Raw genomic sequence first — 72,089 nt, forward strand, 5'->3', positions numbered from 1 at the left:
AAGCTACAATACACAAATGTTTTATGATACGGTCCTTTTTCATGATACTGCTGACTTGGAATGTGCTTGTGTTGGTTTAGAGTTTCATTTCTGCCCTTAGGTTGGCATACAGACTGTGCTTTTCAGTAAAATGGCAGCATTTGTCAAGGTGTGATTGTGAATTCTGTCCATATGTGTTAAGCACAACTGTCCTTGGAGAGCCTACTCTGCGGGGTCAAGGGGACAAAGCCACCTTGCCCGAGGAGAGAGGAGACTTCTGAGGAAAGTGCTGTGGATAGCTATTCGAGTGGAAAGGCACTCAGGAGAGAGGAAGCAGATAAACAGGGAAGGAAAGACCCCCACACATGCTCGGCTGCTCGGAGATGAGTGCCAGAACCTAGCGTCCATTGGCATGCAGACATGGCAATCCTCAGGCTGGCTCTTGGCCTAGGGTCATGCTGTAGAGCAGGCTGGGAGTATCTCCCTGGCTCTTGATACTCCTCTCTGCCCTATTTTGAGACTCTCCCATTTTAGGCTTTCTGACTTGCTCTCCAAAGTGTTCTATGACCTGGGTCAAGAGGAGCACAAGGGGAACATTTGGAACAAACTCTTTCACACGGAGATGTGACCCAGCATGATTCCTTACCCCCACTCCTGCCCCCACTCTTACCTTTAAATTCTCACTGAAGTGAGCAAAAAGGTGTTGGGGATCTAGGCAAATATGCAATACAGCCCCTTTATTCACCTGATCCCTAAAATGGATATCTGACTGTGATTGTTCTAGCTCAGACTCTCTTTGCCCTACTCTGGTAAGAGAACCCCTTTATCCTGCAGAGAACCCATCATCCTTGCAGTTTGGTTGGAGCTGAAACCATCTGCCCCTCCTGACCACAGGGCTGGGCCTCCTGTGACCTAAACTGGCCAGTCAGCATCCACCTCCCTCTTAAGCATAGTGCTTGAACGAAGGGAGGGCACAACAGAGAGCAAGACTTCAGGTACTAAACTAGCTACGGAAGCCAAAACTTGACCCCATGGGTAATCAGATTGGGAAGAGACGTTAGGATATACTGGAAAGAGACAAACACAGAGTTCTAATCTGAGAGCATCCAGGGGAGAAGACATATCGTCATGGTAGATATCCAGGCTGAAGAAACGAGACAAAAGTCTAGTTCTGTGAAATGGACTAGAAAGATCCAGAACCAATTTAGAAGCAAGCAGAGCCCAACGCTGAGCCCAGAATGTTAAAGCGGGGCTCCAGAAGTTTTCACTGCGAAGAGACAGTGTTTGTTATAGAGAATGAGGCAAGATTTAGCCTTGAGGTGGGAATTGAGGGGTCCTTTTAGGAGAAAATGATAATAGTGACTAGAAAGCCAGCTGGAAATGTCACTGCTACCATCCTGACACCTCCTTCAGTTCTATGTATGACACTATTAGAACTGGATTTTGTTTTTAGCAAAGGGCTATTTCATTCCTTATAAGAAAATTTCCTGTTAGTATATGGGCCATCATTTAAATGGTTATCAGCCATTTATACCTTAGTATGAATTTGCTTACATATTTCCTTCTTGAGAGTGGATTTTGATGGAGGCTGGAAGAAATTATTCATATAGCAGAGTCTTACTGAGAGGCTAAGGGCCAGGCACTGTGCTACACCCTAGGGGTACAAAGATGAAGCAAAGCACATGTGCTTCAACCCTGAAGAATTTTATAGCCCTCTAGATTGAAGGTGGAAAGGAAGCCACTAAAAAGAAAAAGATGTGCAACAGGGAACCTGGATATAGTATAGAGAAATGTTTTATTTTCTAGTGTTTCCAAAGGACTCATTTCTTCATGGAAATCCCACAGATGATCCTCGCCATCTTCCCACAGCCGTTAGCCTCAACTCTTCAAGTAGCATCAGGGCTTCTTTTTCCATACTTACTGTCAGGAGTAGAGATGCTGGGAAGATCATTTTGTCCAATAGCCTTTGACTTATTAACAAGGAAAACCAGGACCAAAGAGATAAAGCAACTGGAAGAAATTATGATGGGAGTTCATGACAAAAGTTCATGGGTTCCTCCAAACTTCTTGTCAACACCCTTTCACTGAACCTGCTGTATAAAAATAAATAAATAAATAAAATTTTTTTAAAAAAAGGGTGGTGATGGTGGGATAAATTGGGAGATTAGGATTGACATATATACACTGATATGTATAGAATAGATAACTGATAAGAACCTGTTGTATAAAATAAATAAATAAATAAAATTTAAGATTGGAACCAAGATGGTGGAGTAGAAGGACGTGCTCTCACTTCCTCTTGCGAGAACACCAGAATCACAACTAGCTGCTGGACAGTCATCGACAGGAAGACACTGGAACTCACCAAAAAAGATACCCACATCAAAAGACAAAGGAGAAGTCAAAATGAGATGGTAGGAGGGGTGCAATCACAGTAAAATCAAATGCCATAACTGCTGGGTAGGTGACTCACAGGCTGGAGAACACTTATACCACAGAAGTCCACCCACTGGAGTTAAGGTTCTGAGCCCCATGTCAGGCTTCCCAACCTGGGGGTCTGGCAATGGGAGGAGGAATTCCTAGAGAATCAGACTTTGAAGGCTACTGGGATTTTATTGCAGGACTTTGACAGAACTGGGGGAAGCAGAGACTCCACTCTTGCATGGCACACACAAAGTAGTGTGCACATCAGGACCCAGGGGAAGGAGCAGTGACCCCAGGGGAGACTGAAACAGACCTACCTGCTAGTGTTGGGGGGGTTCCTGCAGAGGCGGTGTGTGGCTATGGCTCACCATGGGGACAAGGACACTGGCAGCAGAAGTTCTGGGAAGTACTCCTTGGCGTGAGCCCTCCCAGAGTCCGCCATTAGCCCCACTAAAGAGCCCAGGTAGGCTCCAGTGTTGGGTTGCCTCAGGCCCAACAAACAACAGGGAGGGAACCCAGCCCCACCCATCAGCAGTCAATCGAATTAAAGCTTTACTGAGCTCTGCCGACCAGAGCAACAGTCAGCTCTACCCCCCACCAGACCTTCCCATCAGGAAACTTGCATAAGCCTCTTAGATAGCCTCATCCACCAGAGGGCAGACAGCAGAAGGAAGAAGAACTACAAACCTGCAGCCTGTGGAACAAAAACCACATTCACAGAAAGAGAGACAAGATGAAAAGGCAGAGGGCTATGTACCAGATGAAGGAATAAGATAAAACCCCAGAAAGACAACTAAATGAAGTGGAGATAGGCAACCTTCCAGAAAAAGAATTCAGAATAATGATAGTGAAGATGATCCAGGACCTCGGAAAAGGAATGCAGGCAAAGATCGAGAAGATGCAAGAAATGTTTAACAAAGACTGAGAAGGATTGAAGAACAAACAAACAGAGATGACCAATACAATAACTGAAATGAAAACTACACTACAAGGAATCAATAACAGAATAACTGAGGCAGAAGAACGGATAAGTGACCTGGAAGACAGAATGGTGGAATTCACTGCTGCAGAACAGAATAAAGAAAAAAGAATGAAAAGAAATGAAGACAGCCTACGAGACCTCTGGGACAACATTAAACGCAACAACATTCGCATTATAGGGGTCCCAGAAGGAGAAGAGAGAGAGAAAGGACCCGAGAAAATATTTGAAGGGATTATAGTCGAAAACTTCCCTAACACGGGAAAGGAAATAGCCACCCAAGTCCAGGAAGCACAGAGAGTCCCATAAGGATAACCCAAGGAGAAACATGCTGAGACACATAGTAATCAAACTAGCAAAAATTAAAGACAAAGAAAAATTATTAAAAGCAGCAAGGGAAAAACGAGAAATAACATACAAGGGAACTCCCATAAGGTTAACAGCTGATTTCTCAGCAGAAACTCTACAAGCCAGAAGGGAATGGCATGATATACTTAAAGTGATGAAAGGGAAGAACCTACAACCAAGATTACTCTACCTGGCAAGGATCTCATTCAGATTCAATGGAGAAATCAAAAGCTTTACAGACAAGAAAAGCTGAGAGAATTCAGCACCACCAAACCAGCTCTACAACAAATGCTAAAGGAACTTCCCTAAGTGGGAAACACAAGGGAAGAAAAGGACTTACAAAAACAAACCCAAAACAGTAAGAAAATGGTCATAGGAACATACATATCGATAATTACCTTAAACGTGAATGGATTAAATCCTGCAACCAAAAGACAGAGACTGGCTGAATGGATCCAAACACAAGAGCCATATATATGCTGTCTACAAGAGACCCACTTCAGACCTAGGGACACATACAGACTGAAAGTGAGGGGATGGAAAAAGATATTGCATGCAAATGGAAATCAAAAGAAAGCTGGAGTAGCTATACTCATATCAGATAAAATAGACTTTAAAATAAAGAATGATACAAGAGACAAGGAAGGACACTACATAATGATCAAGGGATCAATCCAAGAAGAAGATATAACAATTATAAATATATATGCACCCAACATAGGAGCACCTCAATACATAAGGCAACTGCTAACAGCTATAAAAGAGGAAATCAACAGTAACACAATAATAGTGGGGGACTTTAACACCTCACCTACATCAATGGAGAGATCATCCAAAATGAAAATAAATAAGGAAACAGAATCTTTAAATGACACAATAGACCAGATAGATTTAATTGATATTTATAGGACATTTCATCCAAAAACAGCAGATTACACTTTCTTCTCAAGTGCGCATGGAACATTCTCCAGGATAGATCACATCTTGGGTCACAAATCAAGCCTCAGTAAATTTAAGAAAATTGAAATCATATCAAGCATCTTTTCTGACCACGACGCTATGAGATTACAAATCAATTACAGGGGAAAAAACGGAGAAAACACAAACACATGGAGGCTAAACAATATGTTACTAAATAACCAAGAGATCACTGAAGAAATCAAAGAGGAAATCAAAAAATACCTAGAGACAAATGACAATAAAAACACAATGATCCAAAACCTATGGGATGCAGCAAAAGCAGCTCTAAGAGGGAAGTTTATAGCTATACAAGCCTACCTCAAGAAACAAGAAAAATCTCAAGTAAACAAACTAACCTTACACCTAAAGGAACTAGAGAAAGAAGAACAAAAAAACCCCCAAAGTTAGCAGAAGGAAAGAAATCATAAAGATCAGAGCAGAAATAAATGAAATAGAAACAAAGAAAACAATAGCAAAGATCAATACAACTAAAAGCTGGTTCTTTGAGAAGATAAACAAAATTGATAAACCATTAGCCAGACTCATCAAGAAAAAGAGGGAGAGGAGGCAAATCAATAAAATTAGAAATGAAAAAGGAGAAGTTACAACAGACACCACAGAAATACAAAGCATCCTGAGACTACTACAAGCAACTCTATGCCAATAAAATGACAACCTGGAAGAAATGGATAAATTCTTAGAAAGGCATAACCTTCCAAGACTGAACCAGGAAGAAACAGAAAATATGGACAGACCAATCACAAGTAAAGTGAAGACAGTAAAGATTAAAAATCTTCCAAAAAACAAAAGTCCAGGACCAGATGGCTCAACAGGTGAATTCTATCAAACATTTAGAGAAGAGTTAACAACCATCCTTCTCAAACACTTCCAAAAAATTGCAGAGGAAGGAACACTCTCAAACTCATTCTATGAGGCCACCATCACCCTGATACCAAAACCAGACAAAGATACTACAAAAAAAGAAAATTACAGACCAATATCACTGATGAATATAGATGCAAAAATCCTCAACAAAATACTAGCAAACAGAATCCAACAACACATTAAAAGGATCATACACCATGATCAAGTGGGATTTATCCCAGGGATGCAAGGATTCTTCAATATACGCAAATCAATCAATGTGATACACCATATTAACAAATTGAAGAATGAAAAGCATATGATCATCTCAATAGATGCAGAAAAAGCTTTTGACAAAATTCAACACCCATTTATGATAAAAACTCTCCAGAAAGTGGGCATAGAGGGAACCTACCTCAACATAATAAAGGCCATATATGACAAACCCACAGCAAACATCATTCTCAGTGGTGAAAAACTGAAAGCACTTCCCCTAAGATCAGGAACGAGACAAGGATGTCCACTCTCACCACTATTATTCAACATAGTTTTGGAAGTCCTAGCCACGGCAATCAGAGAAGAAAAAGAAATAAAAGGAATACAAACTGGAAAAGAAGAAGTAAAACTGTCACTTTTGCAGATGACATGATACTATACATAGAGAATCCTAAAGATGCCACCAGAAAACTACTAGGGCTAATCAATGAATTTGGTAAAGTTGCAGGATACAAAATTAATGCACAGAAATCTCTTGCATTCCTATACAGTAATGATGAAAAATCTGAAACAGAAATTATGGAAACACTCCCATTTACCATTGCAACAAAAAGAATAAAATACCTAGGAATAAACCTACCTAGGGAGACAAAAGACCTGTATGCAGAAAACTATAAGACACTGATGAAAGAAATTAAAGATGGTATCAACCGATGGAGAGATATACCATGTTCTTGGATTGGAAGAATCAATATTGTGATAATGACTATACTACCCAAAGCAAACTACAGATTCCATGTAATCGTTATCAAAATACCAATGGCATTTTTTACAGAACTAGAACAAATTATCTTAAAATTTGTATGGAGACACAAAAGACCCGGAATAGCCAAAGCAGTCTTGAGGGAAAAAAATGGAGCTGGAGGAATCAGACTCCCTGACTTCAGACTATACTATAAAGTTACAGTCATCAAGACAAGATGGTACTGGCACAAAAACAGAAACATAGATCAATGGAACAAGATAGAAAGCCCAGAGATTAACCCACGCTCGTATGGTCAACTAATCTACGACAAAGGAGGCAAAGATATACAATGGAGAAAAGACAGCCTCTTCAATAAGTGGTGCTGGGAAAACTGGATAGCTACATGTAAAAGAATGAAATTAGAACACTCCCTAACACCATACACAAAAATAAACCCAAAGCAGATTCGAGACCTAAATGTAAGACCAGACACTATAAAACTCTTAGAGGAAAACATAGGAAGAACACTCTTTGACATAAATCACAGCAAGATCTTTTTTGATCCACCTCCTAGAGTAATGGAAATAAAAACAAAAATAAACAAATGGGACCTAATGAAACTTCAAAGCTTTTGCACAGCAAAGGAAACCATAAACAAGACGAAGAGACAACCCTCAGAATGGGAGAAAATATCTGCAAACGAATCAATGGACAAAGGATTAATCTCCAAAATATATAAACAGCTCATGCAGCTCAATATTAAAAAAACAAACAACCCAATCCAAAAATGGGCAGAAGACCTAAATAGACATTTCTCCAAAGAAGACATACAGATGGCCAAGGAGCACATGAAAAGCTGCTCAACATCACCAATTATTAGAGAAACGCAAATCAAAAGTACACTGAGGTTTCACCTCACACCAGTTAGAATGAGCATCATCAGAAAATCTACAAACAACAAATGCTGGAGAGGGTGTGGAGAAAAGGGAACCCTCTTGCACTGTTGGTGGGAATGTAAATTGATACAGCCACTATGGAGAACAGTATGGAAGTTCCTTAAAAAACTAAAAATAGAATTACCATATGATCCAGCAATCCCACTACTGGGCATATACCCAGAGAAAACCATAATTCAAAAAGACACATGCACCCCAATGTTCATTGCAGCACTATTTACAATAGCCAGGTCATGGAAGCAACCTAAATGCCCATAGACAGATGAATGGATAAAGAAGTTGTGGTACATATATACAATGGAATATTACTCAGCCATAAAAATGAACGAAATTGAGTCATTTGTTGAAACGTGGATGGATCTAGAGACTGTCATACAGACTGAAGTCAGAAAGGGAAAAACAAATATATTAACGCATGTATGTGGAACCTAGAAACATGGTACAGATGAACCGGTTGGCAGGACAGAAGTTGAGACACAGATGTAGAGAACAAACGTATGGACACCAAGGGGGGAAAACTGCGGTGGGTTGGGGATGGTGGAGTGCTGAATTGGGCGATTGGGATTGACATGTATACACTGATGTGTATAAAATTGATGACTAATAAGAACTTGCACTATAAAAAATCAAACAAACAAAAAAACAACTAATACCAAACTTTCTTTGGGTTATTTGTATGGAAATATGGTAATATAAATATTTCAGACATTACATGAAATTTCTAAAAATCTTATATGTTATGGTATAATGTTATAAGTCATAATTCTAGGTATTACTTTAAAATGTATATCTCAGAAATAACTAAATTTCCTTGTCAATTCCATTATTATGAACTTTCATCAAATCTTTAACCATGGTCATTTTTAAGTCTTTTGTCATTTACAGACAGTTCTGGGTGTACTCTGATGCTTTTGCAAAAATGTTCCTATAAAAGGGTTTCATCTTCAAGGAATTCATGGAAAAGACTCTGACAAGTACAGGTTTCTGGTAACTGACTATACTGCTGAAATGAATGAATAAGCATTTTCAGAACTCTAATGGAAAACTGATGAATTCATAAAAGTACTAAGAAAAGATCAAGATGAAAAATAATTAATTACATGGGACTGAGTGAAGTGATGAGGATGATTATAATTTTTGTGACTTTCTGTTTGAATAAAAAAAAATCCCACAAGGACTCAGAGGCAAAAAATATACAAATCAATTTTCACTGCAAAGTAAAGGAGCTGTTACAGTGGAGGATTACTGGACTGAATGTCAATATTATGACATAGTATGAGTGTGTTTCATGGTTGGTAATTGCAATCATTGTTGCTTTTGTTGTGGTCATCCATTTACAATGCTTGGTGTCAGTTTATTTATCTCTTGTAAAAATAAAATACAGTGTGTGTGTGTGTGTGTGTGTGTGTGTGTGTGTGTGTGAAAAAATAAAAAAAATTTAAAAATTTTTAAAAAAAAGGAAAGAAGAAAAGTCTGAAGTCAATAATCTAATCTTCAACCTCAAACTACGAAAAGAAGAGCAAATTAAACCCAAAGCAAGAAAAAGGAAATGATAAAAATTAGAGTAGATATCAATAAAACTGAAAACAGAAAAACAGAGAAAACAAATGAAAGGAAAACCTGGTTCTTTGCAAATATCAATAAAAATGATAAACTCCTAGAAAGACTGATAAACAAAAAGAGAGAAGACACAGATTACCAAATATCAAGAATGAAAGACAGCATAATGAGGAAATGCTATGAATATAAATACAACAACTTAAATGAAAGGACCAATTCTTTGAAAACCACAAACTTCCAAATGTCATCTGACATGAATAGATAACTTGAATAATCTCATAACTATTAAAGAAATTATATTCTTAGATATAATTCTTCAGACAAAAGAAAAAACTTCAGGCCCAGATGGTTTCACTTGCGAATTCTACCAAACATTTAAAGAATAAATAACATCAATTCTACACATCTCTTCCAGAAAAGAGAAGAGAAGGGAATACTTCCCAAATTATATTTTTCACATCTTTATTGGAGTATAACTGCTTTACAATGTTGTGTTACTTTCTGCTGTATAACAAAGTGAATCAGCTATATGTATAGATATATCCCCATATCCCCTCCCTCTTACATCTCCCTCCCACTCTCCCTATCCCACCCATCTAGGTGGTCACAAGGCACCAAGCTGATCTCCCTCTGGAATGCAGCTGCTTCCCACTAGCTATCATTTGGTAGTGTACATATGTCAATGCTATTCTCTCACTGCATCCCAGCTTACCCTTCTTGCTCCCCGTGTCCTCAAGTCCATTCTCTACGTCTGCATCTTTATTCCTGTCCTGCCCCTAGGTTCTTCAGAAGCTTTTTTTTTTTTTTAGGTTCCATATATATGTTTTAGCATATGGTATTTGTTTTTCTCTTTCTGACTTACTTCACTCTGTATGACAGACTCTAGGTCCATCCACCTCACTACAAACAACTCAATTTCATTTCTTTTTATGGCTGAGTAATATTCCACTGTATATAAGTGCCACAACTTCTTTATCCATTCATCTGTCAATGGACATTTAGTTGCTTCCATGTCCTGGCTATTGTAAATAGAGCTGCAATGAACATTGTGGTACATGACTTTTTTTTTTAACATCTTTATTGGAGTATAATTGCTTTACAATGGTGTGTCAGTTTCTGCTTTACAACAAAGTGAATCAGCTATACATATACATATGTTCCCATATCTCTTCCCTCTTGCGTCTCCCTCCCTCCCACCCTCCCTATTCCACCCCTCTAGGTGGTCACAAACCACCGAGCTGATCTCCCTGTGCTACGTGGCTGCCTCCCACTAGCTATCTATTTTACGTTTGGTAGTGTATATATGTCCATGCCACTCTCTCACTTTGTCACAGCTTACCTTCCCCCTCCCCATATCCTCAAGTCCATTCTCTAGTAGGACTGTGTCTTTATTCCCGTCTTACTCCTAGGTTCTTCATGACCTTTTTTTTTTTTCTTAGATTCCATATATACGTTAGCATACGGTATTTGTTTTTCTATTTCTGACTTACTTCACTCTGTATGACAGACTCTAGGTCCATCCACCTCACTACAAATATCTCAATTTCGTTTCTTTTTATGGCTGACTCTTTTTGAATTATGGTTTCCTCGGGGTATATGCCCAGTAGTGGGGTTGCTGGGTCATATGGAGTTCTATTTTTAGTTTTTTAAGGAACCTACATACTGTTCTCCATAGTGGCTGTATCAATTTACATTCCCACCAACAGTGCAAGAGTGTTCCCTTTTCTCCACACCCTCTCCAGCATTTATTGTTTCTAGATTTCTTGATGATGGCCATTCTCACCGGTGTGAGGTGATACCTCATTGTACTTTTGATTTGTATTTCTCTAATGATTAGTGATGTTGAGCATACTTTCATGTGTTTGTTCACAATCTGTATATCTTCTTTGGAGAAATGTCTATTTAGGTCTTCTGCCCATTTTTGGATTGGGTTGTTTGATTTTTTGATATTGAGCTGCATGAGCTGCTTGTATATTTTGGAGATTAATCCTTTGTCAGTTGCTTCATTTGCAAATATTTTCTCCCATTCTGATGGTCGTCTTTTCGTCTTCTTTATGATTTCTTTTGCTGTTCAAAAGCTTTTAAGTTTCATTAGGTCCCATTTGTTTATTTTTGTTTTTATTTCCATTTCTCTAGGGGGTGGGTCAAAAAGGATCTTGCTGTGATTTATGTCATAGAGTGTTCTGTCTATGTTTTCCATTAAGAGTTTTATAGTGTCTGGCCTTACATTTAGGTCTTTAATACCTTTTGAGTTTATTTTTGTATACAGTGTTAGGGAGTGTTCTAATTTCATTCTTTCACATGTAGCTGTCCAGTTTTCCCAGCACCATTTGTTGAAGACACTGTCTTTCCACCATTGTATAGTTTGGATCTATCCTGGAGAATGTTCCATGAGCACCTGAGAAGAAAGAGTATTCTGTTGTTTTTGGATGGAATGTCCTATAAATATCAATTAAGTCCATCTTCTTTAATGTATAATTTAAAGCTTGTGTTTCCTTATTTATTTTCATTTTGGATGATCTGTCCATTGGTGAAAGTGGGGTGTTAAAGTCCCCTACTATCATTGTGTTACTGTCGATTTCCCCTTTTATGGCTGTTAGCACTTGCTTTATGTATTGAGGTGTTCCTCTGGTGGGTGCACAAATATTTACAATTCTTCTTCTTGGATTGATCCCTTGATCATTATGTAGTGTCCTTCTTTGTCTCTTGTAATAGTCTTTGTTTTAAAGTCTATTTTGTCTGATATGAGAATTGCTACTCCAGCTTTCTTTTGATTTCCAGTTGCATGGAATATCTTTTTCCGCCCCCTCACTTTCAGTCTGTATATATCCCTAGGTCTGAAGTGGGTCTCTTGTAGACAGCCTATATTTCGGTCTTGTTTTTGTATCCATTCAGCCAGTCTATGTCTTTTGGTTGGAGCATTTAATCCATTTACCTTTAAGGTAGTTATCAATATGTATGTTCCTATTACCGTTTTCTTAATTGTTTCAGGTTTGTTATTGTAGGTCTTTTCCTTCTCTTGTGTTTCTTGCCTAGAGAAGTTCCTTTAGCATTTGTTGTAAAGCTGGTTTGGTGGTGGTGAATTCTCTCAGCTTTTGCTTGTCTGTAAAGGTTTTAATTTCTCTGTCAAATCTGAATGAGATCCTTGCTGGGTAGAGTAATCTTGGTTGTAGGTTTTTCCCTTTCATCACTTTAAATATGTCCTGCCACTCCTTTCTGGCTTGCAGAGTTTCTGCTGAAAGATCAGCTGTTAACCTTATGGGGATTCCCTTGTATATTATTTTCCCTTGCTGCTTTTAATATTTTTATTTTGTATTTAATTTTTGATAGTTTTATTAATATGTGTCTTGGCATGTCTCTCCTTGGATTTATCCTGTATGGGACTCTCTGCGCTTCCTAGACGTGATTGACTATTTCTTTTCCCATGTTAGGGAAGTTTTCAACTATAATCTCTTCAAATATTTTCTCAGTCCCTTTCTTTTTCTCTTCTTCTTCTGGGACCCCTATAATTCAAATGTTGGTGCGTTTAATGTTGTTCCAGAGGTCTCTGAGACTGTCCTCAATTCTTTTCATTCTTTTTTTTTTATTCTGCTCTGCTGTAGTTATTTCCTCTATTTTATCTTCCAGTTCACTTATCCGTTCTTCTGCCTCAGTTATTCTGCTATTGATTCCTTCTAGAGAATTTTTAATTTCATTTATTTTGTTGTTCATCATTGTTTGCTCTTTAGTTCTTCTAGGTCCTTGTTAAATGTTTCTTGTATTTTCTCCATTCTATTTCCAAGATTTTGGATCATCTTTACTATCATTACTCTGAATTCTTTTTCAGGTAGACTGCCTATTTCCTCTTCATTTCTTTGGTCTGGTGGGTTTTTACCTTGCTCCTTCATCTGCTGCATATTTCTCTGTCTTCTCATTTTGTTTAACTTACTGTGTTTGGGGTCTCCTTTTTGCAGGCTGCAGGTTCGTAGTTCCCGTTGTTTTTGGTGTCTGCCCCCAGTGGCTAAGGTTGTTTCAGTGGGTTGTGTAGGCTTCCTGGCGGAGGGGACTGGTGCCTGTGTTCTGGTGGATGAGGCTGGATCTTGTCTTTCTGGCGGGCTGGGCCACGTCTAGTGGTGTGTTTTGGGGTGTCTGTGAACTTAGTATGATTTTAGGCAGCCTCTCTGCTAATGGGTGGGGTTGTGTTCCTGTCTTGCTAGTTGTTTGGCATGGGGCGTCCAGTATTGGAGCTTGCTGGCCATTGGGTGGTGCAAGCTTTGAGACAGAGATCTCTGGGAGAGCTCTCGCCGACTGATATTATGTGGGGCCAGGAGGTCTCTGGTGGTCCAGTGTCCTGAACTCGGCTCTCCCACCTCAGAGGCTCAGGCCTGACACCAGGCCGGAGTACCAAGACCCTGTCAGCCACACAGCTAGTTCAGAGAATCAGCCAGTGAAATGGAGTGGACAGTCGTACTGGAAGGAGAAGGCGCCCCCCGGTAGGAGGACGGTGCGGCAGGTGCCCTTGTTTCCCCAAATTATTTTAAAAAGCCACTATCATTCTCATACCAAAACCAGAAAAAGACAGTACAAAAATATTTTATAAAAGAACACTACAGACCAACATCCATCATAAACTTAGACGCAAAAATCCTCAACAAAATATTAGCAAATAAGCTTTGCAATATATAAGGATAATATGCCAGAATGAAGTGGAGTTTATCCCAGGAATATGAGCCTGCTTCAGTATTTAAAAATCAATGTAATCCACCACATCAATAGGCTAAAGCCAAAAAAAAAAAAATCTTATCAATAGATGCAGGAAAAAAGCATTTGACAAATTTAACATTGTCATGATAAATATATATCACCAAACTAAGAATGGAAAGTAAATTTCTCAACATGATAAAAGGTAGCGACAAAAACTCTACAGTTAAGATCATACTAATGGTGAAAGATTAACTGCTTTATTCCGAAGATCGGGGACAAGGCAAGGCTGTCCACTCTTACTGATTCTATCAACATCTTAACAAAGTCCTGCACAGTGCAATAAAACACAAAAATGAAGTTAAAAGTATACAGACTGGAAAGGGGTCAAACTGTCTCCATTTGCAAATGACATAATTGTCTACGTAGATAACTTCAAGAAATCTACCAAAAAAAGAACTCCTAAGAATTAATAAGTGAGTTTTAGCAAGATCATAGAATACAAGGTCAACACACAAATATCAATATTTCATATTGGCACTGTACAAATGGAAACCAAAAAAATTTTTAAATACCATTTACAATAGCTACAAAAAAAGAAAATATTTTGGTATAAATCTAACAAAACACGTACAGGATCTGTATGGTTCTTTTAAAAAAATCAAAGAAAATCTAAATACATGAGAGACATACTACATTCATGGTTCATGGGTTGGAAGATTCAACATAGAAAAAAATGTTGATTCTATTCAAATTCACCTATAGATGTGTATTGGGGGTCCCCAAGGCCACCCCCAGGTACAATGATTCCTAGGATGACTCACAGGACTCAGCACATAGTCACACTCATGGCTATGATTTATTATAGCAAAAGATACAAAGCAAAGAGAAAAGGAGCATGGGCAAAAATTGGTGAAAACCAGAAGCCACCTTCCAAGAGTCCTATTCCCGCAGAGTCTCTCAGGATGCAGTTAATTCCTCCAGCAATAAGATGGAACAATACGTGTAAAGTGTTGTGTAACAGGGAAGCTCATTAATGACTCAGTGCCTAACATTTTACTGGGAGCTGGTCACATAAACACTCTGCCTAACTTGGACCAAAATTCCAGACTCGCAGAAGGAAAGCAGGTGTTCAGAATAAACCATATTGTTTGCACAAAGAGTTTAGGCACAGTTATCATTAGGGGGGAATTTTACAGCAGTGTAGGGAACTGCTTACCAATCAAGTTCCCAGATGCCAGCCAAAGGGCAACCTTGCAAACAGGCCTTTCTAAGGCTAGCAGCATCATGCCTGTTATGTTAACTCTTTTCTGCACAAGATGTAATTCAATTCCAATCAAACCCTCAGCAGGATTTTTTAGTAGATATAGACAAACTGATTCTAAAATTTGTCTAGAAAGGCTAAGACACTAGAATAGCTAAAACAATTTTGAAAAAAAAGACAGAATAGAGTTGGAAGAATCATGTCACCTCGTTTTAAGACTTACTATAAAACTATAGAAATAAAGGCTGCGATATTGGCAAAGGGATAGACACAGATCAATGAAACAGAATATAAAAATAAGTATAGAAATAGACCCACACAAATAAGGCAAACAGATTTTTGGCAAAGGTGCAAAAGCAATTTAGTGGAGAAAGTATATTTTTCCACAAATGTTATTAGAACAATTAGACATCCATATGCAAAACAATGAAACTTGACTTCAAAACCTGCATACCTTATACAAAAATTAACTCAAAATGGATTATAGATTTAATGTTAAAGCTATAAAACTTTTAGATAAAATATGGGAGAAAATATTCATGACATAGGTTTAAGCAGAGTTCTTAGACATGACACAAAAATTGCAATCCATAAAGAAAACATTGAAAAACTGGACTATCAAAATTAGAAATTTTTGCTCTGTGAAAGACACAGATAATAGAATCAAAAGACTACAGACTGGTAGGATATATTTGTAAATCACACATCCAACAAAGGATTTGTATCCAGAACATGTAAAGAACTCTCATAACTTGACACAAAGAAAATAAACTACCCAATTTAAAACTGGGCAAAAGACACAGACACTTCATCAAAGAGGATATACAGATGACAAGTATGATGTTCAACATCATTGGCAAATGCAAATTAGAACTATGGTGAGATTCCTCTACACATCTATATGGCTAAAGTTAAAAAAAAAAAATACCCAGTGCTGACCAGGAATGCAGAGCAACTAGAACTCTCATACATTGCAGGTGAGAGTGCAAGATGATACAGTCACTCTGTAGCACTTTCTCATTAAGTTAAACATACATTTATCATATGACACAGCAATCCCACTCCTGGGTATTGATGTTAGGAATGAAAACTTATACTCACATAAAACCCTGTAAATTAATGTTTATAGATGTTCTTTTCACAGTCTCAGAAACTGGAAACAACCCAAATGGCCTTCAATGGGTGAAGGGTTAAACAAACCTTGGTACATCCATACCATGGAATACTACTCAGCAATAAAAAGGAATGAACTATTGATACACACAACTTGGACAGATCTCAAGGGAATTATGGTGAGTGATAAAAGTCAATCCCAAAATGTTACAAAGGTCAAAAAGAGAAAAACAAATACCATATGCTAACACATATATATGGAATCTTAAAAAAAAATGGTTCTGAAGAACCTAGGGGCAGGACAGGAATAAAGATGCAGACGTAGAGGATGGACTTGAGGACATGGGGAGGGGGAAGGGTAAGCTGAGACGAAGTGAGAGAGCGGCACTGACATATATACACTACCAAATGTAAAACAGATAACTAGTGGGAAGCAGCTGCATCGCACAGGGAAATCAGCTCGATGCTTTGTGACCACCTAGAGGGGTGGGATAGGGAGGGTGGGAGGGAGACGCAAGAGGGAGGGGATATGGGGATATATGTATACATATAGCTGTTTCACTTTGTTATACAGCAGCAACTAACACAACAATGTAAAGCAATTATACTCCAATAAAGATGTTAAAAAAAAAGCGGGGGATAATAAACACACACAAATGTTAACACTGTTTGTAGGTTGTGGGATCATAAGTAATTATAATTTCTTACTTTGCTATAATAAATGTGAATTTTGTGCTATAAAAATAATAACAAAAGCTTTTTTAAAAAAAGATTCAGTTCATCATTCCAGCTGCTAGAGATATTTTATCTGTTATCCATTTATTTCCTATCCCTACTCCCAGTTTCATGCCATCTGTGAATTTGATGAGATGATCTTCTCTGTTCTCATCTACATCACTTATAGAAATATTGATCAGAACAAAGTCCACTGGCAGTCTACTAGAAATCTCTTTCTTGCTTGGTAATGATCAGCAATCTTTGTGATCAATTTTACTTATTTAAGATTTACTCAAATTCTACTCTTATCTAATTTACTATTTTGCATCATTTCCATAAGATGACATTTTCATGCTTTGCTGATGTTCAAATATACCATGTCTACCACATTTCCCTGGTCTGTCACTCCAAAGTGAGCCTGAACCATTACTCTGGTACTTAAAGGATATTAAACTATATTACATTTTCTTCCCAATTATATAGTAAGACTCTGCTGGGCATATACTATGCCTTATATTTCCTTGCAAACTCCACAGCAATCCTTTCAATTCCATTCATTCAACAAATATTTATTGACACCTACTACGTCCAGGTACTATTCTGGGCTATCCTTTGTTAGTATAAAATGATAATTAAGTATTCATAACAATATTCCCTCAACATCCAACCCTCAACAAACAGCCATCTGCCCTGTTTGGGGCTACAATGTCCTTCCTATTACCCATCCCATCCAAAGCTTGAAAGACTTTGTCACTAACCCCTATCCAAATCACAAGATATACTTTTACAGGATTTTGAGAATGATTAAACTGCCATATCATCATTGCCTTTTCTAGAAATATCTCTCCTTCCACTGGGTTCTCCGAGTGTCTTATTAATAACATTCTTATAGTACTTAGTATATTCTACTTTGTATTGTTCTTATCTGCCTGCTTGTCTTATCTTGTTCCCTAGGTCATAAGCTCCCTGAGGGCAGGAACCATGGCTTATTCAGCTCTGTAGACCCAGTAAATTTTTACTACATTTGGGACCTGGCAATGCTGAATGAATAATTGATAAAGAGAATAGCAGCCCCTTAAGGCAGCAGTTGTTAGGCTTACCTGCACTTCCACCAACCAGTCCACGAGAATGGCCCTCATGTCACTGTTGATATCAGTCTGCCTGGTCATGTATTTTTTAAGTATGAACTTTTCCTGGCAGCAAGAATAAAGAAGTGTTAACAAATAAACTCTTCTTGTAGTTCAGAAATTGTAACTTGGGAAAAAATATTTGCAACTAATATCTCAGAAAAAAATTGTAACCTAACATAAGTAATTTCCTCAGGGTTCTAAATCATTATTTTCAGCTGGTATCAGATAGGGGCAGAGCAAAGTATCCTTTTCCAGACAAGTTTCAGTTATCCTTAGGAAATGTATACACATGATATTTAAGTGTCAGGGTGGATATTGAGGAGCCCAGGAGAATATGGAATATGGGCAGGAAGACACCTATGACTATAGATGAATACCAAAGAGATTCTGCCCCTTCTTTGCAATTCAGTCTAAAGCACAATACCAGGCTGTGTAGAGGAGTCCTTCTCAAACTTTAACATGCATATGTGAAAGATACTTGGGGATCTTTAAAATTCACATTCTAATTTAGAAGGTCTGGGGTGAGGCTAGGTTTCTGCATTTCTTTCTTTTTTTTTTGAATTTTATTTATTTTTTTATACAGCAGGTTCTTATTAGTTATTGATTTTATACATATTAGTGTATATATGTCAATCCCAATCTCCCATAAGACCCCCAAGTGAAACCAATACTGCTGAGCTAGGCCCGCACTTTTAGTATAGTAAAATTATCTCTTGCTTCCTCCAAGGTATACTAGAAAAGGTACAGGCTCTGGAGTCAGTTAATCTATTGCTGTGTCTCTAGACAGAAGATGAGATATTCATCCTTCCTCTTATGCATGGCCTGCTAAAATTCTAGTTAGTAGATAACCTTGGTTCCATCTGTTCCACTGAGAGACAGAAGAAAATTTGGAATTGATGAATATTAGTGGTAAAAGAGACTGGCAGATTTCAAAGGAGAAAGAAAATTTCACCAGGTTGGAGAGCTGGAATAAAAGGTCTGGTTTTACATATGATGCCAGAAACTTGCATAGAGAAGTGAAAAGATCCCTAAGAGCAGTCACTCAGAAAGAGCCCGCTTGACAATTTTTGTGTCTGAGATTACCCCCTCAGCAATTAGAGGTGTAGGCTTATGGTCTCCAAGGTAATTAGACTTTAGTTCATATCCCAGATCTACCACATACTATTTGTGTTGACTGAGCAGTTTCCCCCGACTATGAAAAGGAGATAATAATACTTACCATCATGAAGTTATTGGGAAAATTAAACAAGATAATGTTTATAAATCCCTTAGCACAATGTTTAACTCATAGTATGCTACCAGTAGATGTCAGTTGCTGCTATTTTTGTTTTCATCATCATTATTACCTCCCCTTTAAACGTGCATTTGAAGGATGCGTGATGAGAAAATGAGAACTGGAAATCATTGCCCCTCACCCTCACCACCTACACACCTCTCTCTCCTTCATGTAACTGAAGATATCCTTAATATATATTGAGTTGAAAAATGGATCATTGTGGTCCTTGTCAATATCCTCCAGTGGTGTCATCTGCTTGGAAATCACCAGAAAGACATATTAAGAGAAAGATTCCAAGAAAAGCTTAGCACACATACATAAAAAATGACTCCTTTCTTCCCACTGTCATCTTCTCCTAAGGTTCCTCAAACCTTATATGTCCTGGGCCATAACAGAGCACCCCTTGGTCCTGTAATCCTCATACTGTTGAGTAACCAAGAAATGCTTAGTCCTCCTGTACACACCTGCTCTGCCCTAAAAACCAGACACTATTTTTACAGGTAAGCTCAAGATTCTCCAAGAAAGACATTCTTGTCTTACTCTTTCAAATTGTGTCACCTGTCTTCTTAGGTCCCTTGTTATGTCTCAGTGCTTTGATCTGGCCCAGTTCATCTTCCTGTTAGCCTTTTCCTCCCTTCTACACCTTTAACCAGGTTGTTCTGCCTACAAGAGAGGTCTTTCTTCTCCTGCTTGCCAAATCTCATCCCTTAGTCCTTCCAATTTACAACTTAAAAACCATCTTCCTTGGAAGATGCCTCTGTGAACTTAACCCATCTTTGGCTAAGGTCCAATGTAATGCAGATTGCAATTACTAAGAAAGGCAATTTCCTGAAAGAAATTGTCTAACCACTACTGAAAAGCGTATATATACATACATACATACATACATACCTACATACGTATATATATATTTACACACACACACACAGTATTCCAGACCCTTGGGGGTATTCCTGGAATAAATACTTTCTAATTGCTCAGGTACATCACTACGCCAATCACGAAGTCAAGAGATTCTACAAGGCAAACTTGATTTAATACTAATTGCTTAGGAAGGCAAAAAAAATCTCTTTGCTAGCAGCCACCTCCAGGACAACAAAGAACACTTCATCTAATTTAAGAAGAAAGAAAGCAGAATACCTCCTTCTCTGATCTCTTGTCCTGAGATGAGAAAGGTTTATTGGAACTGGATTCACAAGTACTGGACTGGCTTGTGGTACTGAACCTGCCCACACTGGACATGGTGACAGTGCTGGACAAGCCTGTTCTAGAGTCAGGGGCAGTGGTGGACACATGGGGGCTGGTTTCAACTTGGAGGATGATGAAATCTTTGAGAAATGTGTCTTCTTTGTGAGTGAGATTCTTTTGCAAGGCCAATGGCTCCTTGGAAGACAAGTCTTTCTCACTGCTGGGCTTCTCCTGCAAGGCCAAGGGCTCCTTCAGGATAGCCTCCTCCTCAATTGTGGGATTCTCCTGCAAGGCCAAGGGCTCCTTGAAGAGGGTCTCTTTCTCACTCGTGGGCTTCTCCTGCAAGGTCAAGGACTCCCTCAAGATGATTTCCTTCTCAATGCTGGGATTCTCCTGCAAGGCCAGGGGCTCCTTCAGGATAGCCTCCTCCTAAATTGTGAGATTCTCCTGCAAGGTCAAGGACTCCCTCAGGATGGTCTCCTTTTCAATGCTGGGCTTCTCCTGCAAGGCCTGTGGCTGCTTAATAAGGGACTCCTCTTCACTGGTGATGTTTTCTTGCAAGGCCAACTGCTTTTTCAAGAGGAACACCTCCCCCTGAGCAGTGGGCTTCTTCTTTAAAGATAATTGCCCCTCTATGCTCACTGTCACCTCAGTGGAGAGCTCTTCCTTCAGAACCAATGGTTTCTTGAAAAGGAATTCCTCTTCAGTGGTGCTTTTCTCCTGCAAAGTCAACAGTGCCTTCAAGGAGTCCTCTTTGTTATCAGTCTTCTTCTGCAAGGCAAAAGACTTCCTGAAGAGGGACTCATCTTTGTTGGTAGGTTTAACATGCAATGAAAATGGCTCCTGAAAGGGGAATTCCTCCTCAGTGGTAGACCTCTCCTCCAGGGTCAATTGCTCCTTAATATATGATTCTTCTTCAGTGGTGATATTCTCCTGCAAGGCCAATGGCTTCTTTGAGAGGGACACCTCTTGCAGAGTGGTGTGTCTCTCTTTCAGTACAGATGGATCCTGGAAGAGGAACTCCTCTTCAATTGTAGACTTCTTTTTAAAGGGCAACAGCTCCTTAAAGAGTGACTCCTCTTCAGAGGTAGTCTTCTCTATGACCAGTGGCTTCTTTAAGAGGAACGTCTTCCCCTGAGTGATTTGCCTCTTTTTTAAAGATACCGGTGTCTTGGTAAGAATTGCCTCATCAGTTGAAGACTTCTTCCTAAATGACATTGGCTCCATAAAGGAGGAGTCCTTACCTTCACCAATCATATTCTGCAAGTCCAACTGTTCTTGGAAGATAGGCATCATCATTTGAGTGGTACACTTTTTCTTCTTTATAGATAATGACTCCTAGGTAGAGACTGCCACATCTGTGGTATGTTTCTTCCTAAATGACACTGGCTCCATAAGAAATTCATCTTTACTGTCTATACTCTCCTGCAATGCCCATAGCTTCTTCAAGAGGGCCAAATCCCCCTGAATGGTGTGCTTCTCTTGCAGTGCAGATGGTTTCTTCAAGAGGGACTCCTCCTCAGTGGCAGGCTTTTTTTTAAAGGATAATGGCTCCTTAATGAGTGACTTCTCTTCAGAAATGGTCTGCAATACTAGTGGCTTGGTCAAACAGGACATCTTACCCTGACTGGTACACTTCTTCTTTAAAGATAACAGCTTACTAGAGGAGGTTGCCTCCTCAATGGTACGCTTCTTGTTAAAAGCCAAAGTCTCCTTTAAAAGGGACTCCTCCTCAGTTGGCGTCTTTTGCAAGACCAACGGCTTCTCCAAGATGGACACCTCCTCCTGAGTGGTGTGCTTCTCCTGCAATGCTGATGGCTCTTGGAAAAGGGCCTCCTTAGTGGTAGGCTTCTTCTTAAGGGATAACGGCTCCTTAATGAGTGACTTCTCTTCAGAGGTGGTCTTCTGTAATACTAGTGGCTTCTTCAAGTGGTACCTCTTCCCCCGAGTGGTACGCTTCTTCTTTAAAGGTAATGGCTTCTTGGAAAGGGTTGCCTCCTTAGTAGTATGCTTCTTCCTCAAGGAAATTGGCTCCATAAGAAATTCATCTTCACCATCCTTTTTCTCCTGCAATGCCCCTGGCTTCTTCAAAAGGGTAACCACCCCATCAGTGGTGTGCTTCTCTTGCGACACAGATAGCTCCTGGAAGAGGGACTCCTCCTTAGTGGTAGGCTTCTTTTTAAAGGACAATGACTCCTTAATGAGTGCCTTCTCTCCAGAGATGGTCTTCTGCAATACTAATGGCTTCTTCAAGTGGGCTATCTTCCCCTGAGTAGTGCACTTCTTTAAAGATAATGGCCTTGTGGTGAGGGTTGTCTCCGTTGTGGTAGGTTGTTTCTTAAAAGCCAATGATTCCTTAAAGATGGAATCCTCTTCAGTGTTGATCTTCTCCTGCAAGGCCAATGATTTCTTCAAGATGGACACCTCTTGTTCAGTGGTGTGCTTCTTTGGCAATGCAGATAGTTCCTGGAAAAGGCACTCCTTCTCAGTGGTAGGCTTTCTCTTAAAAGACAACAGCTCCTTAGCGAGTGACTTCTCTTCAGAGGTGATCTTCTGCAATACTAGTGGCTTCTTCATACAGGACACCTTCCCCTGAGTGGTACACTTTTTCTTTAAAGATAAGAGCTTCTTGGTGGGGGTTGCCTCCTCAGTTTTAGGCTTCTTCCTAAAGTTCATGGGCTCCATAAAGAAAGAATCCTCTTCAACATTGGTGTCCTGCAAGGCCAACTCCTCCCTCATGCAGGACTGCTTCCCCTGATGTGTGCACATATTCTTTAAAGATAATGTACCCTTGTTGATGGCTGCCTTCTCAGTTTTATGTTTCTTCCCAAAAGTCATTGGCTCTACAACATCACTGTCAGTCTCCTCCTGCAAGGATAGTGGCTTCTCCAAGAGGGACACCTTCCCCTGATTTGTGCTCTTCTTTAATGACCTCTTGATGAGGATTGTATCCTCAGTAGTGGGTTCCTCTTTTAAAATGAATGGCTTTTTGAAAAGAGATGCCTCCTCAGTAGTGGGTGTCTTGGAGCTGGTAGGTATCTCCAGAATGAGCGGCTTATCTATAATATTTGGTACCATGGTGGTTGACACTACTACTGGTGAGAGTTCTAGCTTATACCTGTAAAGGAAACAATGTCTGGGTAAGAAGAATGTAGTTCCTAGAATCCTCACCTACCATCTCGTTTTGTCACTATACTTACTAAATGTATGGAAGTGGAAAGGGCTTCAACCCCAAGAGACAGACTAGAGGGTAAAAATCAATGGGTACCATAGTAAATCAACTAAGTAGCACACAGTAGAGTTTCTATGACCTAGGTCCCCATACTTTTCTAAAAAATTTTCCCTGAAATCATGTTATTTATGCTTTCTCATATATGATTTATTAACTTTATTTATATACAAAGGCTTTTATTATAATACTTACCACATTGTATGAGTGATTGGCTTATATATGTCTCCCTCACTAGCTGCATTTATTTGTCTTTGTCTATCAGCACCAGGCATCTGATAAAATTCAGGTTGAAATTAATATTGTTTGAAGGCTTATGAGAGAGGATTATAAGAGAGAGGCTTATAAAAGTCTTATAAGAGAGAGTTGGGCTGGTACTTAACGTTCATGGTATCTAACCATATTCCTCTCACTCTAGGTTATTTACAAGATGTTTTCCTAGTGGAGATAATAAAAAAGACCAAAATAAACATTTGTTCACGTGTCAGATGCAAAGCTTTGTTTTGAATAGGACTGCATATCCAATCAGAGTGACTAACCTGGTGTGACCAAATCTCTGGATAACTAGAAATCAGAATAAGAAAAGGGAGAGAATTAAAGGTAAATACAATCAGTCTGAACAAGAGTAAGTACCTTCAAAAGACTAGATATTATATGATTCCTTTTATATGAAACATCCAGAGGAGATATATCCACAGAGGTATATCCATAACAGAAAATAGGTTGGTGGTTGCCTGAAGCTGGGAAGGGGTAGGGAGGAGCGTAGAAAGGGACTGGGAAAGAGAAGGGACTATGAGTATGAGTTTCTTGGCAGGGGGGTGCTGAAAAAGTTCTAAAATTAGATGGTGGTGATGGCTATACAACTCTATAAATATAATTTTTTTTTAATTACTGAATTGTTAAAAAAAGAAAAGAAAGTGCCTCAAAAGGTTCCATCTGACCAGATAGGTTCCAGGTGCCTCCTGATGAGAACTTTTAGAAGTAGTCTTCAGATAGTCTAGTTATGATAGAGCATGCATTCTGCGTCTAGACTGCCTGGATCCAAACCCTGGCTCATCCATTTACTGGCTGGGTGACCTTGGGCAAGTTAATGCTCTATGCTTCACTTTTTTCACCTGTAAAATGAGGGTCATAATATTACCTCCTCTATAGAATTATTGTAATGATTTGAGCAATTGATATGCATAAAAACACTTAAATCATTGTTAGAACAATTACATGCCAATAAATCAGATAATTTAGACAAAATGGACAAATTCTTAGGGAGATACAAACTACCAAAACAGACTCAAAAACAGAAAATCTGAACAGAGCTATAACAAGTAAAGACACTGAATTAATAATCAAAAACTACCCACAAAGAAAAATCTAAGCCCAGATGCCTTCACTGATGAATTCTACCAAACATTTAAAGAAGAACTAATACCAACATTTCATGAACTCAGGAAGAGGTAAGAATAGTTCCCAAGTCATTCTATGAGGCCAATATTATTCTGATACCAAAAACAAAGACATCAGAAGAAAACTCAAGTCTGATATATCTTATGAACACAGATGCAAAAATCCTCCACAAAATACTTGCAAACCAAATCCAGCAGTATATAAAAGGATTATACACTGTGACCAACTAGGATTTATCCCAGGAATGCAAAATTAGTTTAACATCTGAAAATCAATTCATGTTATCACACCATATTAGTGGAATAAAAACAAAAGCTACATGACCATCTCAATAGATCTAGAAAAATCATTTGACAAAATTCAATACCTTTTCATGATAAAAGCACTCAACAAACTAGGACTAGAAAGGAGATTCCTTAACTATGAAAGAACATCTATGAAAAACTCAAAGCTAATATCATAGCTAATTGTAAAAGACTGATGCTTTCCCCCTAAGATCAAGGAGAACACAAGGATGTCCAACTCTCTTTTTGGGGGGTGGAGGATTTGTCATGTAGTAGTGAATAACTAATATAGCATTGCTGACACTTTAGAACTGAACCCCTCTGTTCTTTGAATAAAATACAAACTCTTTGCCATAGTCCATAAGGCCCTGGTGATCTTGCTCCTGCCTGCTTCTCCAAATCCATCTCTTAAAAAACACTGGTAGGTATTTAGTGTCTATGATATCTAAAGCCTGGGGTGATCAGAGTAGGCTTCCTCAATAGAGTGACCAACTGTTCTTGTTTGTCTAGGACTGAGAGGGTTCCTGGGATGCAAGACTTTCAATGTTAAAACTGGGAAAGTCCTAGGAAAACCAGAATAAGTCGGTCATTCAACTCTTGGATGGTAAGGATGTTCAACTCTGAACATTTCTATTCAACACAGTACTAAAGGTTCTAGCCAGGGCAATTAGGCAAGAAAATAAAATAAAAGGGATCCAGATTGGAAAGGAAGAAGTAAAACTACTTATATCAGCAGATGACATAGCCTTATACATAGAAAATCCTAAGGAACCCACACACAAATACTATTAGAACTAATATACAAGTTCAGCAAAGTTCTATGATTCAAGATCAATATACAGAAATCACATGTATTTCTATATCCTTGCAATGAACAACATGAAAATGAAATTATGAAAACAATTCCATTTACAATAGAATCAAGAAGAATAAAATGCTTAGAAATAAATTTAACAAAAGAGGTGAGAAATTTATACTCTGAAAACTACAAAAAAATGTTAAAAGAAATTAAAGATCTAAATAAATGAAAAGACATCCCATGTTCCTGGATTGGAAGACTTAGTATTAAGATGGTAATACTCCCCAAATTGACTTACAGGTTCAAGGCAAATTCTATAAGAATCCCAGCTGGCTTATTAGTAGAAATTGACAAGCTGATTCTAAAATTTATATGGAATTGCAGGGAACCCAGAAGAGCCAAAACAATCTTGAAAAAGAGGAACAAAGTTGGAGGAATCACACTTCCCAATTTCAAAACACACTACAGAACAACAATAATCAAGATAGCATAGTACTGGCATAATGAAAGACATGTAGGTCAATGGAATAAAATTGAGAGTTCAGAAATAAACACATTTACAGTCAGCTGATTTTCAACAAGGGTGCCAAGACAATTAAGTGGAGAAAGATTAGTCTTTTCAATAAATGGTGCCGAGGCAACTGGATATCTATCAATACATGCAAAACAATGAAGTTAGACCCCTAACATACACCAACAATAAAAATTAACTCAAAATGGATCAACAATCTAAGTTAAGAGCTAAAACTTTAAAACTCTAAAAAGAAAAAAATCTTAAAAGTAAATGTTCATAACCTTGGATTTGGCAATGGTTTCTTAGATTATGATACCAAAAGCATAAGCAACAACAAAAAAAATAAATTGGATTTCATTACAATTAAAAACATTTATGCCTCAAGGAACACCAAGAAGAAAATGAAAAGACCTACAGAATGGAGGAAAAATACTTGCTAATCATATATCTGATCAGGGACTTGTATCTAAACTATATAAAGAATTCTTACAACTCAATAATAAAAAGATCAATAACCAAATATTTTAAATCAGCAAAGGATCTGAATAGACATTCCTCCAAAGAAGATATGCAAGTGGCCAACAAACACATGAAAGATTCCCGAATCATTAGTCATCAGAGAACTGCAAATCTAAACCACAACGAGATACCATCCCACACTCACTAGAATGGCCGTTAAAAAAACAAAAAAACAAACAAACAAACAAACAAAAAACCTCCCAGAAAATGGCAAGGATGTGGAAAATTCAAAACCCTCATCCACTGCTGGTAGGAATGTAAGATAGTGTAACCACTATGGAATACAGTTTGGCAGTTCCTCAATGAGTTCAACATAGAATTACCATATGACCCAGCAATTACATTTCTAGTTACATATGCAAAAGAATTAAAAACAGGTGTTCAAACAAAAACTTGTACACAGGTGTTCATAGCAGCACTATTCACAATAACCAAAGGTGGAAACAATTCAAACATTCATCAACTGATGAATGGATAGACAAAATATGGTACATCCATACAATGGAATATTATTTGGCAATAAAAGAGGATGAAGTACTGATACCTGCTACAACATGGATGAACCCTTAAACATTATGCTGCGTGAAAGAAGCCAGATACAAAAGACGATACATTGTACAATTCCATTTCTGGGAAACGTCCAGTATGGATAAATCTATAGAGACAGAAAGTAGACTAGTGGTTGCCAACAGATAGGGAGGACTGAGAGGTGGCAGCTAAAGGTAGAGTTCCTTTTGGGGTTGATGAAAATATCCTAAAATTCACTGTGGTGATGGCTGCATAACTCTGTGAATATACTAAAAACCACTAAATTGTACATTTTAAGAGGGTGAATTGTGTATGTGAATTATATCTTAATAAAGCTGTTACCAAAAAAAAAAAACCCCACTTAGAATAATGTGTGATTACAGTAAATGTTAGCTCAATAGATGTTAGCTATTAGCTCTAGCACTATTATTAGGGTCCATTTCACTGAACTCTGAATGAGGACAAGAATGTTTATGGAATTTTGTGAGGATTTCCCTGCTAAAGTCAGGATGGTGAAAGAAATTCAAAAGAAAATAACACAGGGAATTAAGGTCAAAATACACATGCAGAGTTATAACCAAGCAAGGTACGTGATAGACGTTGTGGAGAAAAATAAATCGAGAAGGGGACCAGGACACCGGAGATTGCAATTTTAAAGAGGGTGGTCAAGAAAGGCCTTACTGAGAAAGTGACATTTGGAGAAAGACTTAAAGGAGCCGTGTGGATGAAAGGCTCTTAGTGCTCCAGCCAGGCATCAGGGCTGTGCCTCTGAGGTGGGAGAGCCAACTTCAGGACACTGGTCCACAAGAGACCTCCCAGCTCCACGTAATACCAAACGGCAGAAATCTCTCAGAGATCTCCATCTCAACATCAAGACCCAGCTTCACTCAACGACCAGCAAGCTACATTGCTGGACACCCTATGCCAAACAACTAGCAAGACAGGAACACAGCCCCATCCATTAACAGAGAGGCTGCCTAAAATCATAATAAGGCCACAGACACCCCAAAACACACCACCAGACGTGGACGTGCCCACCACAAAGACAAGATCCGGCCTCATCCATCAGAACACAGGCACTAGTTCCCTCCACCAGGAAACCTACACAACCCACTGAACCAACCTTAGCCACTGGGGACAGATACCAAAAACAACAGGAACTACGAATCTGCAGCCTGTGAAAAGGAGACCCCAAACACAGAAAGATAAACAAAATGAGAAGACAGAAAAACACACAGCAGATGAAGGAGCAGGGTCAAAACACACCAGACCTAACAAATGAAGAGGAAATAGGTAGTCTACCTGAAAAAGAATTCAGAATAATGATAGTAAGGATGATCCGAAATCTTGGAAATAGAATAGACAAACTGCAAGAAACATTTAACAAGGACGTAGAAGAACTAAAGAGGAACCAAGCAATGATGAAAAGCACAATAAATGAAATTAAAAATACTCTAGATGGGATCAATAGCAGAATAACTGAGGCAGAAGAACGGATAAGTGACCTGGAAGATAAAATGGTGGAAGTAACTACTGCAGAGCAGAATAAAGAAAAAAGAATGAAAAGAACTGAGGACAGTCTCAGAGACTTCTGGGACAACATTAAACGCACCAACATTCGAATTATAGGGGTCCCAGAAGAAGAAGAGAAAAAGAAAGGGACTGAGAAAATATTTGAAGAGATTATAGTTGAAAACTTCCCTAATATGGGAAAGGAAATAGTTAATCAAGTCCTGGAAGCACAGAGAGTCCCATACAGGATACATCCAAGGAGAAACACACCAAGACACATATTAATCAAACTATCAAAAATTAAATATAAAGAAAACATATTAAAAGCAGCAAGGGAAAAACAACAAATAACACACAAGGGCATCCCCATAAGGTTAACAGCTGATCTTTCAGCAGAAACTCTGCAAGCCAGAAGGGAGTGGCAGGATATACTTAAAGTGATGAAGGAGAAAAACCTACAACCAAGATTACTCTACCCAGCAAGGATCTCATTCAGATTTGATGGAGAAATTAAAACCTTTACAGACAAGCAAAAGCTGAGAGAGTTCAGCACCACCAAACCAGCTTTACAACAAATGCTAAAGGAACTTCTCTAGGCAAGAAACACAAGAGAAGGAAAAGACCTACAATAACAAACCCAAAACATTTAAGAAACTGGGAATAGGAACATACATATCGATAATTACCTTAAATGTAAATGGATTAAATGCTTCCACCAAAAGACACAGACTGGCTGAATGGATACAAAAACAAGACCCATATATATGCTGTCTACAAGAGACCCACTTCAGACCTAGAGACACATACAGACTGAAAGTGAGGGGATGGAAAAAGATATTCCATGCAAATGGAAATCAAAAGAAAGCTGGAGTAGCAATTCTCATATCAGACAAAATAGACTTTAAAATAAAGACTATTACAAGAGACAAAGAAGGACACTATATAATGATCAAGGGATCAATCCAAGAGGAAGGTATAACAATTGTAAATATTTATGCACCCAACATAGGAGCACCACAATACATAAGGCAAATACTAACAGCCATAAAAGGGGAAATCGATAGTAACACAATCATAGTAGGGGACTTTAACACCCCACTTTCACTAAATGGACAGATCATCCAAAATGAAAATAAATAAGGAAACACAAGCTTTAAATGATACATTAAACAATATGGACTTAATTGATATTTATAGGACATTCCACCCAAAAACAACAGAATACACATTTTTCTCAAGTGCTCATGGAACATTCTCCAGGATAGATCATATCTTGGGTCACAAATCAAGCCTTGGTAAATTTTAAAAAATTGAAATCGTATCAAGTATCTTTTCCAACGACAATGTTATGAGACTAGATATCAATTACAGGAAAAGATCTGTTAAAAAATACAAACACATGGAGGCTACACAATACACTACTTAATAACGAAGTGATCACTGAAGAAATCAAAGGGGAAATCAAAAAATACCTAGAAACAAATGATAATGGAGACACAACAACCCAAAACCTATGGGATGCAGCAAAAGCAGTTCTAAGAGGGAAGTTTATAGCAATACAATCCTACCTCAAGAAACAGGAAACATCTCAAATAAACAACCTAACCTTGCACCTAAAGCAATTAGAGAAAGAAGAACAAAAAAACCCCAAAGCTAGCAGAAGGAAAGAAATCATAAAGATCAGATCAGAAATAAATGAAAAAGAAATGAAGGAAACAATAGCAAAGATCAGTAAAACTAAAAGCTGGTTCTTTGAGAAGATAAACAAAATTGATAAACCATTAGCCAGACTCATCAAGAGAAAAAGAGAGAAGACTCAAATCAATAGAATTAGAAATGAAAAAGGAGAAGTAACCACTGACACTGCAGAAATACAAACGATCATGAGAGATTACTACAAGCAACTCTATGCCAATAAAATGGACAACCTGGAAGAAATGGACAGATTCTTAGAAATGCACAACCTGCCGAGACTGAACCAGGAAGAAATAGAAAATATGAACAGACCAATCACAATCACTGAAATTGAAACTGTGATTAAAAATCTTCCAACACACAAAAGCCCAGGACCAGATGGCTTCACAGGCGAATTCTATCAAACATTTAGAGAAGAGCTAACACCTATCCTTCTCAAACTCTTCCAAAATATTGCAGAGGGAGGAACACTCCCCAACTCATTCTACGAGGCCACCATCACCCTGATACCAAAACCAGACAAAGATGTCACAAAGAAAGAAAACTACAGGCCAATATCACTGATGAACATAGATGCAAAAATCCTCAACAAAATACTAGCAAACAGAATCCAACAGCACATTAAAAAGATTATACACCATGATCAAGTGGGGTTTATTCCAGGAATGCAAGGATTCTTCAATATACGCAAATAAATCAACGTGATACATCATATAAACAAATTGAAGGAGAAAAACCATATGATCATCTCAATAGATGCAGAGAAAGCTTTCGACAAAATTCAACACCCATTTTTGATAAAAGCCCTGCAGAAAGTAGGCATAGAGGGAACTTTCCTCAACATAATAAAGGCCATATATGACAAACCCACAGCCAACATTGTCCCCAATGGTGAAAAACTGAAACCATTTCCACTAAGATCAGGAACAAGACAAGGTTGCCCACTCTCACCACTATTATTCAACATAGTTTTGGAAGTGTTAGCCACAGCAATCAGAGAAGAAAAAGAAATAAAAGGAATCCAAATCGGAAAAGAAGAAGTAAAGCTGTCACTGTTTGCAGATGACATGATACTATACATAGAGAATCCTAAAGATGCTACTAGATAACTACTAGAGCTAATCAATGAATTTGGTAAAGTAGCAGGATACAAAATTAATGCACAGAAATCTCTTGCATTCCTATATACTAATGATGAAAAATCTGAAAGTGAAATTAAGAAAACACTCCCGTTTACCATTGCAACAAAAAGAATAAAATATCTAGGAATAAACCTACCTAAGGAGACAAAAGACCTGTATGCAGAAAATTATAGGACACTGATGAAAGAAATTAAAGATTATAGAAATAGATGGAGAGATATACCATGTTCTTGGATTGGAAGAATCAACATTGTGAAAATGACTCTGCTACCCAAAGCAATCTACAGATTCAATGCAATCCCTATCAAACTACCACTGGCATTTTTCACAGAACTAGAACAAAAAATTTCACAATTTGTATGGAAACACAAAAGACCCCGAATAGCCAAAGCACTCTTGAGAACGAAAAATGGAGCTGGAGGAATCAGGCTCCCTGACTTCAGACTATATTACAAAGCTACAGTAATCAAGACAGTTTGGTACTGGCACAAAAACAGAAATATAGATCAATGGAACAGGATAGAAAGCCCAGAGATAAGCCCACGCACATATGGTCACCTTATCTTTGATAAAGGAGGCAAGCATATACGGTGGAGAAAAGACAGCCTCTTCAATAAGTGGTGCTGGGAAAATTGGACAGGTACATGTAAAAGTATGAAATTAGAACACTCTGTAACCCCATACACAAAAATAAACTCAAAATGGATTAAAGACCTAAGTGTAAGGCCAGACACTATCAAACTCTTAGAGGAAAACATAGGCAGAACACTCTATGACATAAATCACAGCAAGATCCTTTTTGACCCACCTCCTAGAGAAATGGAAATAAAAACACAAATAAACAAATGGGACCTAATGAAACTTAAAAGCTTTTGCACAGCAAAGGAAACCATAAACAAGACGAAAAGACAACCCTCAGAATGGGAGAAAATATTTGCAAATGAAGCAACTGACAAAAGATTACTCTCCAAGATTTACAAGCAGCTCATGCAGCTCAATAACAAAAAAACAAACAACCCAATCCAAAAATGGGCAGAAGACCTAAATAGACATTTCTCCAAAGAAGATATACAGATTGCCAACAGACACATGAAAGAATGCTCAACATCATTAATCATTAGAGAAATGCAAATCAAAACTACAATGAGGTATCATCTCACACCGGTCAGAATGGCCCTCATCAAAAAATCTAGAAACAATAAATGCTGGAGAGGGTGTGGAGAAAAGGGAACACTCTTGCACTGTTGGTGGGAATGTAAATTGATACAGCCACTATGGAGAACAGTACGGAGGTTCCTTAAAAAACTAAAAATAGAACTACCATATGACCCAGCAATCCCACTACTGGGCATATACCCTGAGAAAACCATAATTCAGAAAGAGTCATGTACCAAAATATTCATTGCAACTCTGTTTACAATAGCCAGGACATGGAAGCAACCTAGGTGTCCATCATCGGATGAATGGATAAAGAAGATGTGGCACATATATACAATGGAATATTACTCAGCCATAAAAAGAAATGAAATGGAGGTATTTGTATTGAGTTGGATCGAGTTAGAGTCTGTCATACAGAGTGAAGTAAGTCAGAAAGAGAAAAACAAATACAGTATGCTAACACATATATATGGAATCTAAGGGAAAAAAAAAAAAAGGTCATGAAGAACCTAGTGGCAAGACGGGAATAAAGACACAGACCTACTAGAGAATGGACTTGAGGATATGGGGAGGGGGAGGGTTGAGATGTGACAGGGTGAGAGAGTGTCATGGACATATATACACTACCAAATGTAAAATAGATAGCTAGTGGGAAGCAGCCGCATAGCACAGGGAGATCAGCTCGGTGCTTTGTGACCACCTAGAGGGGTGGGATAGGGAGGGTGGGAGGGAGGGAGATGCAAGAGGGAAGAGATATGGGAACATATGTATATGTATAACTGATTCACTTTGTTATAAAGCAGAAACTAACACACCATTGTAAAGCAATTATACTTCAATAAAGATGTTTAAAAAAAATACACATGCAAATCCCAGGAATTTCATTTCAGCAAGAAACTGAGTAGGGCTAAATGCTAATCTGCTGGTATGATTTCTTTCTATGCTGGGTAATTAGCAAAGTGTCCTGTGGACCTGGCATGTTAATTTTTTGGAGTTCCCCAAACTTTTCCCCTTACCATTTGGAACCCATGCTTAGCCGGGTTATAGCTATCTAGCTGATCTATTCTATTCTTCCAGAAAGAAGTAATTCCCACTGGAATGAGGAGAGGATATAAAAAGGTCTCACTCCACTTTCTAACTCTTCTTCTAACAGAAATTTTCCTAGGAGTAAATCCTTTTCCCAATCCTAGATGAGAATACTCCTACCTACTTGCAGAACCTGTGATCAGTTCCCTATAACAGCTGGAAAACACACATTTTTGGCCTAAGGAGATAGTAATTTCTCTACAGTAACAAGGAACAAACCTCCCCCTAAGGGTTCTAATGGGATAAGCAGACTGGCAAGCTATCAGCCAGCTGCTGAGAATCCCCTGAAAAGTTAAGTTGCCTCCACACTCTCAACCACAGAGTAGCTCAGTCAAGGACTGAAGTACTAAAATAGAGAAAAGATGAGCACAAGACCTTTTGGCAAATTCCTCAATGACAACAGCTCTTTCAATATGCACACACCATGTAGGTGGGTGACAGAGGGAAAGAGGGGGAGGGGGAGGGGGAGGGGAGGGGGAGGGGGAGGGAGGGAGGGGGGCAGAGAGAGAGAGAGAGAGAGAAAGATTGGGGGTGGTGGTGAGATGAGGCCTGTAATTCTTCAGCAATTTAGTCCATCTAAGCACCCAGACTTAATGTAGTACTCACCACTGTAGCTCACTAAAAATGTTCTCAATGGGGACAAAAGGCAGTCAAAAGGATGTCACACCCTCTCCTTTACCATATAAAACAATGCCATCTGAGTCCCCTCGTACTCACCCACGAGCAGGTGTGTTCCTGTTTATCTTCTTGGAAACATCTTTAACAAACTCATTACTGGCTTCCTTCTTGGGCTTGGCAGGTTGACTTTGAGAAGCCTGCAAGAAAAAAAAAAAGGTCGGGGGGCTGGTCTGGAGGAGGAAGCAAGGAAATGGAGAGAGAGAGAACCTCAAATTACCCAATAGGTGGTTCTCATAGGAAGGTCCTGACACACATCCACACCCTGGACACCTTGTTTGGGTGTTCCCAGGAACATTGATAAAAACATCTTACAACCAGTATGGTACTGGTGCCAACGAGTCATGATGGAAGCTGGCAGTACAGTAGTCCTGGTGCATATTAGCTAAATAGCAGCCCTAAGTGATTTCAAGATACATATGATGTAGTTCTGATCTCCAATGTCAACTATACTGGCTGGCAAATTCTCAAAAAGATGTTTTGTAAACATCACATTCCATTTTGACCCCATAAGATATTTAGAGGGGGGAAAAGGCAATATAACTGGCTTTGCTGCCTGAGTATACCAAGATCAACTAGCTTTTCAGGATAGACCTCTAATACAACACTACCTGTGATACATCTATCCCATCTCACTGAGGGGATATTTATTTAACATGGGGCTCTGGGGAGCTCCACCAGAAACTCTAATCATGACTAATTCTATTAAACAGTAGAAGAGATCATGGGACTGTGAATAATGTCAATAAAAATAATCTTAAAGGTTATGCCTTTAAAATGAAACAAATTGAATCTAATTATATTCCAAATAAATACCATAACCACACTGAAGGACAGAAGAAAGAAAACAGAAGGAAATACAAGATAATAAACAACTAATCCAAGTAAACACAGACTATACACCCTCACCATATACATCCTCAGTCAGGATGCGTTTGTGGGATGGTGGAGAATATTGCAAATAAATCTGGAACTCTTTTTAGTAGGTGTGTTTATTATGGTGGTGTGAAAGACGTAATTCTGAAACTCTTTTAGATGTATTATAGTATTGAGTAAACGTGTTGATGATCTTGGGAACCATGGTTCTCATTGTAGAGAAGGAACATATAAACACGGATTGAGGAATACAAGAAAGAACCCTGTACGTTTTGGAATGGGAGCTGTGTGGACTTATGATTTCTTAAATAGGTATATGTGTATATACATCTGAGTATACAGGAGTGTATGTATTTGTATATATAGATATATGTGTATATATATATGTTTAAGTACAGATATGTGTGTATCTATATGTATATATATACATGCAGACATTTCCTAACTCTGTCTGCAGAAAGGACAGAAAAAGCAGACACCCCAGTAGCACACCTAGCACTGAGATCTTGGTCTCTAATACCATTCCCCACTAAAAGGAACAGGAATTCTTCACAGAAATGGTTGGCTCCATGGCAATAAAATAGGTACAAGAACATCCTGGAACATCCTGTTATGCTGGAAAGAAAATGCTCCAAAAAATGATGATAGTATGTCACAAAGACACAGTAGTCAGATTAAAGGGGACCCTAGTGACCAAATCTGGGACAATTTGAGCACCAAAATAATAAAATACAATACTGAACAACAAACCACTGAAAAAAAGGAATTCATTAAGTCTATACCAATAATAAATAAACAGGGAAGAAGGGAGGCCTCTGCTTGTAGACTGGTAAATGGGGAACAAGTGCTAGAGTTGGAAAAATCATCATAAAGATTGTGTTAGGCAAAAATCATCAATGAATGCTAAATCTAGGGGACATTTTGATGAAGAGTGGCTATTTGGAGGCTCTTAAGAGTGTGTCCCACAGATTATTAGTTGCAAGAGGAAAAAAAAATAAACAGTAATTATACAGCGGAGAAACCAGACAACATCTTGACTGGGTGATCAAAATTAACCTCACCAATGAGGGACAGATGGATGTCGTGTGCCTCCAGATGTGATACTCTAAGGACAGAACATCACCTACACAGTACTCCAGCCAAGCGTATATAACATCAATCTAATCACATGGAAACATCAGACAAACACAAAATGAGGAATGTTCTATTTTTAAAAGGGGGGTTGGGTCGGACTGTATTCTTCAAAAATATCATAAAAAACAAAGAAAGGCTATGGAAGTGTTCCAGATTAAAAGAAGCTAGAGACATGACAAGTAAACGACCCTAGACTGGATCCTTTATTGGAGGGGGAAAAATGCTTATAACATTGACTTTACAAAGTCAACGGAAAAAAATTGGAATATGGACAATAGATTACATAAAAACACTATATCAGTGTAAATTTATAAAGTTGTTGACTGCACTGTGTTTATATAAGACTATTTCTCTGAGGAGAAATAGTATATAGAGACTTTCTCTATATACACTGAAATACCCTAAGTATTTCATGGTAAAGGACCATGATGTATGTAAGCAGATAGGATAAAATGTTAGTAATACATGAATCTAGGTAAACAGCATATGTGTGTTCTTTGTACTGTTTTTTATTTTTGCAACTTTTTATAAATTTGAAATTATTTCCAAATGAAGTATAAAAAAATTATGCCTTTGTATCATCGTATCATAATAAACAACTACAATCCAACAGGGGATTCTTTCTTAGGCCCTCAAGTTGTTGTCCACTTCTGTTCTTCAAAGAGCTTGACACAGTTTGCATTTTAATTTCACCTAAAGTTTTACAGACTCCTTATGTGTCCAGCTGAGATCCAGAATTGGAAAAGATGTGCGTTCTTGGCAGGAGAGAGGTGGAGACCCTAATCCCCAGGGTGAAACTTTCAACTTGCCATGTGTGAAGGTTCAGAGCACTAATATTTTCAGATCTAAGCTCAAGGGGACCTTTACCAGTATTTCCCCATAATTCTTTCACCAAAAAATAGGAAAACAGAGATGACAATCCTACTGACAAAAAATAATTTAGGAAATAGACTTTATCTCCTCATCCACTGGCTTTGGACCAGCTCTAACAAATCAAAAGTCCTTCCCATGCTGAAAGGATAAAGGAGAGGGGAAAAAAGAACACTCACAGCAGACTAACTAATTAAAACAGATCAGCTCTTTTGGCAAGCCAGGACCTCACTGTGGTGAATGTTGAGGAGAAGACAGATATGAGGACATGGAAATGAAGTCATACTGACAGGAAGAAGCAAATCGTCATAAAGGGAATCCCCAAAATTCAGAGAGAAAGGAGTCCTCAACCGTCAAAGAAATGAGCTCAGACGTCTGCAGAAATGCCGAACCCTGGAATGGCTTAGGTACACTGTAATGACGGAACTTTGTCTGGAAAGCACCAAAGACCATTCAAGGTGACCAGAACTTGAACGCAAAAGGGAAACGGGCTTTCTGAGCTTCTGAAAAGCTAGAGGCAGAGATACTGCTCAGGGATGCCTTGCTTCCCCAACCCTGGACAAGTATGTGGCCTAACAGATGTTGAATTCAGTTGGAGAATCAGGAGGGTCCTAGCATGTGTTTCCTATTAATTTATTTGTGTTTGTTCTCTATGAATGATGATATAAACTTCACGACAAAAAAAGGACTGAGACATGGCAGGAAAGTTTTTCATATGCGGTTAGACTTTGCTTTGCAGTGTCACTGGACTCCCATCAGGGACTCTGGAGGCCAAGGGAAGCTACATTAAGATGGGCTGCATCTGCTCCTGATTTGTGTGGCTACCTTATTTCAACCAAGTTTCTAGAGCCATGGTTAAATAAGTCAGGAAATGAATCTAACCTTACAGGTCTGTGTGGGAGGTAGCTCTTTCAACCAATCTAGAGTAAATCTGATTATGCAGGAAGCTGTAACACAATCATACATGTTGTAATCTGCATGGGGAAAAGACTGTTTTAGCACAAAGGTGGTCACATAGCATCTAAAAAGCAGAGATACAAAGGGGAGAACTTTGCCAATGCTTATCCAATCCTGCCCAAGGGGGTACAATATTATCTAGCAGATGTAAGAATTCTGGTAGCCACAGAAGGACACTATTATAGAGGGCAGGATAGGGTTCACTAGGGTTCTCTGTATCCTAGATGAAACAGACTTCAAAACCAACATTGGGCAAGTCTTTATCTGTGAAGTGGAGATAATTATAGTATCTGCCTCAAAGGATTTTATGAGGATTAAGTGAGTGGATACAGGGGAAAATGCTTAGAATAGTGCCTGACACGTGGTAAACACTCAGGAGACATCAGTTATTATTATTTTCTAAGACCAAAGATTACCTCTGACTCAATTCTATATTCAGTTAGTAACTTTCTAACTAGCAAATTTGATTTTCTTTGCTGGCGCCTTAATAACACCAGAAGGGAGGTAACTTGGAAGTGAACTCAAGAATTCTAGCCAAAATTGAGTTTCTAGATCTCCATAGTTGAAAACCAGATCATGGAACTGTGGTCATCAATGGTTCTGTACATCAGAGGACATTTTTGATTGTCACTATGACTGGGATGCTGCTGGAACTTAATGCTAGGGACCAGGAATGCTGGCTGAAGTCAGTCGTACACAATAGAAAAACTTTCCTGTTCAAAATGCCCACAGTGCTTGAATTGATGAACACTGCCCTAGACTACAATGAATCTACCAGAGTACTTGCCTCCAAGGCCTACGCAACCAGCTGAGCCACCTCTGGACTTTATCTAAATGCAAGATCCCAAAGTTCTCATATTTGTCTACAATTTCATATCTCATAATCACTCTGCTGCTTCCAGAGAGCTCCATCAATTAATCCAGATGGTATGTGCCAGCAGAAGAGCCACTGCAGTTTCTGAAATTGGGTCATTGATTCCAAATAAAATTGGCTCTCAACATTCTAGAGAGGGTCAGAGTTTGGTAAACTGGAAAGGTCCCTCAAGGAAGAGGTTGTCTAAACCTTATGCGACACCATGGCAGAGGATCGGACTAGCATACTCACGTTGGTGAGATCTTCAAAAGCTGACCTCTTTTTGAGTGGTCCCTGAGGTGAAGATGGAGATATCTTTGCTTGGTAATTCTCCTCTCTCTAAAAAAAGTAAAAGAGGTAAATGCGTATATCCAATTGTGAGCAGTCTTTTCAGGGACTTCAGGTCATCTTTGGGGCTCAGGCGGGGAATGGCTGAATCTCCAAGCAACTGCAGATGCCTATAATAAACCCCAATAAACTACAACAAAAGGAAATTTTGGCACCCACTGCTTAGAGAGTCCCTGAAGGAGGTCATCATTGATGATAGGGACAAGGCTGGGCTTAGAGAGTCCCTGAAGGAGGTCATCATTGATGATAGGGACAAGGCTGGGCTTAGAGAGTCCCTGAAGGAGGTCATCATTGATGATAGGGACAAGGCTGGGCTTAGAGAGTCCCTGAAGGAGGTCATCATTGATGATAGGGACAAGGCTGGGCTTAGAGAGTCCCTGAAGGAGGTCATCATTGATGATAGGGACAAGGCTGGGCTTAGAGAGTCCCTGAAGGAGGTCATCATTGATGATAGGGACAAGGCTGGGCTTAGAGAGTCCCTGAAGGAGGTCATCATTGATGATAGGGACAAGGCTGGGAGGAGAAAAGATGACTGTCGGTGTAACTCTCAGAATGAGTGCACTAGCTTGGTGAAGCTAATTTCCTCTCTTACTCCTCTCATATTTATGGCTATACTAGCCAAGATTAACCATCACCACCCACCACCCTGCAACTCCCACTCATTCCTTTAATATGGACGTTCCCAGGTAAATTAGTTCAATAATTTAACAAAATTTAAGTGTCTCTTATGTTAAGTAGTTGATTTAAGACATTCTCAATAAGGACAATAACACACGTACCTAGATACTGATCCAGGATCAGCTCTTTATTAGCTATTGACCTCGCACAAGTCACTTAGTTTCTGAGGCTCAATTTCCTCATCAGTAAAATTGGAATAATGACCTACCTCATTTGAGGATCAAATAAGAGAAAGCATGCTTTTTAAAAATCTATATAAACTGTAAACGGGCAGAAATAGTATTTTAAAAGTATATAGTCCAATATGTTTTTAAACCTCATAGGGAAAATTCTGTACTTTAAGAAAGGAGTTTGGTAATTCATATTAATCCCTTTTAGTATATACAAGGGAGAGATGGGGGAAAGGAGGAAGGGTGAATATTTTGGATCAAAGGGAGCTTCCTTTCTAGGTAGTGTTTATCTACACATGCCTTACCCCACTCCCAAATGAGCAAGACTATCTCTGTGGGGTTAGAGGTTACGGTAAATCACGCTGTAGGGCTTTTCTGTTCCCTAGCAGTTTTTATTTGGTGAAAGTCTCCTAAGTATCAGATTTCCTTTATGAATTGAGAACCCTGCCCTACCTATGTCAGAGAGTTGTTATAATATGAAGCAGAGCATTGAGGTCAGACCATTTATTTTCCCAGTTCTCTATTTACATCATGGACAGTTAGTACATGACACAGTAAGTGATTAGAAATTTAGATAACTGGATTCATATTACAATAGAACAATCTAGCACAGTGGAGCAATCCTGAAAGAGCTGAGAAGGTACTTCTGTTTTTTAATTGATTAAGCTAAGAAATAAGTAAACTATTAGTCTCTTATCTAGTTCATGATAAATAATCCTAGTGGAAATAATTAGCAAAAAAAAATTAGTATTTTCTCTCAAATTGGCTAAGAAATTAACTGTTGGCCTGTTAGCCAATTCCTACTTAATATTACTGGTAGAAATAACCAGCCCCAAATAAAATCAATGGGTAAAACTGAACTCAATAAAATTTATATTTGCAAAATGTGCCCTGAGAGACTTGGATTTGGAAAAATAACGGCCACAAAAGAAAACTTACAGTGGCAGAACTCTAATCAGAAAATTTGATATGGACAAAAATCTGATCAATGTATCAAATCTTTCTTGCCAAATTTACATAGGAAAAACACATTTGGCCCCTCCAAGAAAATCATTTCAGCGAGACAAAAATGAAAATGATTAGAAAGTGTTTATCTGTGCTGAGAGAAAACCAATCAAGGAAAATAAATTGGCCTAATGATGTTTGCTCCAGGAAATACTCTCTTAATGACAGTTCATCAGGTTAGTAAAATTCTGATTAAAATATGAATGATGAGGAACATAGAACATCGCAGGGTCGGAATGACAAACTATCCACAAGGTCAAAACAGCAGGCTCAAAATGGGCCCATTCTTCAAATTTAATAGCTGTAAAAAGCATTATAATACATTTGTTGACCTAATCTTCATACTCTCCCCAGGATGTACCAAGCAGCCACCTGGCAAGGTGCTTTGAGCATCTCAGAGAAAGTAAGAGTATAGATGTGATCACTAATGAGAACTGAGTATTGTTTGCTTTTGAAGGTTATGGAGAACGGCCTTCATCTTAGCCATGCATTTACGGGAAAGAAGGGTTGACACTTTCTCCCTAAGTCCTAATTTGCTGGTCTTCTCCAACTACAAGGTCTGCCACCCTTTCCCACTTTCTCAGATTAAACCACACGTATTTCAAAAGATGTAGGGATGAGGATAGGGACTGAACCAACGCAGGAAGAGCTTATTTGAAACACTGTTGGGAGGGACAGCTTGCTCTAACCTTTTCAGATGGGCCATGATCACTGGGCACAATTTTGCTGGACTGAGATTTCTTAGTCTCACGTCTGGAGCGCTGGGGTGGTAGTGGCAGTGGCATTTCTTATGGATTCAGCAGCATCTATCCAAGGCAGGGCTGCAATCAGAAAAGGACTCTTTAAAACACCATTCACCAGAAATATCAGAATTCTCTGGAGATCCTTGAGAAAACCCAGTCTCTCTATAGCATCCCTAGGAGAAAACATACTTTGATTTAAGCAGATCTGGGCTCAAATCTTGGTTCTACCACACTTAACCATGGGCAAGTGACTTAAACTCCCTAGGCTTCAGTTATCTCATCTGTAAAATGGAGATAAGTATACGTACCTCTGCAGGGCACTGTTCAAATTAAATGAGATACTCTATGTAGAAAGCTCAGTACAGTGCCTGTCACCCCCTGTGGGCACTGGGACTGTGGCCTCGCCCCTAGTTTAGCCTAGGAACACTGGGGACAAATTAACAGTTTTGCATTGAAAATAATCAAGAACATGACAGATCATATAGTATGGAGGCTCGCTGGTAGGGTTAATGTTCTTTAAAAGGCATGGGGTCCTGGCCACAGCAATTATAATGATGCTACAGAGAAGGCAAAAGAATACACTGCACACACACACACACACACACGTATGCACAATAGGCCAGAGGGTATTCAAAGGCTGCATTCAATCAAGAAACTGTAATCCAGTTCCAGACACCCAGTAAGAAAAAAATAAAATCAAATCAAAAGATAACAGCAGAAGGAACTAACTTGATGAAAATCACTTGACATAAAAATTTAACAGTCATTACAGACCTTGGGAGAGTCCTACCTTCACCCCATCTCAGTGTAGGATCCCATTCTACATTCCTTAAATTTCTTTTAGTTTGTGAGTTCCCAATAGTATGATATACTTATGTATCTTACAAGCAAATACATAATTAGGAGGAATCAGTTCTTGGATATCCAAGAGACCCTTCCCACTCAAATACAACTGCCCTTCCAACCCCACCCATATTCAGTGTCCAAGTTCAACTGCATTTGACAAAGAACAGGCTTCCATAAGAGACACCCTAAAGGCAATGCACCAGATACTTCAGGCAATGGAGATACAAACACAAATAAATCATGTATCTTACCCTAGAAGTATTCACAGGCACAGCTCTAACAGTAACATAAAAATATGACAAATGATTTAAAAATGGTAGATAAAAAGTACTTTAGAAACATAATGGAAAGTCAGTAATCTTGTGGGAGATTCCATCCGGACTTAAACGACAAAATGGTTCCCAAGTAGACAGGGGAGCTTTCCAGGCAAAGAAAGGCTGAGCCTAGGCGGAGGCTTGAACATGCAGAGCACAGCAAGTTTGGGAACATCCAAGTTGCCTGGAGTGTGGAGTACAAAGAATGCGTTGGGGAGGAGTTAGAAAGAGGCTGCAAGCTAGGCTGGGGCCACGCTGGTAAGACTGCAGAGAAGACTGCAGTTTGAGGGGAAGGTTTAAGAAAGAAGAAAGGCTAACTTGGGCTTTGCTTTGGATGGAGAATATTAAACATTTTGTTGGCAAGGAAAAGTCAGTACAAGTATGTGCCTTCACATTTACTATGTCAGTTAATCCTCCCAACAAAACTGTGAGGGTAAGCAGGGCAAGCACAATTCTTTCCATTTTATAGTCCCAGATGAGTTAAGTGACTCACTACACAGGACAAATTTTTAAGCAGCATAGAATACCCAGCTCTTTCCAGGGCTCTTTTCTAAAATACCATGAAGTCTCTCTGATCGTATGCAAAAAAGATTCCAAAATAGCCCACAGCCCAAAGTGAAAGGCCATAGTGTGGTAGTATGAGGAGTAATGAGGAGTTAGAATGAACACAGACTTTTTTTTAAGAAGCAACTGGGCTCCTAAATCAGCCAACTTAGCATCTTAGAGCCTCAGTTTCCTCATTTGCAAAAGAGCTATACCACCTCTTACTTGCAGAGGTATTGTGTGGCTCAAATGTAAATTTGTATGTGCAAAGCTTAACCTGGTAAGTACTCAGAATAAATGGTGCGTCTTATTCTCCTTCTCTTCCTCCAAATCCAAACCTATTTTCCATCTCCTCCCTCAAAACTCAGCCAAGCAGCAATAAAGCTAAATTGAGTGAACCCACCCTTAACTGCACTGTATGAAAACCACTCACTCCACTATTATTATTCACACCTCATACAATATTTTATGGATGACCAAAGACTCATGTTCTGAAATCTTTATCTTTCAAGCGGAAAGAAAAAATCAAACTGGAGTCAACAGGCCAGAAAACTTTCAGCTGATGACATCACAGGTTGACTAAACCTCAAAGAAAATAAGGTTTTTCAGATGATGGTCATGTATCACCTTTATTATCCTGAACAATAATCACTTGCTTTGGGGGACACAGACACCGACTTAAGTAACTAATTTCCCTGCCACTAGGTGGGGGGAGGGGATTGACACCACCAAAAACATGCTTTCATAAAAGGACACTCTGCAGAACACTCTCAACTTCTACCACCTACAGAACCCTTAGCCTTACTTGGACAAAAAAATTAAAATCCTTTCTACTTTCCAGACTTTCCATCTCCCCTACATACACACTGATGAGTGTTGAAGACTCTATTGGGCATCCCAGGGCTGGTGCTGAAACCCACACAGGGGCAAGTTGGCTTGTTTAGAAGCCCAGTTGCTCAGAGTCCAAAACTGTAGATCAAGACAATCTCAGGAAACAGTAGCGACTTCTTTTCATATATAAAGGCAGGTTACAGACAGCAAGACACTGGGGAGAGAAAGCAGCATGGTGTCAATGAAAGCAGCACTGAGCTGGGAAGGATGCCTAGGGTCTAGTTCTAATCCTGCCCTAGCTGGCTGAGTGACACTGGACAGGTCCCTTTTCCCTCTCCAGCCCTCCTTCCCCCACCTAATAAAATGAGATAGTGGGACCAGAGTCTCCTCGACATTTAGACCATGGTCAATGGACCAGCAATATTAGCATCACCTGGGAGCTTGTTAGCAATTTAAAATCTCAGGCCCCGAGGTAGGCCTTACCAAATCAGGAAGTGCAAGTTAATAACCCCAGGTGATCTGTAGGCACTTTAAAGTTTAAGAAGCACTGTTCTAGGATCCCTTCAACTTCTGACATTCTAGGATTCCAAGAGGACCATAGCAGAGAGCAGTGGAAAGCCAGAGTTGGAGGGGTTGGAGGTGGTGATAGAAGAGAGCCAGTGGAGACAACAAGGGAGGAAGGACACATGTTTCCATCTTCCTTCATATCCTTCAACCTGTAGTTCAAAAGACATCCCTCAAGTAGCATTCTCTAGCTTAAATATGTCTTGTGGATGAAATTGATCCTGCACAGTTTCGCTTGTGAAAAGACGTTATGTAAATGTACTCTGATTCAGGCATGTGTACTGGTAGCTCCATTTAAAAGCTGAGACCCAGTTTTGGTTTTTTGTTGTTTTTGTTTGGTTTTTTTTGGTTTGTTTGTTTTTTTGCTTTGCCATCTCACCCACTAATACACACTCCCTCCCCAACCTCGTACAGGGCTCTCTCCGCAGACTGCTGCCTGACAGGAAAAAGCAAAGGTTTCGTGTCAGGGATCCCATGCATCCCGGCAAAAGAAGACAGTGAGTTACAAGGGACTGGAGTGAGGCTCAAGGACTCACCCGCGTGCGACACAACCGGACATTCAAGCGGGCAGTACAAGTTCAAAGGCGCCTACCTCATATCGAGATTGAGGGCAGAAGAGGAAAGACCACGGACGCAGTCCTAGCCCAGGAGAGGCCCGGGAAATGACCGGAGCTCCGCGTCGCAGCAACTGGCGTCCGTCTCAACTTACCCCGTGCTCTCTCCAATCAGCCCAGTAGCGAATTTTGAAAATTACAGCCCAGGAGGCAGAGCAGTGGTGATTGGCCAGCAGGGGCAAATCAGCGTGCAGTTGAGACTTGAGCTCGCCTAGCAAGGAGGGGCGGGGCTGGGTATTTTTAAACTGAACTCTGCAGCTAATTGACTTCACAACGGGGCGTGGTTTCCTGTACCCCTGGTTGGACTGGGCTGGGCTGACAAGCGGGAGTACTGGGTCTCTTTAAAGACTCGTTTTCATTTAAATAATCCTGCTGGAGGATGGCGAGAGCCGCTGCATTATGTAGTGAATTAAAACATTAATATTAATAAGCTTTTGGGAATTCCCTGGCGGTCCAGTGGTTAGGACTCGCCGCTTTCACTGCCGTGGCCCAGGTTCAATCCCTGGTCAGGCAACTAAGACCCGCAAGCCCGCGCGGCGCGGCCAAAACGTGCCTTTGTGAGGGAAGCAGAGCAGAAATTATTGCCCTTATTTTATGGATAGCCCCCAAAGTTCAGAGAGCTAATAGTAGCTAACATTAATTGAGCGCTAGCTCTGTGCTAATTGCTACAAATTGTTTAATTGTTTTCAACACTGTCCAAAAAGGTAGGTACTTGTATTATTGCCGTTTTACAGACAACAAAACTGTAGCTTGCTAACTGCCCAATGTCACAGTGCTACATTGTGGCAAAGCAAGTAATACAACCGATAGGCTCATTCATTTCATTCCTACATTCATTCATTCATTCAACAAATAATTATTGAGCACCTGCTTTGTTCCAGGAGCTAAAAAATATATATATGAGTAACTGACAAAAGACTTGAAGAGTGTATAGCCCTGCCCTGTCTTCTGAGGAGGGAAAGAGAGAATGGAGATGCCAGGAATAAAATCTAGGAAGTCCTGCATATACAACAGATACTCTACCACTAAACTACATCTTTACACTTATTATTAGTCCATTCTCCTTTTGGTATCTCATAGCTTCTACATTAAATGGAAAATAGTCACATGATCCCAGGCCCTCTTCTCTTTTTAATATCCCTAGGTTATCACATCCAGATCCATGACTTTAAGTAGCATCTAAAAGCTGGCCCTGAACTCCAGACTCATAAATCCAAATGACTACTCCACATCTCCACTTGGATGTCTAATAGACACCTCAAACTTAACGTATTCACAACCTTCACCAAACCTGATCCTTCCTCCAATGTCCCCCATTTCAGAAACTGGTACCACATCAAGCCTGTTAATCAAGCCAGAAACCTGGGTATCATCCTTGATTCAAACTTTTTTCCACCACCTTACCCTACCAAATCCAATCCTTCAGCAAGTCCTGTTGATTCTACCTCAAAAATATATTTTATATCCATCCACTTCCCTCCATCTCCACTACAACCATAGTCTCTCGATTGGACCACAGTCAAAAGCCTCCAAGCTGCTCTCCCCCTTTCCAATCTGGCTGTTCTCTAATGCAAATACAATACAATATGATCAGTCTTTAAAAAAAAAATATGTATCATGTCCCTCTCCTGCTTTTGTGGTTTCCCACAGAACTTAAAATAAAATCCAGACTCCTTACCCTGGCCTACAAGTCCCGCCTATCTCACTAACCTTGTCTCATACCACTCTCTTTCTCATTTACTCCATTCCAGCCATAATGATCTTCTTCCCAAACTTTGAATATACAGAAAATCCCTCTTCTCGGGAACTTTGCACATGATGTTCCCACTGTCAGAAACATTCTTCCCTCTCTTCTTTAAATTACTTTTTTTTTTATCATGCTTTAAGTCTCACCTTAAATATCCACTCTTCAGAGAGGCCTTCCTTGACCGTGTTATATAGAGTAGGATTCTTCTCCCACTCCCTAATATTTTACCTCAGCCCCTTGCATTTCTTTTTTCTTTTAATTTTTATTGGAGTATAGTTGCTTTACAATGTTGTGTTAGTTTCTTGCTGTACAGCAAAGTGAATCAGTCATATGTATACATATATCCACTCTTTTTTAGATTTCCTTCCCACTTAGGTCCTTACGTTTCTTTTAGAGTAATTATTGCTATTTGTAATTTTTTAACCTACCTCCTCACTCAAGAATGGAAGGTCCACAACTGCAAGGACTGCACCTATTGTGCTCTATCTCCCGTGATTAGCATTAAGAAGAGTTCACATTTATCAATTGCTTACAATATGTTTGACACTGTTCTGACACTCACAACAATACAATGAGTTGTTAATGTCCCTGTTTTGCAGAAGAGGAACTTGAAGTACAGAGAAGTTCAGTAACTTGCCCAAGATCACACAGCTAGTAAGCTATTGGATTGGGATTCAAACCCAAGCAGTCTGATTCCAGAGGCCAAACACATAAGCACTACCCCATACCTGCCTCCTTGACAGATGGCTGAAAAATATTATCATTTGTTAACCAAGTAAAGGAGTATCTTCCTTTAAGGGTCATCGCTGTGGACAAGTGTCCCACTGGGATGCACTATAAAGGAAATATAGTATTAACACAAGTCACAACAAGTCTTCTTTAGTCAAAAGAGGAAAAGGTCCATCCACCAAAACAACAGCAACACAAAAATCACAAAACAAGCAACTTTATTTTTCCTGTTTCTTTCCACTTCTTCACAAAAACAAAAAAGTTACTGAGTAAAAATTATAATTTTCCAAAAATTAAAAAAATTTTTCTCACAATTTTCAAACCTCCAGTGGACTTAACCTTTCCTTTGAGTAGCACTCAGAGGGAACACTAAGAAAAGAGGAGACAGCCCTTTGACTCTACCATTTTCCAATATTTCCCTCCACCCAGGCATACAACCCTTTCATGAACTCTCCTTTCCCCTCCCCACTACATCCCTGTATTAAAACCTGATAGGAAAGATCTGCTCTTATCTACCTCACTTTTACATGAAAATATATTTCACATGGATCCAAGATTTAATTGTGCAAAATGAAACCATGGAAATACTAGACAAAATATTTTAAAAATTTTTACAATCTTGCAGAAAGAAAAACCTTTCTAAACAGGACAAAAATCTAGAGATAGCAACAGGCTCAATAAATATTAGTAGCTAAAAATTTTTAATTTTTGTTTGGCAAAACAAGTAAACAAAAACAAAAACAGGGTTAAAAAACTTAACAACAAACTGGCCAAAAACATTGTCAACACGAATGACAAAGGAATAATTTCCAAAATGTACAAAGAGAATTGCATGATCAGCAAGAAAAAGATGAACCACCCATCAAAAAATTTGACAACAAAATGAACAATTAGAGAAGAAATACAAATGGTCAATAAACATAAAAATATGCTCAATTTCACTAAAAATAAATGTAGATTAAAACAACAATGCATTGTTTTGTTTAGGACATTGGCAAAGGTTTAATAGATTAATAATAATTTCTGTTGGTAAAGGGGTGCGTAAACAGGCATTTTTATTCATTGCCAGCAGAAATAAAAACTTCCACTAACTTTGAGAGGGTCATTTGAAAATATCTAGTGAATTTTTTTTTTCTTTTTTTGGCTGCATTGGGTCTTCATTGCTGCATGTGGGCTTCCTCTAGTTGCGGTGAGCAGGGGCTACTCTTCGTTGCAGTGCGCAGGCTTCTCATTGCAGTGGCTTCTCTTGTTGTGGAGCATGGGCTCTAGGCGCGCGGGCTCTAGAGTGCAGGCTCAGTAGTTGTGGCACACGGGCTTAGTTGCTCCGCGGCATGTGGGATCTTCCCGGACCAGGGCTCGAACCCGTGTCCCCTGCATTGGCAGGCAGATTCTTAACCACTGCACCACCAGGGAAGCCCTCTAGTGAATTTTTAAAGTTTGAACGCTTTTACCCAGAGATTCTACTTCTGGTAATCTTTCCTACAAAAATACTTAGGCAAGTTTTCCAAATTTGAGAGAGACATAAACCTACAGATTCAAGAAGCTAAGTGAACCCCAAACAGGGTAAACCCAAAGAAATTCAAACAAAGACACATCATAATCAAACTTCTGAAAACTAAAGAAAAAACAAAACAAAAACCTTGAAAGCAGCAAGAGAGAAATGACACCTTTCTAACAGAGCAAAATTTTGTTGAATGACAATAGATTTCTTATCAGAAACCATGCAGGCCAGAAGAAGGTGACAATATTTTCCCAATACTAAAAAAAAAAGAGCTGTCAGCTCAGAATTCTATATCCAAGTAAAATATCCTTCAGGAGTGAAGGGGAAATCAAGTCATTCTCGGATGCCCCCCTTAAAAGAACAGAAAGTTTACAAAGTAGGAAAAATAGTAATAGAAGGAATCTTGTAACATCAGGGAGAAAGAACAGTGGAAAGAGTAAAAATATAGGTAGATACAATAGACTCCTTCTGACGCTGCTTTCTCAATTATGTCTGACAGTTATAGCAAAATGTATAACTGTCTGATATGGTTCTCAATGTATGTAGAGGAAATGTTTAAAACAATAATATAGATGTAGGAGAGTAAAGGGAGGAAAAGTTTCTAGACTTCCTCAAACTGATAATGTCAACTCCAGTAGATTGTGATATGTTGTGTATATATAATGTAATACCTAGAACATGCACTAAAAAAGCTATATACAACTCAACATCAAAAACACAAACACTCTGATTAAAAAATGGACAGAAGACCTGAATGGACATTTTTCCAAAGGGGAAATGCAGATGGCCAAGAGGTACATGAAAAGATGCTCAACGCTGCTAATCATCAGGGAAATGCATAATAAATCAAAACTACAATGAGATACCACCTCACATCTGTCAGAATGGCTATCATCAAAAAGACAACACATAACAAGTGTTTGTGAGGATGTTGAGAAAAGGGAACCCTAGTACACTGTTAGTGGGAATGTAAATTGGTGCAGCCACTGTGGAAAACAATATAAAGGTTTCTCGAAAAACTAAAAATAGAACTAACACATGACCCAGCAATTCCACTCCTGGGTATATATCTATTAAAAAAAAAAAAAAAACAGTAACTCAAAAAGATACATGCAAATCCGAATTGGAAAAGAAGAAGTAAAGCGGTCACTGTTTGCAGATGACATGATACTATACAGAGAGAATCCTAAAGATGCCACCAAAAAACTACTAGAGCTAATCAATGAATTTGGTAAAGTAGCAGGATACAAAATTAATGCACAGAAATCTCTTGTATTCCTATACACTAATGATGAAAAATCTGAAAGAGAAATTAAGGAAACACTCTCATTTACCATTGGAGCAAAAAGAATAAAATACATAGGAATAAACCTACCTAAGGAGACAAAAGACCTGTATGCAGAAAACTATAAGACACTGATGAAAGAAATTAAAGATGATACCAACAGATGGAGAGATATACTATGTTCTTGGATTGGAAGTATCAACATTGTGAAAATGACTATACTACCCAAAGCAATCTACAGATTCAATGCAATCCCTGTCAAACTACCAATGGCATTTTTCACAGAACTAGAACAAAAAGGTACACAATTTGTATGGAAACACAAAAGACCCTGAATAGCCAAAGCAATCTTGAGAAAGAAAAATGGAGCTGGAGGAATCAGGCTCCCTGACTTCAGACTATACTACAAAGCTACAGTAATCAAGACAGTATGATACTGGCACAAAAACAGAAATATAGATCAATGGAACAGGATAGAAAGCCCAGAGATAAACCCACGCACGTACGGTCACCTTATCTTTGATAAAGGAGGCAAGGATATACAATGGAGAAAAGACAGCCTCTTCAATAAGTGGTGCTGGGAAAACTGGACAGCTACATGTAAAAGAATGAAATTAGAACACTCCCTAACACCATATACAAAAATAAACTCAAAATGGATTAAAGACCTAAATGTAAGGCCAGACACTATCAAACTCTTAGAGGAAAACATAGGCAGAACACGCTATGACATAAATCACAGCAAGATCCTTTTTGACCCACCTCCTAGAGAAATGGAAATAAAAACAAAAATTAACAAATGGGACCTAATGAAACTTAAATGCTTTTGCACAGCAAAGGAAACCATAAACAAGATGAAAAGACAACCCTCAGAATGGGAGAAAATATTTGCAAATGAAGCAACTGACAAAGGATTAATCTCCAAAATTTACAAGCAGCTCATGCAGCTCAACATCAAAAAAAAGCCAACCCAATCCAAAAATGGGCAGAAGACCTAAATAGACATTTCTCCAAAGAAGATACACAGATTGCCAACAAACACATGAAAGGATGCTCAACAGCACTAATCATTAGAGAAATGCAAATCAAAATTACAATGAGGTATCACCTCACACTGGTCAGAATGGCCATCATCAAAATATCTACAAACAATAAATGCTGGAGAGGGTGTGGAGAAAAGGGAACCCTCTTGCACTGTTGGTGGGAATGTAAATTGATACAGCCACTATGAAGAACAGTATGGAGGTTCCTTAAAAAACTAAAAATAGAACTACCATATGACCCAGCAATCCCACTACTAGGCATATACCCAGAGAAAACCATAATTCAAAAAGAGTCATGTACCAAAATGTTCCTTGCAGCTCTATTTACAATAGCCAGGACATGGAAGCAACCTAAGTGTCCATCAACAGATGAATGGATAAAGAAGATGTGGCACATAGATACAATGGAATATTACTCAGCCATAAAAAGAAACGAAATTGAATTATTTGTAGTGAGGTGAATGGACCTAGAGTCTGTCATACAGAGTGAAATAAGTCAGAAAGAGAAAAACAAATACAGTATGCTAACACATATATATGGAATCTAAGAAAAAAAAAGGTTATAAAGAATCTAGGGGCAGGACGGGAATAAAGACGCAGACCTAGTAGAAAATGGACCTGAGGACATGGGGAGGGGGAAGGTAAGCTGGGACGAAGTGAGAGAGTAGCATGGACATATATACACTACCAAATGTAAAATCGATAGCTAGTGGGAAGCAGCTGCATAGCACAGGGAGATCAGCTCGGTGTTTTGTGACCATCTAGAGGGGTGGGATAGGGAGAGTGGGAGGGAGGGAGACGCAAGAGGGAAGAGATATGGGAACATATGTATATGTATAACTGATTCACTTTGTTATAAAGCAGAAACTAACACACCATTGTAAAGCAATTATACTCTAATAAAGATGTTAAAAACAAAGATTTGCATACTGAAAACCACAAAACATCACTGAGAGAAATTAAAGGCCTAAATAAATGTAAAGACATCCCATGTTCATTGGTTGAAATACTTAATATTGTTAAGATGGCAATTCTCCTCAAATTGATCTACAGAATCAATGCAATCCCTATCAAAATCTGTATAGAAAAGAGTTAACATAGCAGGCCTGAGAATGCTATCAATTGAAAATCCTGCTGGCAAGTTTGGCCCTTGGCTAGGATCTGGGAACTTGAATTTGGAGAGGGTTCCCACCACCCTAACTGATAAGAATAGCTCACTGTACTTAACTGTTTGTGCAAACAACATGGTTTCTGATGAACACCAGCTTTCCTCCTGGGACTCTGGACTTTTGGTATGTGCTATAGCAGAGGGTGCCTGCATGACTGAGTCTCTAATGAGCTTCCTTCACAAAACAGCATTTCACACATGTTGTCACAACTCTTTACTGGGAAAAGTTATGCTAAGTGAAGGAAATCAGTTACAAAAGACCACATATTGTATGATTCCACATATTAAATGTTCAAAATAGGCAAATCTATAGAGACAGGAAGTAGAATAGTGGCTGCCTAAGGCTGAGGAGGTATAGGGTTGGGGGAGCTGAGGTGTGATAGCTAAGGGTATGAGGTTTCTTTTTTTCGGTGATGAAAATGTTCTAAAATTTATTATGATGATGGTTGCACAACTCTGTGAGTATACTAAAAATCATTCAATTGTACACGTTAGGTGAATTACATGGTATTTGAATTACATTTCAATAAAGCTGTTATAAAAAATAACAGTAGCTAATAAAATATATTGTTCTTCTAAAAATATTCTGTTGAAGAGTGGCAAGGGAAAAACTCAGTGGAACCAGTTAGGAAGGTATTGAAATAAGCCAGGCAGTTTGGACCAACATGATCCAGTATTCTCGGCCGTGGCCAGGCACTTCTGTATGGTTCTGGGCATAGCAATTCTTGAACAACCATTACCAATGATTGTCTTTCTTTTCTTACTGAGATAGAATTGACATATAACATTATATTAGTTTCAGGTGTACACACTAATTTTCAGTTATGTAAATATCCTTAAGCACTCACTAATATAGACCAACCTAGTACTATTTCTTGCAGGGTAAATGAAAATGAGTAAAACAGTCATTCTCCTCAAGCATTTCTGTATTTGGAAAGATAAAGCTCCTAATGAAATAACTATAACACAAGGCAGAGTGTGATAAGCCCCAAAGCAAGGTGAATATAAAACTAAGAAGGACTTCAGAGGACATATGCTGAGTGATTATTGTAACACCATCACTATTGTCATAATCACTCCGACATCACCAAAAGTGATTACTGATTACTGAGTGGCTAAGTACATGAGGCCCTGTTAGGTTCTCTACAGAGTTGGACAGTCACTGCTTTCCTTGAACCTATACACATCTTTATGATAGGGCCATTAAGGAAATATATCAATAAATATAATATACACAAACATGCAGTTTTTAGGATGGGGAGTGATTCTAGCAGGAAGGACTCACCAATTTCCCTTTGAATTTGAGGAACGCCTTGGCAAAGTGGGCTTGTGTACGGGGGGTGATCTTTGTACTGTGTGCAAACACGCTTTCCAAGCAGCTGCGACCTCCTAGTGGCCACAGGAACTCATTACCCCCATTGCCATCTTGATTTGAAAGCGACAGGCACAGAAGGTCTAACCCTGATAGCCCCACGGGGCCACAGTACACCGCAAAGCTGAAGACTAGGGCAGTCTTTATCCTATTTTAGGGTAGTCTTCATCCTATTTTAATGATCCTTAAGTGTGCTTGTTGGGGGAGGTGGGGACCCGCTACAAGGGCTGTGAGGGAACCTGAGAGGCTTCGTGCTCCCAGATCCCCTTCCTCTCCTCCACGGTCTTTGTTTAAAACATTCACTCGCTGATAATGATACAATCTGGAGGGAAGGGTAAAAACTCTGTCACCAGTTAATAATTTAAGTATTTAAATATTTAAGTATTTAAGTATCTTTTTGTCAGATGTTCGAGACAAGTTTGTGGGTTTGACAGGAAAAAAAAATCCGATTAACAGCCGAGTTCCCTCAGCAACATCTCCAGCTCTGACACGGGATATAATTATATATTTATATGTTTATATATATAAGGCAAAAGGCTCTTTTAATACCTAGAAAAATATGTTGTACCTTTAACAAGCCACAGAGGGATTGGAATAAATGCTATACATTGGATAGGAGCTCCCCACCGATCAGAAACGGAAAAAAAACAAAACAAAGAAAACAAGCACACACGCAAGAGGGGCTGGGGGTTGGGTGGGGGGGTACTAACCGCCTCAGAATAATCTCCTCAGTATACCCGCCTTCAGAAAAAAACGCCTCAGGAAAAGCGATCTCCGAGGCCGCTGGTTGGACCCCACCATTCTCACCAGCAGGGGGAGATAACGGAGCAGCACTTGGTTCAGTCAGACCTGAAGCCACCAGATGGGGCCAAAAGATCAGAGTAGGTACCCTCGATACTCTTCTTCTCAGGGAATTTCTCTTCTGCATCTTCGGACCCGAGAAGAAAGGAAAGGCCTACTAATCTCTGCTCACACACACAGACACCCACCTCCAAGATGATGGTAGTGGCCAGTGCCAGACCACCAACCAAATGGCCTCTCTGCTCCAGCTACCCATTCATAAAATCGGAATCGAAATAGTACCCATTTCAGAAGATTGTGTGAGAATTAAATGAGATAATTGCATACAAAACACAGTACCAAACAAATTTTCAGGCCCCATTCCAGACCTGCAGAATTAGAAACTGTGGGTTGGGGCCCAACTATCTGTTTTTAGTTTTTGTTTTTTTTAACACTTTACTTAACATTTACTGGTTTGTAACTCCGGAACAGCCAAAAAGAAGGGATGCACAGGGCAAAGTATGGGGTGGGGATAGGTGTACGCAGAACTTTCATGCCCCTTTCAGGTACATTACCCTCTTGATCCTGGGAGCTCCCCAACTGTTTTAACAAGCCATTCAGGTGATTCTGATGCACGCTGAAATGTAAGAATTATTGCTCGAAGAAGGCTGCCCCCTCAAATAGCTAACCAAGTTTTTTGTCATTATTACAGATTCCATGATTATGTGGCTTCTGACTTGTTTCCTGCCTGAAATTCCAAAGCCATCATTTGTTTCTTGAGCCCAGCTGTGTGCCCAGTAGTGTGGCAGATACAATGAAAGAGACAGAAAACCTGCCCTCCAGGCTTTCAATGTAGGTGATCCAGGGATAGGGAAAGTTAATTAACTCCAGGAGGCCAGATCTAGCCGATGTTAGATGAATTATACAGATGATAAACAAATGTTCTAGGAAATCACAGGAAGGAAATTTCACAATTATAAGAGGGAGGGGCCTGACTAGAAATGGCCACTTCCAAGCCAAGCCCACCCCTCAAAAATAGCTGTAAGTCATTTTCTACAAGGCAATAGAACAGATCTTAGCTGCCTAATTTAGTCCCTACCTAAAAGGAAATCCCAACATATCTGAGTCTGCTTTCCTTTAACAGCTGCCCTCTGAAATTTAAAAAATGAGAATGTTTATAGCTTTTAAAGAGTCTTTTATTTTCTCCCTCCACTGCTTCAATCACTCATAGGAAAGGACAGACAGATATGCACAGTACAGACATAACATAAATACTTGAAAGGAGTAATTATGCAGCACCATTGCCGAGATGTTCAGAATAGCTATCTAATTTTTCACTTTAGTGTGGTTGCATGAAGCTACTCTAAATGACATTGTGTATTCTCATGGCTGGAAAACAATTCAGGAGAAAAAGAAGTGGAGTTCCCATTTGCATTGGTCCACAATAAATCACGTCTGATAATCATTAGCATCACGGCCCATTTTCCAAATGGTCACTGTGTCATCACATAAACTAAATTAGGTAGGCTAAATCTGAGTCTGGAAGATCCTTAGTGGGACTAACAGGCAGAAAGTGATTTCATGTAGGCTGATCATTCAACTCATTTAAATTTCATTTTGCCATTATTCATAATAATTACATTACAGACACAGGTCCCATTTTTATAATCTTAATAGCTCTTCCAAACCAAATGCAAACTGAAAGCATATTTAAAGTGTTGACTTGTATAATTATTCACAAGTTTGTGTGGAAGAGATGTTTGGGTAGAATAAACAAGGTTAGGAAATGGATGATGGTTAGGGGAAAAAATGATAACCAAAGCTTCTGTGTTTAACATCTCTGTGTTTGGCTCTTAAAGGTTAACCTAAGTGCATACTACTTCACACATACTCGCACACTAACATAGCATATTCCTTCTTTTTATTTATTTATTTATCTGTTTGTTTGTTTGTTTGTTTTTGGCTGCGTTGGGTCTTCGTTGCGGCACACGGGCTTTCTCTGGTTGCAGCAAGCAGGGGCTACTCTTCATTGTGGTGCACGGGCTTCTCATTACGGTGGCTTATCTTGTTGCGGAGCACGGGCTCCAGACGCGCGGGCTTCAGTAGTCGTGGCATGTGGGCTCAGTAGTTGTGGCTCACAGGCTCTAGAGCGCAGGCTCAGTAGTTGTGGCGCACGGGCTTACTTGCTCCGTGGCATGTGGGATCTTCCCAGACCAGGGCTCGAACCCATGTCCCCTGCATTGGCAGGTGGATTTTTGACCACTGCGCCACCAGGGAAGCCCCCATATTCCTTCTTTTAACTCTTTGGATATCCCTTCTCCCCCATCTATCCCCATCTCTAGTCAGTACAGGCCAGTCTGAGAGCTCCAGCAGCGAGAAAGAAGAGGCAGTGGATACACTGTAACCTATGACTAAACCTCCTTACATTTCATTATTGGTTTCCCATCCAATTCAAATGCTGCTCTTGTTTGCTCCTGGTTAGCCTCCAAGATGACAGGATTGGGGTGCCAAGGGACAGGCCTCTAATCATCCATAATAGTTCCCTCTTTGTCAGTTAGGGGATATGGTAAGACATTTTCCAGGCCAGGATCACAGTTGTTCCCTCCTGGGCTGAGAGACAGAGGTTTTTTGGTTTTTTGGTGGTTGTTGTCTATTTGTTTTTATCTTAGGGGTATACATTCTTGTGATTGAAGAATAAATAAACATTTTCTTTCTTTGCTTCTTATTCCACAGACATGAGCCAGACACAGGAGCTCCAACTTTTTCTTTAATCATCAAAAGTTCCCCTTGACAAATGGGTTGTATAGGAAAAGCTGGTCCTGTATTATGTATTCTAACTCATCACCATTGACAAAGCCTCCCTCCTTGACCCAAACTTATTTTTAAATAAAAATTGTATATATTTAAGGTGTACAACATGATGATTTGATATAGTCAGGCTCCTCTGAGCTGCCTTCTCAACTAGACCTCAACCTTGGCCTTATAAGAACTACAACTTTCAGCACAATTCCATCCACTCCCTACATTAAGAGACTTGAACAAACACCAGCATAGTTTCTGTCACCTCAAAGCCATGTCCCTAGGATGATGACCCCAGCCTCTTTAAAATGCCTGCCTGAGAAAGTTCAAAAGTGCCAAAAGAATTTACTGTTTATTCCAGCCAAAACCTGACTATAGCCCCCTGACCTCCTTTTTCTCAGAACACTTACTTTAGAAAACTTGTGATTGTAAATCCTTTCTCTGTCCTTTTGAGATGTTTCTTCTACAACCCAGGAAAAGCTTTCTCAGAGACCTGGGAGTCATCCCTTTGAAATGTAATCATCAAGAAAGATAGGGCCCCTATCTCTCAGTCTCTATGAAAGGGTAGGAACCTAACTTTGTTAAGTACCAGTTAGCAAACACAGATGCCCTGATCACATTGATCAACCTCCCACCCCCAAAATTTCCCTCAGCACTTTTCCTTTAGCACTCCCCAGCATTTAAAAAGCCTTTTGTTTCAGTGGAGTTCAGCTCTGTTCATCTGAAGTCTCTCCCTTACTTCAGTAGCCTGAATAAAATAGGTCTTGCCACCTTTAACAAAGGTCCAGCTCTGTTTGTCTCTGATGCCATGAATTGACAAGGTCAAAATTGTACAGGAGGGTTAAGACATGTAATTTTAGGGTAACAGATAAAAGACGAAATGGAAGTAGAACCAAGGATATGAAACTCTATGATTTAGGTGGTCATCTCAACTGATTTTTAATTCAGATACAGTTATTCACACGAGGTTAACATGAAGGCAGGTGAAGAAAGGACAAGGAGAAAACAAGATGAGACTTGGGCACAATGAGAGCATTTGGTTATGGGCTAATGTTTCCAAACTGGGGCTAAACTGAAGGCATCTCAAAGTGTAATGGATAATGCTTTAAGGAATACTGTAACCAGCCATCTAGCACTGACCATAATGTAAAAGAATAAGTGGGGCTCAGGTCTTTCCATGGCTTGAGGAGTCTGTGAAAGGCTGACCCCGACCTAAGTGGATTGGCTTTTGGGGGGGCTAATTATGTCTCATGATAAAGGTCAAAGCTTGCTGGACCACTTAGACATCCAGAATCCTAAGGATAGAACCCCTGTCTTTGTGCTGTCACTGTTCTCTATAGAAAGAATGATGTCATGAAGTAGAAGTTCTGGTACCAACTGGCAGTCAAGTCTTTAGGATAGTTTGGAGGGTTGAGGAAAGCAGCAACATCTTGAGTCAGACTGGAAGGGTCATCACAGCATCCAAATTTACAAGAAAAAATCATTCCAAGTTCCTACGAAATAGCCTACTCTGATACTACAAAGGTAGGGGCATCTTCTGACTTCTTTTTGACTAGCCAAGGGGGTGTCTTGATGATGAGGTGAAACTACAGAAGCTGCTAAGGCAGCCTCAAACTTTCTACTTTCATATTTTTATTCAGGATACCCAGAAAGGACTTTAACATTTCTCTGTTTCTACATAAATCCAAAGATCTCTTGCCACATAACTCTAAATATCTAGAGGGAAACCCAAAGAGAAATAAGCTAAGATGTGAAAATTAATACTGTTTTATTCACAGAGGCTGGTGGTCATTCTGTATATGAAAAATACAGACCTCCACTGGTAACTAATATGACTAGATTGTTCTGGAAGTCTAGCCTGAAGAGTAATGAGAAGGGAGGTCTTAAGGAGTTGTGAGCTGGACAAAATGTAAATGAAATATGTGTACCCTTCTAGACAGAACAGAAAAAATGTACAGCAGACAGCCTGATGTGCTTTTGCTGAGAAGGGCTACTGAGTTTGCCAGCCTGCCCCCCCTTTGCTGAGGTTGCTACGGTTTCAGGCATTATGACCCAACAAACCCTGTTGTCATGTGCCAGGGTCAGAAGCAGTGAGGACAGCCTGGCTCCCTCAGTCTCATCCAACAGCTGACGGGGTGGCAGTCAGCAGCAGGTGCCCAAGAACTTGGTATTGCCCACTTCCATCTCAAGGGGCACATCTCCCTTCTAGGTGGCACATTTTCAGCCAAAGTCTAAAATAACTTCATTATCAAGGTAATAAGTTCATAAATTTTATTTTTTACAGTTTTTTTTTAGGATTTGGACTGAGGCTATATCCAAATCACATGAGGGACCTCTATGCCTCCCCCTCTTTTTCTCTAGGCTAGTGACCTCTAGCTCTTGAAAAAAAGAAACTCCCTCTTCTGAGGATGTGGATAACCTCTTCCTAAAACTTTTTCAGGGATTTCTAGAGATTTTTGAAGGGAGAGTCCAAGAAGATCTGGGGGAATGAGATGGAGTGGGGTAGGGGGAATGGTAAAGTGTCGAAATGTAGTAGTATCCTGTGAAAGGCTAGCCATCAGAGGATAGTTGTTATTAAAATGTTGAGAGTGAGAGAGGAAGAGAGAGGCAGAAGGAGGGAGGGAGAGAGGAAGGGAGGGAGAGAGGGGGAAGGAGGGAGAATGGAGGGAGGGAGGGAGGGAGGGAGGAAGGGAGGGAGAATGGAGGGAGGGAGGGAGAATGGAGGGAGGGAGGGAGGGAGGGAGGAAGAGAAAGGGAAGGAAGGGCTGAGGGAGAGAAGGGGAGAGAAGGCGGAAAGAAGGGGGAGGGAGGGAGGGAGCTAGAGGTTAAAGGGGTCTAAATTTTGAAGGAAGTGAAGGGAAAGGAATTAAACTGCCCTCTAATACTTGGCCCAAAAGGTTTCTCTTGTTAAATTTTAAAGATAAATCAAATTCAACCCCAGATACCAAAACAATTCTACTGAGCTCTTAACTGTATCTTCCCAAACGTGTCTTACATAGGGAAAAATCAGTCAGTGGCTTCTGCCATTTCCTTTTTACTTTTAGTTCCAGGCTGGGGTGGGAGGTGGCAGGGGGGTTGAAGGAAGTTGGCAGAGATTATTCTCTCTTTCAAATAAACTTTGTCCTATGGGATCAGGGTCTGGTCTTCCCGCAGACATTTGTCTCTTAGTTATACTTATGGCTATTAGACTGAGTGTTCCCAGTATTCAGAAACTTGTTCTATATGTTGATTTAATAAAAAGAATTATTCACTTTACTGGTATTGACCTTAGTCTTTTCTAGTGGCCCTATGTGGTAAGTAATTTCACTTTCTTTAATGTAATGAGAAAGACTCGGGTTAGACTAGGTTTAGCTAAAATTCAGTTAAAGGGGATGAGGTGAGCTTGACTCTTTGAAGGTACCCAAGAGTGGATAAAGAAAAGAGGATACAGGTGAGATTTAGTTAATGGGGTTGGGGAGAAGTAAATCACTAAATTTAACCCCACAGTCTCTAGACCTCCTTTTAAATTTATTTCCCAGCCTGTCATTTTTCCTGACTGGCATTTTCCCAAGTCAATATGATACTCCCATGGTTCCAAATACCTGGTGTGGGGAATCTAAATTAAAGACGACTATGGATTGAGCTAAAAGATAATGATCTTGATCATCAGGTTCAAACATTTCAGAGTGTCCTTCCCCCATGGCTTACCTGACCAGTTCCTAGCCTAAACCTATATGAAACAGAGATGGGTTTCAGAAACCCCTTCAGGGGTTCTTATTCAAACTGACTCAGTTTCTAAAAGTCATATATAAGACTTTCAGATTTATTTTCTTTCTCTCTCCAGATGTCTGATAATAATATTGACTGGTTACATAGCCACAAGAGCATGTGCAAGGTATATCTCTACAGCCCAACAGGACAGCAAGATCAGGACCAGAAAGTGGTAATATACAAAATGACTCCTACCAAGAAAGGCTTGGCATTTGGGTATAGATATCCTGGAGCCCAGGATAGACTAATGGATAGTGATACTGTGATTTCTCTAAGGAATCAAGCTCAGTAAGGTCTGTGGGGGACCAATATGCTCATACATCACACAGAGACAATTCAAGGGAGGGGCAAGATGAGGAGTGATGTGAAGGAGCTGAGGAGGGGAGGCTGGTGGGGGAGACTGAGGGGAGCCAGGGGTGGTGGTTGCCTAGTTACCAGCCTCTATTATCTCACACCTCTGAAGTCATAATAATGTCGCCTAGCTACCAGTAAGCTACCCTAAAGCTGGACTCCTTCAGGAGGGCAAAATATGTATTTTTCCTAATGAATAACAATATAAAGCACCTATTAAACACAGAAATGTTTATCCATGTACCACTTAAAATCTTCTATGTCATCAATAGTAAAAACACCACATTTTGGCAACATTAATGTAGTAGAAAGTGCTCCAAACTGGGAGCCAGGGGAATCGAGTTCTAATACAAGTTCCACTTTTGAGTCTGTGTCAGTTGGGCAAGCCATCTCTCTTCTCAGTTTTCTCAATAAATGTGGATATTGTATTTTGGGCCTCTTTCTCTCTCACAGGTAGGTGTTCTCATTTAGGAAACATAGTAACATTAAGATTCTGTCTGCCTAGAAGTTGAGACACAGATGTAGAGAACAAACGTATGGACACCAAGGGGGGAAAGCCGCGGGGGGGTGGGGATGGTGGTGTGCTGAATTGGGCGATTGGGATTGACATGTATACACTGATGTGTACAAAATTGATGACTAATAAGAACCTGCTGTATAAAAAAATAAATAAAATAAAATTCAAAAAAGGTTCTGTCTGCCTAATAAAAATCATTTGTCTATGGTTTATTGAGTACTTAACTATGTCTAGGCACTCTACTAAAGCTTTACACGCACTATCTCAATCAATCCTCACAGGAACCCAATAAGGTAGGTGCTACTGTCATCTCACAGAGAAATTAAGGCCTTTTCTCTAGAATTTTTCTAAATTCACCATCTTAATTTGATGCAGATATGCTTTGTTGATGTGTCCACCCTCAATATGGAAGATAAAGATTCTAAGGTGGGTACTCTCTGCTTCCCTCAGAGTTGGAATGGGTGAGAAGATGCTGAGAAGGGTTATCAGTTTCAGCATGAGGAAAGGGAAAGGTTGTGGTAGAGGGTGGAAAGGTGACGGGGACTCAGGTGGGAAGCCATCATTCTCATGAGCCCATGATCCCTGGTTCGGAATTTACTGTCATTCTTGATACCAAATCTCATTTTATAAGCCACTTAGGTTGCTGGTAGGGCTAAAAGAGTGAAAGCATGGAAGATAGCATGTCAGAAAAGTTGGGGGGGGAAACCCTTTCCAAAAGGTTGATGTTTAATGGAATATGGTTCCTGAGACTGATGGCTTTGTGAATACCTTCAGTGGGGTGGGAGGGAGTAGTAATTTGTAGAGGGAGCTTTATCTCATTCTTCAAAGACTAGCTAGCCTTACAAGCCTACTTTTCCTTCAGAAAGAAAGGGGATAATAGGAGACATGACATTCATGCTTTGAAGTAGTAGCCTAGCGGGTCAGCTTGGAGAAGTCTCAAAAAGCAACTTCTCACAAGGATCTTGCCCTTTAATTCCATAGGGTGCTACTGGTTCCAATTCAAGAGGTGACTTAAACCTGGAGAGTCTGGAAGAAGAAATTATTGTGATCAAGGATACTGAGAAGCAAGACTCACCTAAGGTATAGACTTAGCCTCTGAGTCTACCCTTTCTCATTCCCAGAGCCCAATGCTGAATCTGAGGACTCTGGTTCAGAGATAGTAAGAGAACTACTGTCAAACAGACCCAAAATTTAAATATTATGATATTCTAGAGAACACAGACCTAAGCTCACAGTCACAGTAAGTTCAATGCTCAGATAGCTCACAATGACACTATCACAGAGGCTCAGAATGCCCTCTCCTAATTTCAGGTACCTACTGCAAAAAATCTTGCTATGCTTATCTTAACAAAGATATGGGCTTATAAGCAAGATCCTTTGCAATGTTCTTTGCTGGCTTGTAATGGACTTGTGTGCCCCACATTGCCCAGTGTCCAACAATGAAGAAAGAGGATATGAAGAAGAGCGAATCCACAACAACCAAAAACTGTAGTTGCCCTACCCTGTTGTCTAAGAGATTACCCAGGCTGTTGGGTAGCATAAAGTTCAAAGCAATTACGCTTGCACACCACTGTCAGATATGGAATCCTTTTGTTTTTGTGTAAATATCCCAAATTACACCTGGCAGGCTGGTTTGGGGTAGGCATTAGAGCACATGACAAGTCACTCTCACAGTCCTAGAAGCCTGGAGTAGCTGATATTGGAACAGGATATTTGGCTTCAGTGCAAAGGAGTCAAATATTTCTTGTTCTGTGTTCCTAGGCTCATATTATAACCAGAACCATCATTTCTGACACCAGATGCCTTTGGAGTCATGAGAGTGGCCCCTGAGGAAGGGAAAACCAGTTACAAAATATTCTCCAAAGAGTCTTGGGTTCAGTTGGGGGTGGCCAACTCCATTTTGGGGTCTTAATAAAAGGATATACCTGGTGTTTGGGGTTTTTTTGGTTTTTTGTTTTTTGAATTTTTTGAATTTTATTTTATTTATTTTTTTATACAGCAGGTTCTTATTAGTCATCCATTTTATACACATCAGTGTATACAGGTCAATCCCAATCTCCCAATTCATCACACCACCACCCCCATCCCCCACCGCTTTCCCCCGTTGGTGTCCATACATTTGTTCTCTACATCTGTGTCTCACTTTCTGCCCTGCAAACCGGTTCATCTGTACCATTTTTCTAGGTTCCACATATATGCTTTAATACACGATATTTGTTTTTCTCTTTCTGACTTACTTCACTCTGTATGACAGTCTCTAGATCCATCCACGTCTCTACAAATGACCCAATTTCGTTCCTTTTTATGGCTGAGTAATATTCCATTGTATATATGTACCACAACTTCTTTATCCATTCGTCTGTTGATGGGCATTTAGGTTGCTTCCATGACCTGGCTATTGTAAATAGTGCTGCAATGAACATTGGGGGTGCATGTGTCTTTTTGAATTATGGACATCTCTCGGTATATGCCCAGTAGTGGGATTGCTGGGTCATATGGTAATTCTATTTTTAGTTTTTTAAGGAACCTCCATACTGTTCTCCATAGTGGCTGTATCAATTTATATTCCCACCAACAGTGCAAGAGGGTTCCCTTTTCTCCACACCCTCTCCAGCATTTGTTCTTTGTAGATTTTCTGATGATGCCCATTCTAACTGGTGTGAGGTGATACCTCATTGTAGTTTTGATTTGCATTTCTCTAATAATTAGTGATGTTGAGCAGCTTTTCATGTGCTTCTTGGCCACCTGTATGTCTTCTTTGGAGAAATATCTATTTAGCTCTTCTGCCCATTTTTTGATTGGGCTGTTTGTTTTTTAAACATTGAGCTGCATGAGCTGTTTATATACTTTGGAGATTAATCCTTTCCCTGTTGATTCGTTTGCAAATATTTTCTCCCATTCTGAGGGTTGTCTTTTGGTCTTGTTTATGGTTTCCTTTGCTGTGCAAAAGCTTTGAAGTTTCATTAGGTCCCATTTGTTTATTTTTGTTTTTATTTCCATTACTCTAAGAGGAGGATCAAAAAAGATCTTGCTGTGATTTATGTCAAAGAGTGTTCTTCCTATGTTTTCCTTTAAGAGTTTTATAGTGTCCAGTCTTACATTTAGGTCTCTAATCCATTTTGAGTTTATTTTTGTATATGGTGTTAGGGAGTGTTCTAATTTCATTCTTTTACATGTAGCTGTCCAGTTTTCCCAGCACCACTTATTGAAGAGACTGTCTTTTCTCCATTGTATATCCTTGCCTCCTTTGTCATAGATTAGTTGACCATAGGTGCGTGGGTTTATCTCTGAGCTTTCTATCTTGTTCCATTGATCTATATTTCTGTTTTTGTGCCAGTACCATGTTGTCTTGATTACTGTAGCTTTGTAGTATAGTCTGAAGCCAGGGAGTTTGATTCCTGCAGCTCCGCTTTTTTCCCTCAAGACTGCTTTGGCTATTCGGGGTCCTTTGTGTCTCCATACAAATTTTAAGATTTTTTGTTCTAGTTCTGTAAAAACTGTCATTGGTAATTTGACAGGGATTGCATTGAATCTGTAGATTGCTTTGCGTAGTAGAGTCATGTTCACAATATTGATTCTTCCAATCCAAGAACATGGTATATCTCTCCATCTGTTGGTATCATCTTTAATTTCTTTCATCAGTGTCTCATAGTTCTCTGCATACAGGTCTTTTGTCTCCCTAGGTAGGTTTATTCCTAGGCATTTTATTCTTTTTCTTGCAATGGTAAATGGGAGTGTTTCCTTAATTTCTCTTTCAGATTTTACATCATTAGTATATAGGAATGCAAAAGATTTCTGTGCATTAATTTTGTATCCTGCAACTTTACCAAATTCATTGATTAGCTCTAGTAGTTTTCTGGTGGCATCTTTAGGATTCTCTATGTATAGTATCATGTCATCTGCAAACAGTGACAGTTTTACTTCTTCTTTTCCAATTTGTATTACTTTTATTTCTTTTTCACCTCTGATTGCTGTGGCTAGGACTTCCAGAACTATGTTGAATAATAGTGGTGAGAGTGGACATCCTTGTCTTGTTCCTGATCTTAGGGGAAATGCAGTTTTTCACCAGTGAGAATGATGTTTGCTGTGGGTTTGTCATACATGGCCTTTATTATGTTGAGGTAGGTTCCCTCTATGCCCACTTTCTGGAGAGTTTTCATCGTAAATGGGAGTTGAATTTTGTCAAAAGCTTATCTGCATCTATTGAGATGATCATATGGTTTTTATTCTTCAACTTGTTAATATGGTTTATCACATTGATTGATTTGCATATGTTGAAGAATCCTTGCATCCCTGGGATAAATCCCACTTGATCATGGTGTATGATCCTTTAATATGCTGTTGGATTCTGTTTGCTAGTATTTTGTTGAGGATTTTTGCATCTACATTCATCAGTGGTATTGGTCTGTAATTTTCTTTTTTTGTAGTATCTTTGTCTGGTTTTGGTATCAGGGTGATGGTGGCCTCATAAAATGAGTTCGGGAGTGTTCCTTCATCTGCAATTTTTTGGAAGAGTTTGAGAAGCATGGGTGTTAACTCTTCTCTAAATGTTTGATAGAATTCACCTGTGAAGCCATCTGGTCCTGGACTTCTGTTTGTTGGAAGAGTTTTAATCACAGTTTCAATTTCATTAATTGTGATTGGTCTGTTCATATTTTCTATTTCTTCGTGGTTCAGTTTTGGAAGGTTATAACTTTCTAAGAATTTGTCCATTTCTTCCAGGTTGTCCATTTTATTGGCATAGAGTTGCTTTTAGTAGTCTCTCAGGATGCTTTGTATTTCTGCGGTGTCTGTTGTAACTTCTCCTTTTTCATTTCTAATTTTATTGATTTGAGTCCTCTCCCTCTTTTTCTTGATGAGTCTTGCTAATGGTTTATCAATTTTGTTTATCTTCTCAAAGAACCAGCTTTTAGTTTTATTGATCTTTGCTATTGTTTTCTTTGTTTCTATTTCACTAATTTCTGCTCTGATCTTTATGATTTCTTTCCTTCTGCTAACTTTGGGTTTTGTTTGTTCTTCTTTCTCTAGTTCCTTTAGGTGTAAGGTTAGATTGTTTACTTGAGATTTTTCTTAATTCTTGAGGTAGGCTTGTATAGCTATAAATTTCCTTCTTAGAACTGCTTTTGCTGCATCCCATAGGTTTTGGATTGTCGTGTTTTCTTTGTCATTTGTCTCTAGGTATTTTTTTATTTCCTCTTTGATTTCTTCAGTGATCTCTTGGTTATTTAGTAACATATTGTTTAGCCTCCATGTATTTGTGTTTTTTATGTTTTTTTCCCTGTAATTCATTTCTAATCTCCTAGTGTTGTGGTCAGAAATGATGCTTGATATGAGTTCAATTTTCTTAAATTTATTGAGGCTTGATTTGTGACTCAAGATGTGATCTATCCTGGAAAATGTTCCATGAGCACTTGAGAAGAAAGTGTAATCTGCTGTTTTTGGATGGAATGTCCTATAAGTATCAATTAAATCTATCTGGTCTATTGTGTCATTTAAAGCTTCTGTTTCCTTATTAATTTTCTGTTTCGAAGATCTGTCTATTGGTGTAAGTGAGGTGTTAAAGTCCCCCACTATTTTTGTGTTACTGTCGATTTCCTCTTTTATAGCTGCTAGCAGTTGCCTTATGTATTGAGGTGCTCCTATGTTGGGTGCATAAATATTTATAATTGTTATATCTTCTTCTTGGATTGATCCCTTGATCATTATGTAGTGTCCTTCCTTGTCTCTTGTAACATTACTTTAAAGTCTATTTTATCTGATATGAGTATTGCTACTCCAGCTTTCTTTTGATTTCCATTTGCATGGAATATCTTTTTCCATCCCCTCAGTTTCAGTCTGTATGTGTCCCTAGGTCTGAAGTGGGTCTCTTGTAGACAGCATATATATGGGTCTTGTTTTTGTATCCATTCAGCAAGCCTGTGTCTTTTGGTTGGAGCATTTAATCCATTCACGTTTAAGGTAATTATCGATATGTATGTTCCTATTGCCATTTTCTTAATTGTTTTGGGTTTGTTTTTGTAGGTCCTTTTCTTCTCTCATGTTTCCCACTTAGAGCAGTTCCTTTAGCATTTGTTGTAGAGCTGGTTTGGTGGTGCTGAATTCTCTTAGCTTTTGCTTGTCTGTAAAGCTTTTGATTTCTCCATCAAATCTGAATGAGATCCTTGCCGGGTAGAGTAATCTTGGTTGTAGGTTCTTCCCTTTCATCACTTTAAGTATATCATGCCACTCCCTTCTGGCTTGTAGAGTTTCTGCTGAGAAATCAGCTGTTAACCTTATGGGAGTTCCCTTGTATGTTGTCGCTTTTCCCTTGCTGCTTTCAACAATTTTTCTTTGTTTTTAATTTTTCTAATTTGATTACTATGTGTCTCGGCATGTTTCTCCTTGGGTTTATCCTGTATGGGACTCTCTGCACTTCCTGGACTTGGGTGGCTATTTCCTTTCCCATGTTAGGGAAGTTTTCGACTATAATCTCTTCAAATATTTTCTCGGGTCCTTTCTCTCTCTCTCCTCTTTCTGGGACCCCTATAATGTGAATGTTGTTGTGTTTAATGTTGTCCCAGAGGTCTCTTAGGCTGTCTTCATTTCTTTTCATTCTTTTTTCTTTATTCTGTTCCTCAGCAGTGAATTCCACCATTCTGTCTTCCAGGTCACTCATCCGTTCTTTTGCCTCAGTTATTCTGCTATTGATTCCTTCTAGTGTAGTTTTCATTTCAGTTATTGTATTGTTCATCTCTGTTTGTTTGTTCATTAATTCTTCTAGGTCTGTTAGACATTTCTTGCATTTTCTCGATCTTTGCCTCCATTCTTATTCCGAGGTCCTGGATCATCTTCACTATCATTATTCTGAATTCTTTTTCTGGAAGGTTGCCTATCTCCACTTCATTTAGTTGTTTTTCTGGGGTTTTATCTTATTCCTTCATCTGGTACATAGCCCTCTGCTTTTTCATCTTGTCGCTCTTTCTGTGAATGTGGTTTTTGTTCCACAGGCTGCAGGATTGTAGTTTTTCTTGCTTCTGCTGTCTGCCCTCTGGTGGATGAGGCTATCTAAGAGGCTTGTGCAAGTTTCCTGATGGGAGGGACTGGTGGTGGGTAGACCCGGCTGCTGCTCTGGTGTGCAGAGCTCAGTAAAACTCTAATCTGCTTGAATGCTGATGGGTGGGGCTGGGTTCCCTCCCTGTTGGTTGTTTGGCCTGAGGCGACCCAACACTGAAGCCTACCCCGGCTCTTTGTTGGGGCTAATGGCGGACTCTGGGGGGGCTCACGCCAAGGAGTACTTCCCAGAACTTTTGCTGCCAGTGTCCTTGTCCTCACGGTGAGACAGAGCCACCCCCCGCCTCTGCAGGAAACCCTCCAACACTATCAGGTAGGTCTGGTTCAGTCTCCCCTGGGGTCACTGCTCCTTCCCCTGGGTCCCGATGCACACAGTACTTTGTGTGTGCCCTCCAAGAGTGGCGTCTCTGTTTCCCCCAGTCCTGTTGAAGTCCTGCAATCAAATCCCACTAGCTTTCAAAGTCTGATTCTCTAGGAATTCCTCCTCCCATTGCGGACCTGCAGGTTCGGGAGGCTGACATGTGGCTCAGAACCTTCACTCCAGTGGGTGGACTTCTGTGGTATAAGTGTTCTCCAGTTTGTGAGTCACCCACCCAGCAGTTATGGGATTTGATTTTATTGTGATTGTGCCCCTCCTACCATCTCATTGTGGCTTCTCCTTTGTCTTTGGATGTGGGGTATCTTTTTGGTGAGTTCCAGTGTCTTCCTGTTGATGATTGTTCAGCAGTTAGTTGTGATTCTGGTGTTCTCGCAAGAGAGATTGAGAGCACGTCCTTCTACTCTGCCATCTTGAACCAGTCTCTGGTGTTTGTTTTTAAAAGAGGAGCCCATATTTACTACACACAATGCAGGTCTCCTTGATTGTAACTTAAGCCCATTTGCAAAAAGTGGACCTTATTATGACCTCATGTTTCCAGGAATTCATGGTGATGAAGCAATGAATGGAGCAAAGAGGGCAATGGTACTTAGTGCTGTGTGGATGTGTACACAATATGTATACACATATCCAAACATGGGCATACACAGTCACAAGTATAGATATACACATATACGTTTACACAAAGTGACACACACATAGATATATACATGTATATACATTAACAAAAAATAATTTATAAACTAATTTATAATAATTTGTAGCCAGGCCACACACATGCCTGGCTACGTGTGACACTGACAAACACACACAAGCATTGAAATAACAAACTTATGTATAGTGATCTAGTCATAACAATGACTTACACACATATGCAAAGATATACAGTTATACAGAGTCAGACACACTAATGTGCCCACATGTGATACACATAAACATTTATATATACATCCAAGCACACTATGCATAAACACACACTCACATTGATACACACAAGCCTTGATCAAAACAGACCATGCAGACTCAGGTACAGGCATACTCACTTATAAATATACCTCATGTTGATACACACACATACAAACTTAAACAAAGTGACACATTAACTAACGCACATGTTTGTGTACACTGATACACATATTGACACAAATGCAGTGACATCCCCACTCATGTACTCACAGACACACTCAAATGCCAGTGTGTATGCAACACTGACATACATCAATCATTGACATAGTATATAAATATAACATAAACTGATACCTAATATATTGATATACACAGTCATTATACAATCACCTATTTATACATATTCATTTTTAACATACATATTTATT

At 39.4% G+C, this 72,089-nt stretch overlaps 2 protein-coding genes across 2 annotated transcripts in view; one reads left to right on the top strand and one right to left on the bottom strand.

Annotated features, from left to right (window-relative positions):
• Positions 1-409: 409 nt before the first annotated feature.
• On the bottom strand, positions 410-46,351 carry LOC133081787 (G2/mitotic-specific cyclin-B3-like). The gene is given in 10 exon segments (XM_061178146.1): positions 410-547; positions 17,906-17,998; positions 19,368-19,463; positions 20,352-21,950; positions 21,993-23,535; positions 34,434-34,444; positions 34,980-35,081; positions 39,884-39,970; positions 42,522-42,653; positions 46,266-46,351. Coding segments are annotated over 9 exon segments (3,765 nt in total). The 5' UTR covers positions 42,618-42,653; positions 46,266-46,351.
• Positions 46,352-62,534: 16,183 nt separating this feature from the next.
• LOC133082342 (A-kinase anchor protein 4-like) overlaps positions 62,535-72,089 on the top strand; it is a 13,327-nt gene continuing 3,772 nt past the window's right edge. Inside the window, exons 1-3 of the mRNA XM_061178892.1 lie at positions 62,535-62,633; positions 63,705-63,755; positions 64,311-64,409. Of these exons, the coding sequence (XP_061034875.1) occupies positions 62,535-62,633; positions 63,705-63,755; positions 64,311-64,409 (249 nt within the window). The remainder of the gene's footprint in view (positions 62,634-63,704; positions 63,756-64,310; positions 64,410-72,089) is intronic.

This window comes from Eubalaena glacialis, chromosome X, assembly GCF_028564815.1.
Source record: "Eubalaena glacialis isolate mEubGla1 chromosome X, mEubGla1.1.hap2.+ XY, whole genome shotgun sequence".
Classification (NCBI taxonomy): Eukaryota; Metazoa; Chordata; class Mammalia; order Artiodactyla; family Balaenidae; genus Eubalaena; species Eubalaena glacialis.